Consider the following 68,605-nt stretch of genomic DNA (forward strand, 5'->3'; position numbering starts at 1 on the left):
TAGTACAGAACTGGCATATAGAGGAAGAACGGATTATTAAAAGAGATTGCTCCTGTAAAATGTCGTTTCAAGACCTATCCTTCCAAAGGAGTTAAGTGCCAATTTTTCAAATTTCATTCTTTTAAATCTAAGGGAAGTACATCCCCATGAAAATATTATACTAAATGAGCTCTGTCGTAGTTCAACTGTGACTCATCGTCCGCCAAAAATGATGTCGGAGGCATTTCAACATAGGCTACATTTGGCAACATCTCAGAAAACTGTTTTCGGTGCTTAGCTACTTTGGAAAGATAAGTCTTCATTTGTTGTCGATAAATTGGCAACATGATCTCGGAGATAGTCTAGTAGAACTTATCTTGCCCGATCAGACATCTGTATGTCACTTTGTGACCCGACTATGTGATTTTTTATTACAGAGGAAGGCCCGAATGCTTTCACCGCAGTCTGAGGCTTATTTTGCTTACTCCCTTTAAATATGGATGGTTATATTAAGTCTGTAGTATCGCATTTCCCTAAATATCGCGATTCACTGTTGGTGTCATCTATCGATTCAGCTACATAACACTTAGGTGCGACGGAGTTCGTCGCCCTGAAACTTCTGCAGTCTCCTTAGATCGATGCCACCTGTGTGCAAATCAAAGGTACTATATTCTGCTGCATCCTACATTAATCTAAAAACCGCATTCTTAAAGATATAATGATTCATTATTTGGTGCCATTTATCGATTCAGCTACACATCACCCAGGTCCAACAGAGTCCGCTAAGAAAGCCCCTTCGTCCCCTGGGACTTCTGCAGCTTTCCCAGGTAGACGCCGTCTATATGCAAGTCATAGTACTACATCCTCAGTTAACGTGAAATAATTGAAAGATGATAGATGAAGTTACAATTAATGAATGCGAGATGAGTCCGATGTTCAACGCCGAAAGTTACCGAGTAATTCTTCTTCGATTGGTCGACTCTAACTTCTACTAACCAGGATTTGAACCCGGGCTCTCTCATTTTACTGTCAGACATGCTAACCGTTATTTCACAGCAGTATACCGACAGTGCTTTAGACACTATTGACAACCCCAAGGTCAAATAATCGATCCGACATCGGGATGGGAATCCGGTGTGGCTTAATGGATAGAGCGTCAGCATGCAGAGCTGAAAACCCGGGTTCAAATCTCGGTGCCGGAGAGAATTTTTCTCTGTTGTACTCTTCCATCATCATATGATGACGCAGAATTTCTGGGCTGAAATATATGTACTTCGGTACATCGTAATATAATAAACCTTATGATGTCGATTCTTTGGTTGCGACAGCTGTCATCTAACCTTTTATATTGTTTTTAATTATTAACGGAGAAAAATTAGCCCCGGCTACGCACTGGGCGCTCTAACTACTGAGCTACGCTGAAGTTAAACCCGCAGCACCGGATTGAATCCTTCTCCTTTGGTTATTTTTCCCTTAGTGGCCTCAATAACAAATGGTAACAATCACAGATAATTCTGTAGGACCAAAAAATTAATCTCTACATACATACACATATAACCTGTTACAAATTAACAACTGCTGGGACTCACCTACTGCTGGGTCAATGACGGTAACGCCGAACGCCACGTAGTTTCGTCCCTTTCCACCACTTAAACGATGCACCCAGCAAGTGAAGAAACCCTCGATTGTGTCGCGGCTAGGGTATGACGCTGCCCTCAGGTGCGTCAGACTGCCATCGTCCGTTATACTGAAAGTGGCCTTACCAGAAGCCTTCACATGCAATGGCACGTCCAAGTGCAACCAGAATGCCTCTTTCGTCTTGCTGCGTCCCTTGCCAGGGGGATTATAGAAGCAAGTCAGATTGAGTTGCTGGCCCAACAGCACTGGAATCTCCACATACTTGTCTGGAATGAGGAAAGAATGAGATGAATGCTGCAGCTAAAGAGATTCAGAGAGAAGCTGATTTTAATATTTTGAAATATTCAAAAAGAAATATACGTCATTTGTACAGCAGTGGCAAAAATAACCGGACCGACCCTTGTAGCTGATTTCAGAACCTTGTTCACTCCAGAGCACGATAGACTGATAACTAAGACTTTTGTGGTTCAAATCCTACCTGGGAAGGAAACTTTTTTTGTTCCTTATTCAAATTTATTCCCAATACTTTTCGATTGTTGTTAAAATTCATGTTCTGGGAATAATAATTTAATTAAGTAGTAAAATATCGCTGCAATCGAAAAGTATTGGGAATAAATTTGAGTAAGTAACAAAAAAAAGTTTCCTTTCCAGGCAGGATTCGAACCACGAAAGTCTTAGTTACCAGTCTATGGTGCTCTGGAGTGAACAAGGCTCTGAAATCGGCTACAAGGGTCGGTCCGGGGTTTTTTTATGCCACTACTGTACATCTCACTTCTTGGTATCGCTGTCTCATGTATAGTAAAGAGTTAGCAATGAGCATTGAGGTAAATAAGAGGTTTGTAACTTTCGACATCGTAAGGAGGTGATATGGTCAGCACCAAACTGCGAGAAAAAAGGGTATTGACAACAAAAATTGTACGAATGGGCCAATTCTAGTATTCTACGTGTGGGATTATTTAAAAGTCTGGAAAGATTATTTATTTTCACAAAATTATGTTTATGTTGTTTCGTTATTACTGATATGGTAAATAAAATTAATATATTTCAATCAGTTCTTGAAATAAATGCGAATTGGCGTTACTCAGTATCATAATCAGGCTTCGAGACTTCGGACCCAATAGAGCAGTTCAGTGGGAAATGTGCATCACGGCGTACTGAGTATAGTGGTAAAGCGTACAGTGGGTGGGGGTACTATAGAATGAATGCCAACAAATACGCAAAGAAAAACGCTCTGGATTTGAAGGTTCTGATGAATAATTTGGTTTTCATACGAACCTATTTCCAAACTGTAGCTGAAATTATTACACGGTTAGAAACGTCAGAGCAAGAGATGCCGGAAGCCCTCAAATTAATTGAGGAAATGACACAGAGAATTAATGAGACACCAAGTACACCGGTTACTGAACGTGTAAAACAGAAGTGGAAATCAATTTTATGTAAAAATAACGGATATGTAACATTGTGTAATATAAACAGCAAATTAGTGGACACAGAGTCACCCGAGAATAAAGGACTGTATCTTAGAGACTGCAATGATGTTAGGTTTCTTCGTTTTGCTCCTATCACGTCATGCGACGTAGAGCGCAGCTTTTCACAGTACAAACTATGTTTGGCAGATTAGCGAAAAATATTTACGTTTGAGACACTGAAAATTTATCTTGTAGTACATTGCAATTCGGTGCTGTAACTGCACTTCCTAAAGACAACCAATAGGATAAATGAAGAAATTAAAATTGCTACATTTTTATTTCCACCATTAACACTGTGTATAATTATTAAACAAAAATGCTTATAAAAGACAGGAGAATAAATACTTTTCACATTCTTTTGATATTGTCATTGTGTAATGTATATTTACTTTCAGAATGTACATATGTGTGTGTTTCCCCATACTACCGTACTCTACTCTAAATAGCAACGTTGTTACCTCACCACATCTCTACCTTTCACTACCTGCAGCTAGTCAACAACCTATAGTATATGCACAGTAAACTTATTGTAGCGGGTCCCAAGTCTCGAAGCCTGATCATAATGAATGCAACAGAGATTGTTCCTGCATACTGACAAGATTCAGAACTGTAAATAGATCGAGGTACGGACTCTGCAAATCGTCGTCATTGTAAAAACGTTTCAAGGAATTTCGTAAGGTTTTCTTCTGACTGCTGTTACTCCCTAGAAGAGGAACTACTGACAGGAGAAAAAATGACGACCATACCTTAATATTTCGAAATTAGTTTGTAGCAGAATAAACCTCATTATTTTTCCATAAACTTACTTCTTAACAAAGTTAGAGGACTTTCAAGCGTTTCTTGAATTTGAATATCCCTATAGATTACTTTGTTTAATAATGTAGTAAACAGCCTTATAAAATAACCCGCGAAATGTGAAATAACATGATTTAAATTTTGGAGCTTCTCTAATGCACAATTATTCAAATTACTTTCACTAACATAGATTTATTTCACACTAACATAGATTTATTTCAATTACAATAAAGTACTCGTATGAGAAAACACAAAACGTATGGAACAGAATCTCTCCATATGATTTGGTGACCAACACAGTGCAGTATAACCTCTATTATCCATGGTAATGAAGGGGATGGACTGAACGGTCGATCGAAAAAATCGGATAATCCGTATCATGGAATATTTTGTAATTTACTCCATGGTCTTGTATTTAACTCGCTAGGTAGTGGATCAAAAGTTCACTAATAAAGTCTGGTTGTCAACGACGGGTTTTCAATGGGCAAGGAAGCTTTTTGTAATGACTGTCTCAGGAAGATAGAAATAAAGAAGGTCTCATGTTATAGATTTACATTCTTTTTACACTTTATCCTTGTTTTTTTTATTAAATCGTGCAGTTGTAACTCCAATCTCGTATTCCGATGCGAAATGAGTCACAATTTATCTTTCTCAAACCATTAAATTATTTAATTATTTCCATTTTTTTTTTCGATATTTAGCACAACACGTTTTCTGTTAACATCCGCGGAAGACATTTTATATACAGGTTATTATACAGAACGGCAATTCGAACAGTAGACATCAGTGGCGGCTCGTGAACTTGTGTATTGGGAGAGCTGCAGTAGATTTCGGTACATACAAATTTCACTTCTTGATACCATTACTAATAAGTATAGGACAAAAATAAATGCACTACATATCGAAAAACCAAAACTTCCTGACTTAGTTGGGAGATGTCTGTGGGACCATTTGCTAATCCCTAAGAAAAACTAATACCATCGATTTCAGTCTGAATTTCAGATCGGCAGACACTCAACTTACAATCTACCAGTTCATTCTGAATTGTCTTAGAATAACCTTAAACAGTGGCATGTTCCAAATGATTTTTGAGAGGCTCGTTTAGATTACTCACGAACTGTAGCAACCCACGAAACACATGAGGGTTCTTAGAAATCGTTTTTTCATGTCCACTAAGGGGAAATTCATATTGGCCACAAAATTTGATACAATCAATATTTTTTTAAAAATAATTTCACTATTTTTTCTCACTTCTTGATTATGTTCGAGAATTCTTGTTCTGTTCGTTTCACTTAATTGCACAGCAGTATGAGTTGCGTAACATAGCCAATGAAACAACATTTCTCAGGTGAGACTGCGAAGATTCGTGCATTTTGCTTTTTAGGGGCAAATGTCCTAAATCTGTCACACAACTCCTAGTCCATGCAGCATCACCACCGAAGAGGAGGCAAAGAAAACAAAATACAGATTTTTTTTTGTTCACATCCACGTAACCACAAATGCTTAGCGTAAATTTCATTGTCATACTTCCTTACATAGCCTATATGCACTATTTCGGCTGTATGAATCTTAAGTAGGGGAGAGTCGGGTAGTATCGGACATCGGGTAATATCGGACAGTGAGTTTCTTTCATCTACCACACGATGATAGTACCTGATTGACATGGTTATGTTTCAGTAATGTCGCATAGAGAAACGTAACAATGTCATTCAGGTACTACCATATGGTGGTAGATGAAAAAAACGCACCGTCCGATACTACCCGATGTCCGATAATACCCGACTCTCCCCTAAGATTTAAATCGGGTAACGGACGACCTTTTAATTTCACTTCATTACATCAATATTCTCCGCAAGGGAAAGTTGAGAAAAATAAAATTAATATTCTGTAATTCACACACACTCATGCTTACAGATTTGCACTGGTTAAGTTACGGTATTAAGACGTCACATCAAAGCAACACTCAGATATACTGATGGTCAACAATTTTCTAAAACTGGAAAAGAAGTCTCTTTCGTATTTTACGTGCTATATCAAAAGGATTCTACTCGTGCAATCATTTTGAGTTAAGGCAAATATTAGGTTCTGCTAGAGGCTGGATATATACGTAATAATAAGGCAAAAGAGAATATTAATTTCGTTATATTAACTCGATAAGATTCTACAACAATAAGTATGTGAAAAGAAAATAAAAATTTTGTCATTAAGTTTCAAGGGAATAGAGAATCCATTTGACGCAGCATTACAATAGCGGTGTGGGAGGAGAGGGAAGATCCCTTGTGGCCTGGCTCTGCAAGCCACTGCAGCGAGATATAGGTTTTAAACAGCGGCAGTATCCCTCTGCTTCTCTTCACCTATCTACCCCCTGACCATGCAAGACACACTCTATGAGCTGACCACCCTGCAGATCCTAGGACGACTTTGAATGCAGTGTCAATTCCAATACAGTTGACGCGCAAAAAGATTATGCATAAGATAATAGTACATATTCCCGGCCAGATGAAATATAAAGCAATTTACCAATAAAATCTGTAACAATTCTTCTACAAATTAAAATAAATATTATTTTTATTTTCCTGTCAAAGCAGGGAGTGTTGCAGCTCCGCAGCTCTTATGGACGAGCCGCCCCTGGTAGACATGCTGTGTAACGATAAAGACTTGTAATAACACTCTCTAACAAAACATATGTAGAGCCTACTAATATGATGTATAAAACAGTACTTCATGTAAGTTATTTATTTCTGAAGAAAAAAGAGCGAGAAATAGACAGTCGGATAATCCGCCAATCGGTTAATAGGATGACGGATATTCGGAGTTCTACTGTATTTGAAAAGGCTCTTGCCGGCTTGTCCGAAGGAAATGAATACAGGATGCGTGTGACAGTCCTACATGACATTCAGTGCTGTTTTGGAATGATAATACAAAATTGCAATAATGCAGCAAGGAACAAAGGACTAAAGGAACAGTCTTGACCTTGTAAGTCTTTACTCTCAAGCCATTATTGGCCTTACAATTTGTGGAGGGTGTTTCCTACCCCAGCCCCAGATATTGATTGTCGCAATTGGGAGTTAGCGTACCAGTGGGCCTCCAAATCCCACCCCCGTATCAATCTTCGAGAGTGCAGTTCCCATTTCCCAGCCCTCTTCTTCCCTCTCTCCATTCCATTAACAAAGGCACATTACAGATGGAGCCACCAAATTCGATACCTGCGCCTCGCGAGACCTGACAACGAACCCGCTGGACCTCAGCAATACTTCACAAAATGTACGCATCACCTAACACAGGCGCAGATGTGCGTTTATACTGCAAAGTTCAATCTGCGATAGTCAGTTGCTATCAAGTGGGGTGCGAATGCATAACACCGACCACAGGCAGAGACTCCTGAAGAGAGTGCTAGAAAAATGAAGCCCGTTTATACATACAAAATCGTACCTGCGCTTTTCCATTTCGCAAACATTCGCTCTATTGACGAAGACAACCAGCCGTCTGATTATACTGCATTAGAATTGGAACACATTTTCATATGAGGAGTAATCTTCTAAAATAAGTGACACTACTTGATTTTTGTGTGTCTTAGGATATCTCACATTGTAAAACCGTTTCGGGCCTTCCAAAAGTTTTTGAGCCTCCGTAAAAGTCTTCAGAATTCTCGAAACATTGCTACAATATGATTTACTTTCGCATCAGAGACTGCTGTAATCTCACATAGCTTGCAGAGACATCTGTTGGTGCGCAGCAAGAAATTATTATTATTATTATTATTATTATTATTATTATTATTATTATTATTGTTATTATTTACTTACTTACAAATGGCTTTTAAGGAACCCGAAGGTTCATTGCCGCCCTCGCATAAGCCCGCCATCGGTCCCTATCCTGTGCAAGATTAATCCACTCTCTATCATCATATCCCATTTCCCTCAAATCTATTTTAATATTATCCTCCCATCTACGTCTCGGCCATCCCAAAGGTATTTTCCCTCCGGCCTCCCAACTAACACTTTATATGGTTTATTATTATTATTATTATTATTATTATTATTATTATTATTATTATTATTATTTTAGTAGGTTATTTTACGACGCTTTATCAACATCTTAGGTTATTTAGCGTCTGAATGAGATGAAGATGATAATGCCGGCGAAATGAGTCCGGGGTCCAGCACCGAAAGTTACCCAGCATTTGTCATACTGGGTTGAGGGACAACCCCGGAAAAAACTTCAACCAGGTAACTTGCCCCGACGGGAATCGAACCCGGGCCACCTGGTTTCACGGCTAGCCGCGCTAGCCATTACATCACAGGTGTGGACTATTATTATTATTATTATTATTATTATTATTATTATTATTATTATCATCATCATCATCATCATCATCATTCAAATGTCAGATCTATAACATAGTTGTTACACTAATCTACTGGTACCCCTAGCTTCCCAGTATCAGTATTCAGTATCCATTTATTAGTTGTCAAGAGATTTGTACACAAGTTTCTGACATTGTTAAAGACTTAAAATTACAAATTAGTAACAGTATATTAAAATTATGCATAATAACCAAGGTGTGAATTAAAATTTCAAATGATGGAGATAGAATCCTAGATAGAGAATATCATACATAAAATTATTATTATCCTCATTCGATACGGCTCAACGCTTGGTCGCACTGAGTTGCTTGTCTTGCATCTTGATCATAATAATAATTATATCCATGAGCAGGCTTAAGATAAGATGTGTAATTCCCAAGTCATTTATTGTTGTCAGCTTGCCGGTGATGATAAGACATCAATATTATTTTCTTTGCTTACTTTATACTGTACTTTATAAAGTATACTTGTATTAAAACAATTATATTCCGTGAGGGGGATAGAAGTTATCCCTAGCAGGGATGTTAATAGAGGGGGATAACTTTCCAACAGGGGTGAATCCTCCCATCCCCCCCCCCCATTAATTCGCACCCTGATAATAACTAAAATTAAATATTTCAATGAAATACAAAATGACGAAGAATAATAACTAGGGATCAAGTTTTGTCCCACGAGGCTGCTAGATTAAGTATTACTGGAGTTTTTAATTGGACTACGCGCGTCCTATACAAGCGAAGTGCAATTTGTTTGGACAGAATAAAACATGAACAAAACAGTTACACTAATATTTACAATTTAAATTATTTACACTATGTACACTAGAATACGCTATTTTTACTATTTACACTGCCATAAAGAATGTACGCTTACATTGACCCCACATTATCGACACTTTCATGTACAGTGTTGCGTATTGTAATACAAGGTATTTTATTTAATAATACTATAGCCTACTTATTTTGTAAATACTGTAACTTTTATTACAAAACAAGAATGCAATTCTATTATTTCAACAGTAATTACTTTCTACAATTTAGTTTAAGTAATAGAATTACATTCTTGTTTTGTAATAAAAGTTACACTGGTGTCAGAAGTGGGATTCGAACCCACGCCAACAAAGTGGACTGCAAATCTTAACTATTGTTCACAAAGCACTATTTACAAAACAGAACTGTCAGTTCTCAGTTCACAGGTCGTTTGCCTTAGCTAGTTCTTCTAGCTCGGTCACTCAAGTTCACAGTATCTCGAACCCAAGACCTTCAGAGACAGTCCACTGAACTTCGAACTCAGGTCCCCCAACTGCGGTCCACTGCACTCAAACTCAGGACTTCGGACGCTCACACAGCTGCGGACACACTCAAGTCGAACTCCGGTCTCGAAGCTGGCTTCACTGCTACACAAGACTGGCTGACTTGCTGTCCACCGACTATAACAAACTGCCCAAGTTCACTCGCGTGTCGTAATTTATAACCAAACCATAGTTACGAGAAAATATGATGCTCGAAATTTCTACTTCTACAGCAGTGGCGGCTGGTGGTTTGAAAATATGGTGGTGCACAATGGATATCGAAGAGGAGTTAAACATATTTTACTTTAAAGTTTAAAATCGTGTATACCTGAGGGCGTATACATATAAAGCTAATTTATATGCAATTAATAAGTAAAATTACTAAATACAAGCATACTTATTTATACAGAAAGTCCAAAAGTGGAAGGGGTCATTGGCGGAGCTCTCTATATTGCGATTTACCCTCATGAAAAACATTTGAGCACAAAATCGCCATCAGAATGCTACCAAGTACCAAGTGCAACGTTTTCGTTCATAATATTCAAATGCAGCTTTCGTAGGTTGTCGGGAGATACCCGCACTTATTGTCAGAACGACAACTCTTAGAACTTTAAAGCAAAATACAAGCTCCTTTATGTATCGTGCCGTTTGTGTGCATGTAGGTTGAGAAAGTAATATGCGACTGTTCGTTGCACAAGCGGAATGAATACATTATTCATGCTTATTACTTCGGACAAATGTCTAGTTGAAACAGATACTTTCCAGTGAATTTAGTTTCTTCTACACTGACGTTGGTGTCCATGTCAGGGAGTGCGACAAACCGTTCTCAATGAGGAAAGCAGTAGACCACGCCTCTAACCCCCTGTCCCCGCATTAGCCGAACTACCTTCCCTAGATTTTCAACATCTCTGCAAACCAAAAGGCTCGGAGGCTCCTACAGACGTACATAACAAGACGCCAGCTGCAGATAGTCTTGAATGAAAATTGTAAAATTAAATTAAATTTTTAATAGTACCAAAGCCGGGAGATTAGCAACATTACTGGAGGGTGTACAAACCTGCAACCCCCTTGAGAAGCCGCCACTGTTCTACAGACTTCGGGACGATTCTGTTCGGGGGGTTCGTCCCCCCCTTCACTTCGCACAGCGAAGCACCACCAGCTTTGCGTCCCCCCTTTGCCTCGCGAAGTAGTGCACCTCCCCTTGCCCTCTCGGCATGCAGACTTCCCCTTACGTCCGCCATACCGAAGTGACCAACGTTTCGTCTCCCGCGCGCCCTGTCGGACACGCGTTCGAATCCCGACGCAGCTGTCACAATACTGTATAATAATATGTTTGATCATTGTAACCCTACATTATTTATGATAATGTAAATAGTAAAAGTAGCCTATTCTAGTGTACATAATGTAAAGGGTCTGTCAGATATTGACTACTTTCAAAACCTGATTGATGTAATCCGGGTTCGGTCCTGAAAAACCAGCCAGACAATTTAACTGCTACCAAATTGACAGCAAATATTTTCCCACGTTGCTGCATGGTTTTGAACAATCCGCTACCGGTATTGTATCATTCCTAAGTAACGCATTAATTTATTCATCGCTGTTATGTGAAGAGGAACTTGCTACACAGAACTGCCGTGCACACTTCCTTAGTAGCAAAACCCTTGCATGAAATAGCCTTGTAATGCATGATACTCACAAGTAATTGCTATACCTGGATGCAAATTGAAATGGCGTGACTTATTCTCCAGTATTAAGGTTCAATGAAAGAGAATATCTTTCTCTCTCTCTCTCTCTCTCTCTCTCTCTCTCTCTCTCTCTGGACTGCAACTACTGTACACGAACATGAATAGAAAACACGGCTATAGACACTCCAATTTAATATTCCAATTGCAGGTTGTAACCATACATCCAGCATGTGCAAGAAGTGAGGTCAATGAGTTGATTCACAGTTCCTCAATACATGTTTTACACAAATCATATAGTTTATTTTCTTTAACTATTATTTCAGAGACATACATAAGCATTTAATACACATCCAAATAATGAGGTTAACTTTCCTTTTCCTGGATTGCACAGAAAAGGTATTCTTTATAATTCCAAAGTAAGACATTTGACTACATATTTTGCGCTTTTAAGTAAATGTATGTAATCTATTTTCAAAGGTTTACATTTCGGATGAAAATTTCAATAATATCACAGACTTTACTGACACATTAGAATACAAATGGAGAAATCCAATGATCTGAGTATTTGATAAATTAATTAGTTTCCATAAAATATGTGTTTATTGTACTAATTTCTGATATAATTTTTCTGTTATGATTATTTTGGGAGATCTCGATACTTTTAAGAAAAGTAGCCATTGCCAGCACTGGTCCTAGTGAAAAAAAAAATCGAATTACATGCGATCTTGTTGACTGTGTTTTCAATCTCTGTGTAAGTGAATCTCGTGACTTCAATTTGTGTTTTTCGTTCACAGAAGGCAATAAACACAATAAAATATGTGACTTACACTTTTCTTTTCGGTCATGAAATGTAATATACCATATTTATTTTATTGTACTTTGACTGGATGTGCGTGATATTAGAGATTCACAAATTACTGTATATATAATTTCAAGGGAAAAATTGTTAAGTGGCCGGGTATCGATCCCGGGATCCTTCGCTTAGTGCACGAATGCTCCACATTCGTTACTGTAGGTAAGTTAACAGAAACCCACAACTTAAGGCACACAGAATTGTGTGCACTCAAAGTTAGGTTTCAGGCATCTTGTCAACCCATTTGAGTCGTGTGGATATAAAGGGAAGAATTGTGACAGTGTCGCGTATAGTTCCTGGGTTAGCTCAGTCGGTAGAGCATTCGTGCGCTAAGCGAAGGGTCCCGGGATCGATAACCGGCCCCGGAACAACTTTTCCTTTGAAATTATTTAAACCTGCTTCACAGGGAGCTTATACCCGGAAGCCAGATTTGCATATTGTATATATATTTTACAGGTTAGTGAAGGCGTCAAAGTGATTACTCTCAAACAATTATCTTTGTTTCGAGTGTGCTGTTATCTTTTGAATAAAGTGTATCTCGGGGAGATTTTGACACTATATTTTGGGAAGATCTCAACATGTGTTGACTTTTACCTGATTTCGCTTGTGGTCCTTCTGGACGACTGTCTCTATCAAACTTTATGTGTTTTTGGTCTTGGAGCTTTTTAGTGCCACTTTATTTTTATGTCTATTTTTCTCCCTGTGTATCTGTCTGCATGTATGAAACTACTTATCTTCCACTCAACCAATCTTAGCTAAACTTTATATTTTAATTTCATTGATATCGGACAAATAGGAAAAGGCACAACTCTCGATACAAACAAGAAAGATCAATTGGTTCGGCATATCCTTCGCTTTCATTCGAAAGGCTATATGTTATTAATGACGTAAAAGAATTGACATCCTGACGTACTGTAGGATAACATGTTTGAGTACGATCTGGTTCTAGCCGAAAATTGATGTGAAAGAAGAAGACATTACCACTCCTTCAAAAACACTACAAACAGCATCTGCACAAGTACATTTAGACTTGTCTAATTCCTCACCTACTGATACTTCCTTTGAATAACAGTTGCTAGTTCCGCTGCTAACACATCCGTCTGGTGGCGAAAGTGTAAGAAAACTGAAAGACTCAAACTATAATAACTATAGGGAACAGATGAAAGAGAGTAAACAATAAAAAGAAGTTAGGCTTTCCTACAGATGGAAAGTCTAATGCTCAGCGTGTAGGGGACGGGAGCTAGTTCATCAATCTGGACAATACAAAAAAATCTATTGTGCCGCGTGTAGTGGATATTACTACGATGACAATGCTAAATTATCATTACTGCCCTGAAGTTAATGCATTTGCACTTTTTCGAGGAGTTATAATTTCATGCTATTGAATTATAAGAATCATTAGTATGAGTATTTAAGCTTATAAAATCATTTTTTACATGTACTACGGGACTACGACATTTCGATGTGTCTATTTCTGAAACAGTGAAGTCCATAACTTGGACTGGCTCCCAGACTTCTCAAATGTCAAACCAATTGAGCACCTGTGGAATATTATTTTAAGTCATGTTCTACAGCTGGCTACACATACATGTAGCGCCTACTACAGATCACCATACAAGCAACGTGTTTGAAAATCCCTTCACAGGTCTGTAGATACACCTTGTGAAATCCATGTCACGACAGGTACTTGCCGTTATGCAGGCGAAAGGCAATCAAACACAGTGTTAGGTAGATGACCATGATTCAATGTGTGCTTATTTTATGATAAGAATGACTTGGACTCTCACTCTGAGAGAGGAACATAGGTTCAGGGTGTTTGAGAATAAGGTGCTAAGGAAAATATTTGGGGCTAAGCGGGATGAAGTTACAGGAGAATGGAGAAAGTTACACAACACAGAACTGCACGCATTGTATTCTTCACCTGACATAATTAGGAACATTAAATCCAGACGTTTGAGATGGGCAGGGCATGTAGCACGTATGGGCGAATCCAGAAATGCATATAGAGTGTTAGTTGGGAGACCGGAGGGAAAAAGACCTTTAGGGAGGCCGAGACGTAGATGGGAGGATAATATTAAAATGGATTTGAGGGAGGTGGGGTATGATGATAGAGACTGGATTAATCTTGCTCAGGATAGGGACCGCTGGCGGGCTTATGTGAGGGCGGCAATGAACCTTCGGGTTCCTTAAAAGCCATTTGTAAGTAAGTATGACAAGTAGCCACCGGCGTAGCTCAGTCGACTGAGGCGCTTGCATGTCGATCTGGAGTTGCGCTCGGAAGTGGGTTCGAATCACGTTTGGGCTGATTATCTAGTTGAGTTTTTCCTAAGATTTCCCCAAAAATAAGGCGAATGTCAGGTAATCTATGGTGAATCCTCGACCTCATATCGCCAAATGCCATCTCGCCTAACATCAATCGCATCAACACTAACACACTCCAGGTACTACTTTGTATGTGTGTCTGTGTGAAACATATAATATGTACAATTATAACAGATTACCAATAAGTAATCTATAACACGGCATTATACTAATATAGTTTAATCCTGTCATTAAAATTAAATGTAATATAAAATTAATAAAATAATTACCCAAAAATAAAAACGTAGTCACACAATGGATGGGGTTTAAAGATCCGCTGTAACTTTTCCTCTTAATCGTTTCCAACTCAACTAGTTGGTCAGATATGAAGCCCCTACTGGTGCCAAAGGGTAAGATATCGTGCTGGTTGGTAATAATGGACTCTTCCCCAGGAAGCAGTAGCCAGTAAGCTTTAAGCGATGGCGGCGAATATGTGGAATGATGGTAAAAGGAAAGTATCTAGGAAGACTCTGGCCAGAACCACCTTTACCCACCACAAACTCATCTTCACAAGCATTGCAGTCTCCATTGTGCGCATCTGACGCTCTACCCACTGGGAGAACGATGTGTCTAATTCACTAATTGCGACTAAAAATTTTGACGATTTACTTTACGATCTTACAATGCTAACTTCGTGGACTTGCCTGCGATGCTGGCCGTGTGAGAAGAAAACTTGAAGCCACTGTCCTGCACTCTCGGGAGAGCATCAAGGTCCTCGGCGGTACCATCCACCGCCAGGTATCCTAACACGCCCGTCAGGGGATCCAGCATCACGCCCGGATCCTCCTTCTTCAGCTGCGTCTGTGTGGAATTTTGAAGTGTAGCACATTTTACTTTGACTTTCGCCATACGTCAGACACGATTCACTTTACATGTATGTCACCACGCACATACATACATGTGCACACGCACACGTGCACACACAGACAGTACGTACATACACGGTCATCTAACAATCTAAATATAAACTGCTTAAAAGAAGTTGTAACAATCAGGCAGAACAGATAGCAATCCTAAAGGCACAAGAGCAAATACAATTACAAAGTCTACAGTTAACAAAAGAGGCACAGAAGATGCAATGGTTAACACTGACAGCAGTCGCGTCTGTGGCTCAAGTGCTAGATCAGTGGTCTTCTTCGCAAAGGTTTTTTTTCTCGGGTTACTCCCGTTTCCTTTATCGTTCCAAGAATACTCTTCATTTCCCCCTCATTTCATACATAATCTGCAATAGTAAAAATAGGCTGGGATGAAGCCTGGGGGTAATACGGGCTTTCGATGCTGATATAGGAAGGGCTTGGGGCTCCGGGGACCCTTCAGGCTTATCAGGCTGCTCGTATGAGGACGGAACCTGGCTCTATCAGGGGCTGAGGCAGGATGGCCCACCTGTAAACTTCGGTTTCACGAATGCTACCCAGGCTACCTGTCGGACTTGGACAATCGTTGTATATACAGGACGCACAATGGGCCAAAGCGTGTAGCGTGTCTAAGTGTATGGATCCTTCTCATCAAGCAAGTCAGCCAGCCAACACTGACAGCAAAGTAACCTTGGACACATTGCAGAACAGAAACAAACACAACCTAATCACAGAAAATATAAGGAAAGAACTAATGAAGCTGGAGGGACAGTGTTTTAGGTGCATACGTGCAAACCTATTTGCCTGTTTTTAGTGCATATGAATCGGCCCTCTAAATATAAAATACCGAGAAATACAGTAATAACAGAAGAGAAAGAGAAAAGCTTAATAAAATGGCAAGAACAGAGAACTAACTCAATTAGAGAAGGAATAAGCAAATTATTCTTCGTATCAGTTTTTATTTTCTCGCTACGAGGACGGGAGTGGAACAACCCATGCAACATATTGTGCGTCCCCTGGGATGAGTAGCATTCCCCCCCCGACCCCACCTACGCCGCACTGACCTAATCGCCAACACCCTTACGACCAGTCCCTGACATCCTTCAAACTCGTGTACCATTCTACCCCAACAGCCTCACCCACATTTTCCTCCTCAACGGTCTGAGGTGTAAGCCTCCTCTCCCGCGGGAGAGGAGTGGGTTCCCCCGTTGATCGCCAACTATCACTTCTGGATATATCTATGGAGGCCGGCCGAGAGAATCAGCAGCTTCCGAGGGCCACGCTGGCGCGATCTCAAAACCAAGTAAGACAACCAGAAATGAAGATGAAAGGATGATAAGGGAGGAAAGGAAGTGGCGAGAATGAACGGGGTTGCAAGCGCCTGATAAAGTTACCTGATACTCATCCATAGGAGTGAGGGAAAAATCTCGAAGAAAACCACATCCGGCAACTTGTCAGGAATCGAACCCTGGCCCGCTGGGTTCGGGAGCGAAGACGCTACCATGAGACCACAGCGGTGGACTTCCCATCAGTTAAAGAAAGATTAAAGTTAAAGTCACCTGTCGGAGCCGAATGTACTGCTACCGTAACGCCACAGATTCAACATTATTCCACATTGAATATAATTGCCCTTGCAGACTACAAGAAGAACAGACAATCAATCATATAATCTTAAAATGCTCCCAACTAGAAGAGAAAATGAAAGATGAATTATACAAGCTTGATTAATGCGTAGAGGCACTGCCATCGTGATCTAATACAGGCCGTAAGGCAGACCACGTGACTCGCTTAACAGCTGATCGCGAAGGGCGGTCTTTCAACCATATGAATTAGTTGCAGTGCATGAAGAATAACATATATTTCTCTGAAATGCAGTGTAATTGCGTCAGTAAAATTTTAAACAGTGATTGTGAGACACTTGAGACACAATTTACTTACAATTTAAGGTATAATATTGTTTTTGGTGTGAAAATTACGTTGTTGCAGGCAAAGTTCGTATGTGTAATACCTGCCTTTATTTCGATTAAATATTGCGCCCTTACGTGGTTAAGTGAAATTTTGGTCTTATAAACAGTAGGCTAAATATGTGTAATAATATATACGTGAAAGTGAAACCTTGACTGGCATGTAAAGTAAGTTGTGATTAGACCTAAGTGCAGCGTTACCGATGTTACTCTTGTCTAATCCATTATTGTTAGTTTACCGTATTTGTCTTATTAAATTTAAATTATTGCGCCCTTTTTGTTTGTGAATAACCTACATTATACGAGTAAATAATACGACGTTTGATAATATACACAATTTGAACTAAAAACGAGATAGATATAGTATATTACGAAAAATTATACCCTATAGTTTTCATTACTGTTACAGTATCTAGAATTGTAATTAGTTGAAATAAAGCACTCATGCTTCATTACGAAATTCTTGCACATTCATTTATGCAGGTTTCAACAATTTTCAGTTGCATCGCACGCATATTTTAATGTGTTGAAGTTATAGGTTATGTTTATTCTATCAGTACTTGCCTTATTTCCATATTCGCAATTATGCATTATAATTAAGCATAATGCTACGTATAACTTATAAATGCAATTTGTCTACACTTCAATTGTATTTATTCGTTTCATACGGTACTCCAGTTTGAAGTCTGATTAGTTTAATATGTTACTAGGGCTAAACTAGCGCTGAGGTAGTTCCCTTCGTATTCATACATACATCTTGCATATACAAATTAGTTCGGTTCGTTCAGGATTTTAATATGCCTTGCTTATAGGATCAAATGCATCTCCACAAAAAATAAATTCAACTCTTTTCAGTTCAGAAATTACCGAAACTATACCTCAGCACTACTAAGTAATATAACGGATGTACATTTCATAGGAGGGACTGTGGTGAATTTTCTACCTATAAGTAAGGACGGTAACCGTGTTCTGAAGTTTATCCTAAAAATATATTCTTCTTTATTAAATCTCAAAACAGTTTTCGTTCTCAACTTAAGCCTAAAATACTGACGCAGATAGGTTATGTTAACATGGTAAATTCTGTTCACATAAAAATAACACAGTTTTATTTATTATTCCTGCCACATTATGCAACACATAAATGGAACTTATGCACATATTACATTGAATAAAAATTTAATTGTATTATTTATTTGTTCCCTGCTATACTGGGTTGTAATGAATTGTATTTATCTAACCTACCAGATTAACACACAACTGTACATACACTAATTTCATAGGAGGGACTGTGGTAAATTATGTACCTACAAGTAAGGAAGGTAGATGTGCTAAATTAAAATCACAATATAAATAATTCTTCTTTATTAAATCTCAAAATAGCTTCCATTCCAAACTTAAAATGTTGATGCAACCAGGTTATGTTACCATGTAAAATTCCGTTCACATTAAAAATAACACAGTTTTGTAATTATTTCTGCAACATATTATGCAATAAGAAGTGTGAAGGGGTCTTATACATACATTACACTAAATAAAATTGAGCGCCGACACGCTATAAAGTAATATATTTCACTCAGCTCCGTATACTCAAATAGAAAAGCCCGACTCATCGAGTGACGTCACACAACCTGCATTACGGCCTGGTCTAGATCACGATGGCAGTGGTAGAGGTCAAACTTGGCCTTCATCATTTGAGCAGTTCACAATAAATTACTGTACCTAAAAAGCTTTACAAAATATGTAATACCTATAGACTTTAGCAAAATATAATAACAATCCAAATTAGAAGATAATGCCTTAAGGAAGTTTGTAAACTAAAAAGTAAAACCTTACAAAAATATATGAAGAGTCCACTGCAATAAAATGATGGATGTCATTTGGAATAATTTTTCAGGAGAAGCAATTGAAAGTTTGAAATGCTTAGCGCTCAAAGCTTAACTGTGATTTTCCGATCATTTCTGGACAATGACTATTAGTGTTAATACCATATAACTCTCTACGTACATTCTATATGTCTTAAGCTATGCATTGACAGTCTTGGTTCATTTTCGACAAGAAAGTGACATCCATCATTCTTGCAGTGGACTCTTCATATATGTTGGCAATAACTGATTCTAAAATAATTGGAAGCCAATTAGCCTATTAATCAAATTATTGTAAATGTCAAGTAAAATGCTATAAATTGTATGTAACCTTAAATAAATAAATAAATTTCTAAATTATAGACATCAGCTCAAAGAATTTTGAGTGACCACAAGGGTCCTGAATACAATAAACATGTATAATAATGTGATGTGATACATTAAAGAAAAAAGAAAGTTAATTGTTGAAGGCAAATATAAGTTGATTAATTGAAATAGAGATGATGATGTAATATTTGAAGAGAATCCTTGATAATATTTATAAGAATAGACATTACAGAATCAAAAGGAATGTGAAGTTCCTTAAGATAATTCCATGTGAATTTTGTGATTGAACCTCTACTGCCAAACAGCAAACCAATGACGGACCATTGTTTAAGAGGGACGTTGTACTTTTGAGAAAGATACGGCAGACAAGGTTCATATATGGACTTCTTCTCAATATCAACCTCGGTGGCCTGATTTAGGTTTCTTTCGAAACGGATAGTAGGGTCAAGAACAAGAGCCCGTTTTAAGCGTCCGTTGATAGCAATAGTGTTTGCCCGTCTAAAAGAACCATCTGATGATACACAATGTACTTCCTCATGAATTTCCCAATTTAAAGTTTTTAACGATGTCGCCAAAGCATGTCGTACACGATGATGTCTAGCATTGATCAGCAGCTCGCCTTTGGGGCATTATCTTAATGCAATGCATGTAGTACACTTATAGACTATTCTGAGTAAAAAAAAAGTTGTTATAAACATTTATCCAATTTGGGATAGGTATGGAGTTACAGCTGTTTAAATGATACACATAACTAGAGCCCTGCCTTTAGTCACTTTGGATACAAGTTAGGTATAAGTCGAGCATTTCTAACCTCGCTGTGTACAGAGAACCCTGTCAATCAAAACAGTGCAAGCAGCGGCGAATCAGTCTCCTCGGTACTGTACTGTGTATTTACATCTTGCGTCTCTGTGTGTACGTTGTGAACAGTGGGTACGATATATTTTACAGTAGTCATGCGACAAATTATTATTTTGTAAGACTCAATAAGAATAAACTATTTATTTTAAGTCAAACAAATATTTTTTACAATAAATATATTGCAATTACATACAGTAGACGTCATACAGGTTGGAATTATTAGTTGAAAAGACATACATCTCATTAAACAAAACTATATCTTCTATGAACTTTACGAGCGTCTATGAATTACAACGAATTATCATAAACATTTTTAGATTCCCTTACGCGAGCTACCACATTTTCATAGCAGGGCAGTAAATGATAGCTACGTAATGTTGTTACACAAGGAAGTTTTCTTTCTGTATATTTTTCCATGAATTCTTGAAAGTGACTATCTTCGACCTTTTCAAATGGAATATCCGCTAATATCAACATTTTACACAAGTCATTGTAAAATTCAGACCGATTAGCGGGAAAGTCGGAAGTGGAAAGCGCGTTTCCATGCTTTGTGGACAATTCTTTTACAAGTGTAACATGTGTTTTCGTGTTGAAATTTTTCTCTATAAAACGCCGTTTGTAGGTTTTTATTTCTATGTTGCATATCTTACAGAAAATGTTTTCTTCTTCCTGCATGAAATACTCGTTACCAAATTCTTCTATTAGAGTACTGATCGTCAAATGCCTACCTTCGGTTTGTTTTGGCGTGTTGACCGCGTACTTCATTCACTGAACAGCACTGTACAGATTAGGTGTGATGCCACGGAGCTATACTCCTTATACACGTGCAGTGCTGCGGTTTGCTTGGAGCATTTAGGTGACCAAAGGCAGAACTCTACACATAACAAACCTTACAAACGCCATGAAAGAACGAGAAATGACTAAGTAATACCATTGACTATGTACAAAGGAATACTACGTGTAGCTCTTCTGAGATCGTATGAGGGCAGCACTGTTTATGATGGATGTAGAGAAACAGCTGTTTATAGTCATCAGATATGACATCGGATTCTCCGAACGATTGATCGGCAGCTGTGATCACGTCCATTGGTCACCAAGGTCCCTAGACCTTACTCCTGTCGATTTTTGTCTGTGGAAGTGATATGAAAAGCGAAGTGTACAAAATCAAAATAAACACAAAAGGCCGTATTCATAGACATTTTTAGCGCGGGTTTTCGGTGGATTATCAGAGTTTTTCGAATTCATAAACCAGTGTTAGCGATAGGATATGATTTGAATTCTGTACTAGTAACCAGTGGATAGCCGGGGCTAGTTTAGTACTCTCGTAGCGCGTGCTGCGAAATGTCTATGAATACCACCCATCGAGACGAATTTGTCGCTCGCATTATGAATAGTGCTGCCCTCATAACAGAATGACAATATGAACTCAGAAGAGCAATACTTAGCCTACTGTTTTTTAACAAAGCGGAAAAGTATATTGAACTGTTTAAATTATTTATGCCATGTAAATAAACAACAAATATAATCGTTGTCGCATGACTTTCCTTCTTGCTGGCAATCCATCCAGAGAGAAAGGAATGATATTGTTATTGTGATATGAGTGAATGATTTACTGCAAGTGCGTTCGTACTGTATGTCAGCTATAGAGCTGACGCACCACAGCAATACTCTTAGCTGGAAATTCTCTACAATGTTACTTGACCGTGCCTCGATATCTCCGGAGACGTCCCCGATGACCATGTTACCACTGCAGGCCAAGGCGTCCAAGGAGGTGTTGTCAGGCAGAATCAGAGCGACGCGAGCGTCTCCGTTCACCGATAGACCCAGATCGCCGTCTTTCAGCGAGTGAACCAGCACCACATGCAGCCACTTGCCAGGCAGAACCTCAACAGTACTCTCCGCATCGGAGCTGTTACCGCCCATCCGGACACTGAGACGCACGCGGCCGCCCACCAGCGCCGCCATCAGATGGTCCCCACGTGCCGAACCGGGCACGAACAGTAACAATGCGTTCTGGTCCTCAGGCTTCACAGCCAACTCCACCTACAGAATACAAGATATACCGGCACTCATAGTAAAGCAACGAAATAAAGTAAAGGCAAACAATAAGAGCGGAAGGAAAATATGGAAGAAATATAAATGAAGATAAATAATAAGAAGAGAAATGAAAAACAAAGGAAACAAAAAGCAGAAATGGAGAAACAAAGGAAAATAAAAGAAGCGACAAGCATAAGAGAGAAAGATAAGACAAATAAGGAAAGAAATAAAAAAGAGAGAAATGGCGAAAGGGCGCAAAAAAAGAAACAAATGAAGAAATCGGAATGAAAACAAAATGAGTAGGAGAATAAGTCAAACATAAAAGAATATAGGGGAGAAAAGAAAAATTAAAGAAAGCTAGGATTGAAAAAAGAAACAAAGGAAGGAAAGATTAATGGGAAAAAGGAAGGACAAGAAAAGGAAACAAAAAAGAAATGAAGAAACGAAACAAAGGAACGGAAGATGAAGGGGAAAAAAGAAAGGAAAGAGAAAGGAAATAAAAGAAGGAATGAAAAAACGAAACAAAGGAAGGGAAGTTTAAGGGAAAAGAAGAAAAGAAAAGAGAAACAAAACAAGGAGTGAAAAAACGAAAAAGGGCAGGGATGATTAAGGGAAATGGAAGGAAAGATAAAAGGAAAAATAAATACAATGGACACAAAAGAAATAACAGAAAACGAAAGAAAGAAATATACATAGGTAGATAGGTGGGTAGATACGTGGGCAGGCAGACAGGCAGGCAGGAAGGAAGATAGGTGGGTAGGTGGATAGATAGCTGGATAGATAGGTGGACGGAGGACGGACGGACAGACAGACAAACAGACAGACAGCTAGAAGACAAATGAAAACGATAGAAAAGCTATAGGCCTAGTAGAAATAAAAAAGAAAGAGGATCTTATGAAAAGAAAGGAAAAACGGAGAAAGTTGAAAAAGCAGTATGAGAAGAAAGAAAACAAAGCTTAACTAATCCAAGGAATAATCATTGGAACAATAATTTTTATTCGATGTCATCCCAAAACTATAGTCTGTGACTAGAATCTTCGGAAAATTAGAAGGGAAACAAACACTCTTCCGGACGTGGTACTGGAAGTAGGCTGTAGGTTTATAGTGTATTACTCAAAGTTTTGCAGTAATTGCCTAAAACATTGGCTTAGAAATTATTACAGTAGTGTGACACTCAAGGAAGGACCTAGGTCAACCAGCCGGCTGCGTCACTTTCACGTGCCTCAAAAGATCATCCAACCAAAAGTGATTCCTCTAGCCGTTATATCTGGTTTCCTTAATCGCATTTCGTTATCTATCGTAGCTCCACTAGTTTATCATGATGCTGGGTGCACACCAGTTCCATATACTGGCCGAAATTTCATGTGAAAATTTCTCCACTCATCAAACATTCTGTAACGCGAGTCGTAGGCATGGTATGTTAGACTATGGCGCTATGGTGCAGGCCTACTAGGAGTAAATTATCAGTTGGATCCTTTGTAATCGTAGCAACATCAGTTCACAGCATCATCATTTCAAATTATTTTTACAGCCAATGTCATACGTCATAGACAGTTCAGTGTAATGATTTAATGAGACCCATGACGAGCTGAATAGCGAGAACAGATCATTGGCGCATTCGGAATGTCAATGATAGTCCAAGAATTAAGACAAAATCTGCCGCTCCGGAGATGGAATATCTGTACCGTAGTTACAAGTGTTCACTTACCTGCCAGTTGTCGGGGTTGGCTGGGCAGGGCACTCGGATCGTCTCCTTGCCGACTAGATGAACGAAGCCCTCTTCCTTGTCGGCCACCTGGTACGTGGCGCTGGAAGTAGAGTAGGGTGCAGCACCTACCTGCTGCGACACGTCTCCCTGAGATTTTAGCGTCATTCATAAATGTTAGTCACCATGTTACTATATATATATATATATATATATATATATATATCTGGAATTTTGGAAAATGAAAATGCTGATGTTTTGGCTAAGAAGGGTAGTACAGCTATTTACAGACCTGTTGCTAAATCTACATTTCATTCTGTAAAGCGACTCATTAAATTCTGTGCCCTGGGGCAAGACAATGGTAAGTGCCAATATGGATCATATATGAATGAAACCACTTTTTGAATGTTGCTTTGTTCTACTGTCTATGTACGTAATTTGTTTTGTCATATCTGCCATCTATGAAGATTGTGAGAACAATTTGAAAATAGAGACACCATTTCACTTCAGTCAAGATAGTGATAATCGCCATTCGTGTTGTGAAAATGGCTCCTATTAGGAAGAAGTTATTGTTGCAAGGAAAAATAATGAGTCAAAATGAACAACATCATCCACAGGGGATGCTAAAAGTGGTTCTGAATATGAACAAGTGCTTTTAACGAGAGAAAGGGGAAAAAAGACAACGAAGAAACGAGGAAACGAGAACGTAAGAAAACGAGTAAACTACAAAAAAAAAGGATAAAACTTATAGAGCTAAAATATAGGGATAATACAGAGGACAAAATAGAGGGAAAATATATGACAAATTAGTGGTAAAATAGAGGAGAAAATAGAATAGGAAGAGGTTATTGTTTCAAGAAGAAATAATGAGTCCAAATGAAGGACCATCAACCACAGGGGATGCTAAAAGTGGTTCTGAATATGAACCAAATACTTTAAACGAGAGAAAGAGGGAAAAAGACAACAAATAAACGAGAAAGGGAGAAAACGAGTAAACTAAAAATGGATAAAACGAATACAGAGAAAATAGAGGTAATAGAGAACAAAATTGGGGGAAAATAGAGGACTAATTAGTGGTAAAATATGGACAAAATATGGAGAAAATTTAGGGAAAAATTAGAGAAAATAGAAAAAACAGCGAAAATGTAGAGGAAGTAGAGGAGAAATTAGAGGGAAAATTGAGGAGAAAATATAGCCAATACTAAGAAGAAAATAGAGTTAAAATAGAGGGGAAATAGAGGAGAAATTAACGATAATCCCTGAATTTTTACTTCTATTTCTTCATTTTCTGCTAATTTTCGTCTCCATTTTCTCTTTGTTTTTCCCTCTGTTATCAAGTCTATTTTCTCCTATTTTCCCTCTATTTTCCGCTTTATTTTCCCCTCATTTTCTCATCTATTCTCTCCCCTTTTCTTCTCTGTTTTTCCTCTATTTTTCCAGTATTATTCCTCTATTTGCTTCTGCATTTTTCCTCGACTTTCTACTCTACTTGCTCCTCTGTTTTCTTCTCCACTTTCTATATTAACCCTCAATTTTCCTCTATATTATTCCCTCTATTTTCTTTCTGTTTTTTCTCTATTAAATTAAATAATTATGTTTCATTTAACGTTGCTCGCAACTGCCGAGGTTATAACAGCGTCGCCGGATGTGCCGGAATTTTGTCCCGCAGGAGTTCTTTTACATGCCAGTAAATCTACTGACATGAGCCTGTCGTATTTAAGCACACTTAAATGTAATCGACTTGGCCCAGGATCGAACCCGCAACCTCGGGCATATAAGGCCAGCGCTATACCAACTACGCCAACCAGGCCAACTTTGGCCAACTTATGAATAACCCTGAAAAGTTAGACTAAAGGCTGAATACCTTAGATAAAAATCTCATTTTCGTAAAATCTCATACTTTTGCACTTCGTGGAACCTACTGTACATATAACAATGTCCAATTTTAATTTGCCTGTAATGCACTAACTCTGAGGTTATTGGGGTTCATTCAAGTTGTCCTCTATCTTTGTATTTTCTGTCTATTGCAATAGTAGTCTGAATAAAATATAGTTATAATTTCATAATCAGTTACATCGCAAAAATGCATTGTCTCACTATCTGCATTCCTACTGTTTCGTGATTTCAGTAATGGAAGCTTACGCAGCTTGAATTAATTAAAGATACTCATATGTAAAAGATAAAGTCAAGATGTCTTTCATCGGCATGAGTGTCAATAAGGTAGCGTGGTGATTTTATAGGCTTGCATGTCCTTCCTCAGGTAAGGAAATAGTTTGTTTTCAATGCAAATACATCGTGTCCCGCTTAGAGGGATCGAGAAATAAATGCTCATCACTTAATACCAGATAAAAATATTGTTGTGATTTACATCTGACAAAATAGAGAAACTGTCCAGGTTTACGCAACAAAGTCTGAAAACGTAACTTTCGTTTGTTTGTTGCTAAAACAAGTCTGGCGCCATTTTATAGGAGAACACGTCATAGTCAACATGTGGACATCAGAAAGTTCAGTGTGTGCTATGGCTAGCAGAAGAAAAATCTATTACGCGAGTACAACGCCGTGTTCATCATACATGGAGAGGTGGATCGGAAGACGAGGACCAGTTGCCTGGCCAATCAGGTCACCCGATCTGACCTCCTTGGGCTTGTTTTCTGAGGCTTTGTGAAGGATGCTGTGTACTAAAGAAGCAGAGCTAACACTTTGGAGGAACTAAGACAACGCATCACAAATGCAGCTGCGCTAGTGACTCCACAAATGCTACAGAACACTTGGCGGGAGGTTGAATACCGTCGTTTAGATGTCTGCAGAGCAACTCAAGGCTCACACATCGAGTTGAATTCAGCATTCTCCGAAACTCGGAGAGTTTTTACATCAAGTTATGTAAAAAGTTATATTAATAAACCATTATTTACACTTGAAATTATCACTTCTTTCTCGATTCCTCTAAGTGGGACTCGGTGTACTAACAACAATGTACATCACAAAACACTAATACTCAGGCGCGGTTCGTGGTTTCAAGATTAGGGGAGGCTCTCAAGTACCAAAGTGATGATGACAAGAAAAAAACGCACAAATGAGGGGTGCTCTGCAATAACAAGGTATGTGTAAGAAGTGGGTGTTTGGCAGTAAGTAAAAGTAACATTGTTTTCATTAACAAAGAAAGGCCTTTGCAAATCTGCGTTTTTAAATTGGTATTATTGATAGTTCATATGTCTAAGTTTCATGTATTACCCGTCAAAATCTCTTTACTGGATTTGTTATTTTGATACATTAATTGTGGCGACTATACCTTGTTATTGCAGAGCACCCTTCAAATGTTGGTAATATTAAAATGTTATATGATGCAGGCTTATCTTAATTTATAATTTTGTAGATAAAGTGAGCTCTCCTCCCCTTGTGATTAATCACGAACTCGTTGAAATTTGGTGATGTCAGCAATTGCTTTTCCATCGAACACTTTGCAAGCGCAACAAAGTCTGCCTTTTTCATTGTACTTCGCGTGAAAGTTTTTATCCTTTTCAGAGTTGAAAAACAACGTTCAGTTTCTCCAGTAGTCATTGGTATTGCGACAATTATCAGTAGCAGTTTTACAGTTTCGGGTAAAAGTTCCAAAAGATTATTTTCATAACTGCAGTTCAGTAGCGCTAATGCACCAGACGCATTTCCGAACTCAGTTTTGTTGTACAACACATTTAGTTCATTGCGCAGTTCGCACCAGTAAATCACTCAGCCGCGTTATACAGACCCATATTAAAATTTCTAGTATAAACTTTCTTGTTATTTCTTAATATAATGTTACATGACTTAACCTGATGTTGTTCCACCTGAGGTAAAAATTAGTATCTATGCAGATGATATGGGCTACGAACAATGATCCAAATAAAACATTCTACCTCGTTAAACTAAAAGTTTAAATATCTCCCAACAATTATATAATTACATCAGTGATAAATTAAAATTGAAATAAAAACTCTTTGGAAGCGCCATAACCATATGTTCTTCTGTGCAACTTGGTGTGGGGTGGAGTGATTGGTACTTTTCTACTGGCCTCAGACTTTCTCTTAAAGCAAGCTTGCTATAGCCTAATGTGTTCACTATATCGTATCTAATTTTGAATAGAAAACACGGTAAGGATTTTTTCATAGTTATAGGGAAGATACGGTGTTTAAAAATGTGTTATAAATAAGAATAATCCTGAGATACTTTTTCTAGAATTTTTTTAGAGAAAGCTCTGCCTTAGAACCTATGCCCACGATCCGCGCCTTCTAATACTACAAGAAATAATAGCGTTTCACCTGCAGGGCCTCCCTGCGTAGGCGCAGTGGACTGTAGTTCAATGTGATCTGCTGAATCTGTCCCTTGAAGCGCTCGCCAACTCGCATTGTTTGGTCCAGCTGAGGTAACACAGGCTCGCAGTTGAAATGCGCATGCGCTCGCTCCGGCGTGTCGTCCACTCGCAGCGTTATTGCTGTGCCTTCCACCGTGAATAAGACATTGTGCCATTCCGCCATCTGCGCATTCAGTTCCACGACATCATTACTAACAACCCTCACAAAATAAAAGGGTCAGAGCCAGTAACATTACATCAGAATTAATGTCATAAAGTGAATAATATGTTCAGGACTATTAGCCTGATATCGCACTCGGGGAAGATTCTCTTTCGAATACTGAATCGGCGTTTATATTCTAAGATGGAAGGACAGTTGGAAGAAGAACAGTTTGGCTTCAGGAAAGGAAAACGTACAAGAGATGCAATTGGATTACTACGAACAATCGGCGAAAGATACCTAGAGAAGAATAAAGAAGTGTAGCCTATATAGTATTTGTGGACCTACAAAAGGAATTTGACAGAGTGGATTGAAACAAACTGATGGACATTCTCAAGAAAATAAGTGTGGATTGGAAAGATAGGAGACTGTTCAGTAATCTATATAAGGTAATTCCGGGAGAGATGCCCCACGGGGAGAGTCGCCCCACCCTCCTTTTCTCCTTATCTCAAAACCTCTAAGGAATCGAACTTGGGACCATTTGTTTAATTCGTATACGACCCTCGAAGGCAAGCAGTGCAATCTTTGTGATGGTTTTTTTGTTTGTGAAAAGTGAATAGAAAAAGAAAGTGCTGTTTTTCGTAAGCTTTGTTATAATATTTATAATTTTTCAAATTTCGTAATTGGGATAATGGCTATGTATATGTTGCTTAATCCAATATATTTGACAAGTACATGCATTATACTCCATTCTAAAAAAAAATGAAGTATTTGTCCATTACGGTTACCCTTAAATACATAAGGCGTATTGGTCATGCTAAAGGGAGAGATGCCCCACCTGTTTGAGGGAGAGACGCCCCACCTACTTAAGAGTGATATTACCGTACATAACTAATTATTATTAGTGTCCTTGCTGCATTTATTGGAATTTTAATTGAATTATTATATTAGAATAGAATTATTATATATTAGAGGCCAATAATTTTTAAAGGATGACCAAAACTTTCTAGAGGATCACATATTTTCAAGAGGTGTCCAAAGTTGAAATCCATGAACATTTTAAGGAATACCGGTATTCTAAATTAGTTGCAGCGAAATTTTCAATAGGTGTCCAAAGTTGAGGGCCTTCAAAATTTTAAGGGATGTCCAAAGTTGTGTTTGAAAGACACATTTCACGACCAAACGTTAGTCAATGCAATCCCAGAGATTTCTTCAATCTTACTGTAACTTCTTGGGGAATTGGGAATTGATGAAGCATCGCATTGTTATGGAATTGTTTAGAGAACAATCCACCGACTGAAATCTAGTGGAGTCTTCAAGAAACATCCAATGGCTGAATTCTTCCTAGAGCGAAACCTTGAGTTACTTGTCAGGCAGTCAGAAGGATCATCCATCTCTCTGAAGAGGTAAAGGTATGTCGAGACAAGAAGTCAAGCAGTATTTTGACCTACTGGAAACAACTCTATGTGAACGCAATTTGTAGGAAAGCCATATAAAATAGAGGAAAGTGGCATCCAGCTAAACAAATTTACAAGGAAAAGTGGTTGAGAAAAAGGGATCCAAAGATGTTCTAGTCCTAACTTCAAGCGACAAAGGTGGAAGTGATTCTGTCATAACATGTTGCAATTCGGAGGGAACATTTCTTCCACCGGCCATGTTTGAGAAGAAAAATGGAAGTTTTTGACGGATTCCTAGCAGAAACGCGGGTTTATATGAATCCAAAGTCGTCCTATGTTCCATCAGAATTATTTATGAAGCAATGGAAGGAACATTTTACTCCAAGAAAGAATCCTGGCAAGATTCTCTTAATTTTGGATGAACATTCAGCACATTTAGGTAACATAAAAAGCTAGAATGAGGATAATGAATCACAATTGTTTGCCTACCAACCTATGCAACTCAGGCACTTCAATCTCCTGATCGCTCACATTTTAAGTCCCTGAAGCATTATTTCAAGAAGAGAATCACAGCAATGGATTGCTTATAAAAAGCAAGCCTTACTATCCATCTAGAAAACTGTACAAATGCTGGGTTGGTAGTAATAGAGAGGTCATTTGGATTTCGAGCCAGAGGTTTCTATGCTTTCAATCCAGATGCAGTTCCTGAGCACCTCTTCAGTATTTATGATGCACCAATCAACAACACAGCTGTAAGAATTCCTTTCTGTGCCTCTTCAGGAAATCTCAAAGAAAAGAAAACTATCGGCTAAAAGTTCTAATGATAACGGTATAAAAAGTTGTAATTTCGGCTCAATTGCCACAATGGCAAATTCAGCGACAGCGTCTCCTTTCAAATCCCTTCATGAAATAAACTATGTGCCAGCAATATCTTTTGCTGTGAGCAAAAGAAAGCGACCGGTAGAACGCGTTACATGTGGAGGTAAAAATGGAAACACCATTTATGAAAGCCTCCCAGTTCCAAAAAGCTCAAAGTCAAATTCTTCAAAATCTAGTAGATATAGAAGACACTTTTGGAGAAAATATGAAAAGAGTGTCGTGAAATGAAACAAAGTAGATAGTTCATACTTTGTTGAGTGCCTTGAAAATTATTATCAAATGAAGGACGTTGTTGATTGGATTCAGTGACTTTCCTGCAAGAAGTTGCGTAACATGTGGGCTAAGTGCCATATGTGTGGTCGCACTGAAAAACGAGCTCAGAAAATGAACTTATTGCAAAAATAAAATAAGCAACATTATTTAGAGTGTTATTTATCAAATTAATAGATTAATTTGGGAATTACCACAGTGGGGCATCTCTCCCCTATATGTGTGTATATTACAGTGATATCGTATCTGATTAATTTTTATTTTACCACTTATTGTGTACGAATGATCGACTGTTTCATATTTTACACAAACCTTTAATGTATTTCACTTGCTATAACACACGAATAAAATATCTGCTTTGGTTTGTTAAATTTTTAAACGATTAAAATCCTTAAGTGGGGCAACTCTCCCGGAATTACCTTATGAAACAACGAGCCAAAGTCAGGATAGGAGAAGAAATGTCTGAAGGAAGCGAAATAGGGAGAGAAGTACGTCAAGGATGCCCTTTATCATCTGCCTTGTTCAACATCTACTTGGAGGATTTAGTGAAAAACTGTTTTCAGAACATGGGAGGAGGAAGAAGAATAAAGAGCAAAAGATTTACTGATGATTTAGCGTTGTTAGCAAAAGAGGAGACGATACTAATGGATATGCTACTGGAGCTAAATGACAGCTGTGAGCAATATGGGATGAAAATAAATGCAAACAAGACGAAGATCATGGTTGTCGGAAGAAAAATAAAGAAGGTAAACTTGCGAATTCTAAATGTTGCAGTAGAGCAGGGGTGGATATGTGAATATGGAGAAGAATTGAGCGTGTGAAGTGAACAGACAGAAAAAGAAATGAAGTTGTGTTGGAAAGAGTGGGTGAAGAAAGAATGATGCTGAAACTGAACAGAAAGAGAAAAAGGAATTAGTTGGATCACTGGTTGAGAAGAAACTGCATACTGAAGGATGCACTGGAAGGAATGGTGATCGGAAGAAGAGTTCGGGGCAGAAGAAGATATCAGATGATAGGCGACTTTAAGATATGTGAATCATATGCGGAGACTAAGAGGAAGGCAGAACATAGGAAATATTGGAGAATGCTGGGATTGCAGTGAAGGACCTGCCCATGGGCAGAACACGTATGTATGTATGTATGTATGTATGTATGTATGTATGTATGTATGTATGTGTATTTATTTATTTATTTATTTATTTATTTATTTATTTATCTATTTATTTATTTATTTACTTATTTATTTATTTATTTAAGATAAATTCAGCCACTAAAAATCTCGCTGACTCTTTTATTATTAAATGAACTCACCTGAAGTTTGTCTGTACTAACAGTTGCGGCGGCGCAGCCCGACACCAGAGCGCTCAACACCAGAAAGCCGCCCTCCAGCGACAGTGTCACATAATCGCATCCAGGCCCCATGCAGGTGTCGTGATAGCGGTGCACGAGCACACCAAACGAACTAAGTGGCAGGAAGCGCAAGTACATATGCAGTAGACGCGACGGACGGCCAGACGACGTGTAGAGCAGCGCACCGTTCCCCGTCAGAGTCACCACCTCGTGCGTCTTCACTGCGCCATACAGATCCGTCATAATTATGTTAATAGGTGAATGATAATGATAGAGCGGATCGAATATCGGGACGGGACTTATCTAAAGATGATTTATCCTTGTAAGAACAGGATTGAATGAAAACTGAACCCTGATTCCTATCTTGAGCAGTCGTTCGCTTTCTGACTTCGTCACGACTGAAACACTTGCTGTTAGAGTATTTCCATGACTCATCTCTATACAAACGCGTGTTGCCTTGTCATTGATTTGCCATGGAAATGTCACCTTACAGAGATTCCATGACAATTGTTATTTTCATTGCCTTACAGAGATGTCGTGGAAATATGTTTCATCTTCTAACCAATTTGCAATGGAAATGTGTTTCATTCCTCACTAAGTTACCATGGAAATATGTTTCATCGTACCGACTTTCCATGGAAGTGTGTTTTATTTCCTCATTAAAATGTATTTTTCAACCAAATTTCTACCAGGGAAATATATGTTTGATTGCCTCACTAATGTGTGTTTCACTGTCTAACCAAATTTACGTGAAAATATGTTTCATGTTCTCACCAACTTTCCAAGTAAATGTGTGCTTCATTGTTGCCATGGAAATATGTGTTTCAATGATCTACTCACTGTCATATAAACACGTCTTTCACATTGCACTGAGTTGTCATGGATAAGTATGTTTCATTTACTCGACAAGTTGATATGTAAATGTATATATTTTGTATGAAAATTTACTCGTCTCACTGACGTTTCTTAGGAATGTGTTTACTTTCTCACTGAGTTGCCATAGAAAGGAGTGTTTCCAATTCTCTCCAAATTAGCCGAAAATGTACGTTTCATTGCCTTGTCGAATTGCTATAGGAATATAACTTTCATTGCTTCAGTAAGTTGCAATGGAAATGTGTGTTTCATTTCTTGCCTGAGATAACATGCCAATGTGTGTTTCATTGTCTCATCGACTTTCCATGGAAATGTGCGTTTTATTGTATCACCAACTTGCTATGGGAATGTAACTTTCACTGTTTCAGTAAGTTGCAATGGAAATGTGCGTTTCATTTCCTACCTAAGTTAACATGGAAATCTGTGTTTCATTATCTCACCGACTTGCTATGGGAAATATAACTTTCTTTGTTTCACTAGGTTGCAATACAATTACGCGCTTCATTACCTGCCTGAGTTAGGATGAAATGTGTGTTTCATTGTCTAACCAACTTGCCATGGAAATGTGCGTTTCATTTTCTGCCTCAGTTAACATGGAAATCTGTGTTTCAATGTCTCACCGACTTGCTACGGAAATGTAACTTCCCTTGTTTCACTAAGTTGCAATAGAAATGTGCGTTTCATTACCTGCCTGAGTTAGCATGGAAATGTGTGTTTCATTGTCTAAAGCCTGGTTCAGACGGTGCTAGTTTCTGTGATGGATTCCAAGGTGGCTGCACTGATGGCTGCCCACCGTGCTCACTGGCTGGCTCCCGTGTTGCCTACGATGATGGTAGTTGTTCACACGGAGCTGGCTCTTTTCACAGTTCAAATTGGAAAATCATCTGCTGTTTCATCTGTTGCCAACACTCATGGTCAAAAAGAAACTAAACCGTGAGTGGAAAACAACTAAAGTCCTACATTAACAGTAGTAAATGTCGTAATAAAGTAATTAAGCCATAAGTGCAAAACAGCTAAAGTCCGATATTTAATTGTCGTTTCTTAGAAACTAACGAATGTAGAAAAAAACAGGTTTAGTTGAAAAACAACGAACATGGCGACATGGTTTCAGTGGTGATATTATATGATCATCTTTGTTTTCCAGCCTGCAAACCATCACGAAAAATAGCAAGGAACCTACCCCCGAAATCCAGCAAGCTAGCCATCCACGGAGCCACCAGAGCGCATTACTCCCGGCAAGTGACCACGCAGGCTACCCATCCGCGCAGCCACCTTGAAATCCATCACAGAAACACGCACTGTCTGAACCAGGCTTTACCGACTTGCCATGAAAATGTGTATTTCATTGTATCACCGACTTGCTATGGGAATGTAACTCTCAGTGTTTTAGTAAGTTTCAATGGAAATGTGCATTTCATTTCCTGCCTAAGTTAACATGGAAATCTGTGATTCATTGTCTCACTGACTTGCTATGGGAATGTAACTTTCATTGTTTCACTAAGTTGCAATAGAAATGTGCGTTTCATTACCTGCCTGAATTACCCTGGAAATGTCTACATGGAAATGTCTGTTTCATTATCTCACCAGCTTGTTATGGGAATGTGACTTCCATTGTGTCAGTAAGTTGTAATGGAAATGTGCGTTTTATTTCCTGCCTGAGTTAACATGGAAATGTGTGTTTCATTGTCTCATCGGCTTGCTATGGAATGTAACTTCCACTGCTTTAGTAAGTGGCAATGGAAATGTGCGTTTCATTTCCTGTGAGTTAACATGGAAATGTGTGTTTCATTATCTCACCGACTTGCTATGGAAATTCGTGTTGTCTCAACTCGTGAAGTTACAATATTGAAATATGTGTTGTTTTATCAAGTTACCATGAAACCGACAATACGTTTTGCTTTAATGATAAGAAACATACTTCGTCTTGACTCACCGAATTTCCAGATAAACATGTGTTGTCTTGTGTCTGAATTGCCTTGGCAACGAATGTTACCTCGACTCACCGTGTTCGCAAGTTACCTGCGCAAGGTCGCTCGAAGCAGTGGCGCACCTCGGTGACGAGTCCGGAGCAAGGGTTGCCGGAGCCCTGAGGCGGGGGCGCGCTGCAAGTCCTGCTCCGGGCCTGGGCGCCCAGACCGCATTCCGCCGAGCAGGAACTCCACACTTGCCACGAAGACCAACCACCATCCACTACACCATAAAATACGGATGATACCAGATATCTCAGAAATAGGCCTACTGTAAATTTGGCAATCCTATGTTCAGTAAGCTTCTCTCATCAAAGTACACACACGGTGACAATAATAATTAAAGTATTACATTTCGAACGCCGGCTTGTTTGCTCACGAGTTGTTTTTTTTTTATTTTCATGAAACATTTATGCTCGAGAGTCAGTTAGAAAAAATCTTACGGAAATTTCAACATCTACTTTCATTACATGCTTAGCAACGGCAATGAGTTAGTTTATTTTATTTTTTTAGTAGTTTATTTTACGACGCTGTATCAACATCTGAGGTCATTTAGCGTCTGAATGAGATGAAGGTGATAATGCCGGTGAAATGAGTCCGGGGTCCAGCACCGAAAGTTACCCAGCATTTGCTCATATTGGGTTGAGGAAAAACCCCGGATAAAACCTCAACCAGTAACTTGCCCCGACATGGAATCGAACCCGGGCCACCTGGTTTCGCGGCCAGACGCGCTAACCGTGTCCACAGGTGTAGACGCAATGAGTTAGTCACAATGTGCTGACGTCCTTATTTAGCAACGGATCAGACTAGTGTATTGGCATATTGTTTGCTAGAAGGATAGACTTACTTTCTTGCATGAATTACATTTCTTATTTCTCTTATCATAGACCCGTACTAGCGGCTCTCCAACAAACCAATTTAGATTAAAGGAAATACAGTAATATTCTATTATAAAAACTTGTATAGATAGTATATCTGTCGTCGATTTGCAAAAGAGGACATGTCCAAAATAACAAAGTGTTGGAAAATCGCAAAAACTATAATTAAGTTAAGAAATTAAAATGTTCATTTATTTTTTCTAATTAGATCACTATGGGTACATACATTCATGATCAATGAACATTTTAATTTTTAAGTCTATTATGTTTTTTTTTTTTTTTTTTTTTTTTTTGCGATTTCCCAACACTTTGTCATTTTGGACGTGTCCCCTTTTGCAAATCGACGACAGATATATTCAAGAAAAAATAACGTAAAAACAATAATTACTAATTAATAAAACATAGAAATTGGATTAAATTTATTCACTCTCATATTCACAATCCTTATAAATAAGAACAAGTTCTTTAGAAACATAAATATCGCAATAACTCCCAACAGAGAACATAAACGTTTCAAGCAATTACAGGGATCCTATAAACCTCCTGTCACTTTTTTTTTAAATGTTAGTATGAAATTGTCGTATACTGTGCCAGAAACAAAAAATGATCTGACTCTTGATCCTTACAGAGCACGATTCACACTACAACGATTTGACAACGGTATTCAATCCAGTATTATTTTAATAGGAAGGTACTTCACAACTAACGCAAAAATAAAGAAAAATTAATCTGAAACTAATATCACATTAATGCCCAAGAGTCATTATTAAACAAACGCGATACAGTACAACCCCAATTATGACAATTAATCGCAAGTATTCCGATAGCTCTGTGCTAGCGTGCTTGCTCGCAGACTAGAGTGCTATTCATAGACATTTCGCTAGCCCGCGCTACGAGCGTGCTAAACTGCCCCGGCTATCGACTGGTTACTTGAACAGGATTCATTGCTTTATGAATACGAAAAACGTTAGTTCGCTGATCATCCACCGGAAGACAGCACTAAGAATGTCTATGAATACTGCCCTATAAGTTCAAAGTTCGGGTACTGTCGCGGAGTTATTTTTTAATTAATTATCCAGGTTAATTTCGTTTACCATCATTCTATTTTACTGTACGATTTATAAATACTCATCTATTATTAAGGATAGATCAATTTTTGTCGCCTCTTTTCAACTGCCTTTCGGGTTACGACGAAAATCGATGTAAAATTAATATCAGTAACTGCCAAAGCGACCTCGTGTGTGTCACTGCTTTGGAGCACTGAACATGCGCAATGCGTTGAAACTGGAACTTGGAAAATTCAAACGGGCCATTTTTTTTCTGGAACTGTACGCTTGCTCAGCGCTAAAGTGAGAATTTATAATTCCGCGAACTCGGATTTGATTCCTGGCTTTGACTGAAGTAACCTACTCGTGGTGCAAAAATTGGAGAATCAGAGTCTCTCATTCCACCCGCATTTTTCATTGTTATCCTACTATTTCCTTCATGTCATGTTATCAAGAACTTTTGTTTTAGAATTAGGTGTATTAGCTTCGGTGATGCCAAATAGAAATAGCCTACCAGTTACTGCTCCTCTATTCAACGTTCAAGACTGTTTCCCGGTTCCGGACGAAGCCGCTGTCCGCTCGAGGTATATATTCCCGGCCAAAATATCTACCGACAGAGAACGAGTAAAGGCTGGTCCACAATAAACCGGAAACGGAAACGAGAACGGAAATATTGTTAAAATAAATGTATTTAAATGTCAATATTCAAAATTAATTTTCACGTTCCCGTTCCCGGGTTCGGTAACATTTTCGTTAACTGTGAATGCTCACATTTAAATACATTTATTTTAACAATATTTCCGTTCTCGTTCTCGTTGTCGTTTCCGTTTCCGATTTATTGTGGACCACCCTTTATTCTGACTTCACTAAAATCCGCGGGATAAACATTCTGGTCGGGGGCAACTCGCATTACATCCCGTTGGTGTTTTATGGAACGTTCTATTTATTTAGTGTCAGTAAGGTCGCTGACTCATCTCATTCCTAACTGCGGCAGTAGTACACTTAAAAGATATGCCTGTATGGTCTACATGCCGAAAAACATTCGTCTGCGTCTTCTGTACACTTAGGGGAAGCTATTGTACCTAGGGACAAGTTGTACCTGGCGACATTCGGTTTATTTTCAAGGTTATGTGGAGAATTTTTGTTTTCGCAGTTGACCACTCTAATTTCATCATTCAGCTGTTCTGTGAATGATTTAATTTTTGTTGAAGCAATTTGGAGAGATTTTATTTTTAAAAATCTGTTTTTGAACCTGAAACGTAAGTAATTTTTAAATTAATGAAATATTATAATTAATTCTTTACATACACGATTAAAAACTTAAATCTATATTTTTAAACCCTGTTGTTCTAGCTACGAATCCATGTGTTATTGGCTTGTTTTCCTAACATCAGTATTGAAAACTTGCTGAGATTTATTTTACCGATTCCTCATGTACCTAGGGACGGTGTACCTGGGGACAACTGCCTTGAGGTGAACCTCGTTATATTTTAAATATTTTTAAAATAATAAATGAGTAATCAAAAATAGTATTCAGCAATGACTTTTATGGGGTTTCAGCTTCAGTCGAAATGCCACACAGAAAATTAAAAACCAAGAGACAAACCCCGACAAAGCTAAATTATTCTCCTCCCAGGAAAAGAATAATTCGTAATCATTAAAAAGGAAAGACAAGTGCTTTAACAGATACGCCAGAGAAAACCGATATAGAAGAAAGAAAAAGAAAGTTGAGTCAGAAGAGAAATGTGATGGATAAAGTTCAGAAACGGAAGAAGTTGAAGCCACAAGTTCTGTTTCCAGATCGGATAATTCAGAAGAAACTGCAAATGAGCCGAGGAATGTGTTAGTGCTAATGATAATGATGATGAAGATTCCATTTCAACTGTAAATGACACTGAGTTGATTGTTCAAGCGAATTTAGAAGAAACAAGAGAAGAAAATTTTGTTCTCATTTGTGTGGCAGGAAAGAGAGACTAATCATAAATTTTTTGTCGGTAGAATTTGTAAGAAGATTTGTGAAACAAAATTTGAAGTTCAGTATCTAAAGAAGTTTGTCATATTTAATTATTTATTTATTTTACATGATGAGCAATCAGAATTTTTTGACCTTCCTTCAGAGGATATTGTGATCAAACTTCATTCATTTAATTGGAAAGCCTAATATTGTTTTCTGTCAAGAAAATTGAGAATTATTTTAAAACCTTAAACTCAGAAAGATTATCGCTATTGTTATTACATTAAATTTAAAGGCAAAACCTATCATTAATAATAATTAGAAAACAGTAAATTGTCTGTATTTTGTATAATTATAAACTTAATAAATATCAGTTACATTAATATTATGTTGAACCAAGTCCCAAGGTATGTCATCCTAGTAGGTTTCTTTTTAGTAAATTATTTTACGACGCTTTTATCAACAGCTCAGGTTATTTAGCGTCTGAATGAGGTGAAGTTGATAATCCCGGTGAAATGAGTCCGGGGTCCAGCACCGAAAGTTACCCAGCACTTGTTCATATTGGGTTGAGGGAAAACCCCATGTCATCCTATGTCCCAAGGTACACGACTCTGTGTCCCAAGGTATATCACCCTTATGTACCTAGGGACAGGCACTTTAAAAAAATTTTAAAAATGTACACGAAAAATTATTTAATTAAAACTTTTTTTTTCAAGATACTATACACTTCAAAGATACTGTAGTTAATAATAAAACGTTATAAAACTTGTACAAAAATTAAAAAAATTGAAATTTAAGAAACTGGCCCTAGGCACAACAGCTTCCCCTACTTACGGACACATACACACAAGTCCTACCGTTCGCTACTTACTAGAACACACCTGAACAGTCTTTCCTCTGGCACTCCTCTGTCTCCTGCCCGGGTCCTGAACACATACTGCTGTCGAGAGCACGCAGGGGTCGCTGCGCCTCGCTGCCAAGTGATTCTGTAACCAAGATACGTGATTCACCCAACTGCTACATTACACCATCCATTAAAATACGTAGTACATAGTGATATCTGTTGCTTGGTGGCTAACGCCTTCAAATTTGGTAATTTAGAACATCCTAAATTCTTTAGTCTGCCAGCGTGAAGAATTCACTTCTGAAATCACGGTACATGTAATGGGGAATTCAGCACCCACAATGATAGGATAGACGCGGAAGATGACAAGGAGAGATTCATTTTGACATGAACAACAAATTGTAAGTGAATTTTATTTACAATCCTCTCATTCAGGGACAAAAATTTGTGTGCAACAATTTCTTCTTGGGTTCTCAGCCAGGTGAGTTGGATTGTTGTTTCCAAGCTTTCGATGACTAGCTCTACCATCTTCTTCAAGGATTCAAGTGCGGTGGGATCATGTCTACCGGCTAGGCATAGTCCTACGGCACTTCAGTCCCTGAAGAAGATGGCAGAGCTAGTCATCGGAAGCCTGGAAGCAACAATCCAACTCACCTGACTGAGAATCCGAGAAGAATAAATTATTACACATCCAACGCCGGGAAAGTCTCAAATCCTAAAAATTGTTTATATTTTTATGCGACACGGGACTCGTATTATTATTTATCTTTCGACGATATTCATGAAAATAATCGTATCGCATTGTAGATTAATTGTGCTGAGCCAGCTTTGAACTTGAGACCTCGTCTCTAATAGCAGGCATCGTAGGCCTAACCATCAGACTACCAATAATAATAATAATAATAATAATAATAATAATAATAATAATGACCAGTCTCATGGTCTAGTGGTCAGAAATTCTGGCTATAGTTCATGAAGTCCCGGGTTCGATTCCCGGTTCAATCACAGGAATTTTTCCTTAAATTCGACTATTTCCTTCGATTATTCCTGTGTTCGTACATGGTCTGGAATTTACGTTAAGTTTAGATTTAAGACCTCTTCTGGCACCACATAATCATAATCATCCTATCATATCATCGGGGTAATGTAACTCCGCCTTCCAGACGTCCCAACCTCTAAAGTGGGTTACAACTAAGCCACTGCCAGGAGAGGAGACCAGAAATGTCGAAAAGACAACCTGGTGGCATTGATAAAAAAAAGTAGTAATAATCAAATCATCATTCGTGACACGACACTCATGGAGGACTAAGGCCCAACCGACAGCTGTCCTCACGTCCACATGCCTTAGCAGAGGTGAACGATCATCCAACAAGAACGTGTGGTCAGTACAATGATTCCTTCAGTCGTTATAGCTGGTTTACGAAACCGGATTTTGCTACGTATCATAACTCCCCAAATTCATCACGATGCTGGGTGGGCACCAGTCCCAAACACTGGTCGATTTTTTTACAAAAATTCCTTCCCCATGAGGACTCGAACCAGAACTCATTCCGTGATGCGAGTTGAGGAACGATGCCTTACACCCCGACGGCGCAGGACAAGGATTACATAAAATGTTTTATGTAATTTTGTGTGCACTGCATACATCTCTAGCGCATAAAATACATTAAAATTGAAGGAAATGTACTACAGTTCTATGAGCACTTTTTATGTCTATTGAGTTTCTTAATTATACATGATTCGGGAATGCTTCCTCATCTTCAGTGATATCAAGACAAAGTGGTTCCAGATATTTGAACTGTGTTCCTGCGTAGCATGATGTGAACTGAACACGCAGGAACACAGTTAAAATATCTGGAACCACTTTGTCTTGATATCACTGAAAATGGGGAAGCATTCCCCGAAACATGTATGATTAAGAAGCTCAACAGACATAAAAAGTGTCCATACAACTGTACTATATTTCCTTCAATTCTAATTTATTTTATCGATTTTATGAACACTGTAACAAAAATTTGGCCAAAAATGTGTATTTTATCATTGATTAGGCATAGTTTTTAGTTGCGTTGTTTGGAATTACAACTATTCTTGAGTAAGTTTTTCCCCCCACACCAGAAAACAATGGCCTTGCCTCTGCTAAATGAATTGGCTTTATTCAGTGTTACTGTCAATGTAGTAGACACTAATCGAGCTTACTGAGACGATTTAGAACTCTAAATGGATTAAGGTATGGTTCCTGCAATTTACCGTCATTGTGGAAGTTTGTAAAAAATTGAAGAGACAATTTCGTGACAGATAAAAAAATGTTGTGATAGACCAAAATCCGTAGAAAACGGTGTGAATACTGAGATGGTTTCACACACGGTCCAGACAAAGTTCAAAATGTGGAACATGCAGTGTGAATCAAGTTCCGAGGCGACAAAAGATGAGCTATTATGGCGTATTCTTAAAAATTAGTTTATACCTGCTACGCAGCGGAAAAAGAGTGATATTTGAAATTCTCCGCTACTCTGACAAACAGTGTGCATACATTGGAATCGAACTGTACCTATTTGGGGAGGGCGGACGTGTATATGGTTTGATTTCATAAACAAACCACTACTCAAGCAGCTTTAACTGCTCTCTTTTCATAGCCCGTTATAACATTCATTTACATTGAAAATCGACATTAACACAAACACGTGATTTTGTATCGTAGGCCTCTGCTTGACAGTTATTTACAGTGTTGCCGACCCAAGGCTCCAGCTTTCTATGTAGATGGCTCTGGATATTTCCTTGAAAACAATACTGTGTCTTAAAATCAATCTGGCCTATTTTTAACAAGAAAATAGAACATCGACTGATGGTCACATAATCATGTATTAGTAAGGAACTCTTAGTAGACCTACCACTTACCAGAATACATAGAAAGGTCCAATTCCTTATCCAGTGTATTCTCTGGTTCCTCTATCTTCTCATTCATCCAGTTTTCTGGTTTCCTGACCTCTTTATTTAACCTGTTCTCTTGTTTCTTCATCTTCTCATCCATCACGATCTCTGGTCTCTTCATTTCCTTTGCTGGTTCCTTCATTTCTTTGTGAGTCTTATTCGCTGGTCTTTTGACCTTCTCGTTCATTATGTTCTCCACTTCCTTAACATTCTCACGTGTCTTGTTATCTGATTTCTTAACAGTTTTGTTTCCTGGTTTCCTATCCTCCTTATTCAACCTGTTCTTTTGTTTCTTCATCTTCTCATCCAGCACGATCTTTGGTTTCATCATTTTCTTTGCTGCTCTATTATTTGCTTTCTTCATTTCCTTGTGAATCCTGTTCTCTGGTGTTTTGACCTTATCATTTGTTTTGTTATCCAGTTTCTTATCATCTTCATGTGTTCTGTTCTCTGATTTCTCAACAGTTTTGTTTCCTGGTTTCCTCACGTCTTTATTCAACCTGTTCTCTTCTTTCTTCATCTTTTCATTCATCATGATCTCTGGTTTCTTCATTTCGTTTGCAGTTCTGTTATCTGGTTTCTTAATTTCCTTGTGAATCCTGTTCGCTGGTCTTTTGACTTTCACCTTTATTCTGTTCTCTAGTTTCTTAACAGTCTCGTGTGTCCTGTTATCTGAATTCTTAACAGTTTTGTTTTCTGATTTCCTGTCCTCCTTATTCAACCTGTTTTCTTGCTTCTTTATCTTCTCATCCATCACGATCTCTGGTCTCTTCATTTCGTTTGCTGCTCTATTATCTTCTTCTTTCATTTCCTTGTGAATCCTGTTCTCTGGTATTTTGACCTTATCGTTTATTTTGTTATCTAGTTTCTTACCATCTTCATGTGTTCTGTTCCCTGATTTCTCAACAGTTTTGTTTTCTGGTATCCTCACGTCCCTATTCAACCTGTTGTCTTGCTTCTTTATCTTCTCATCCATCATGTTCTTTGGTTTATTAATTTCCTTTTCTGTTCTGTAACCTAGTTCTTTCATTTCCTCTTGAGTCCTGTTCTCTGGTGTCTTCACTTTTTCGTTTGCATTGTTCTCTAATTTCTTACCATCCGCATGTGTCCTGTTACCTGATTTTAAAACAGTTTTATTTCCCGGTTTTCTCATCTCGTTAGTGAACCTGTTCTCTTGTTTCTTTATCTTTCCATCCATCATGATATCTGGTTTCTTCATTTTATTATCTGTTTTGTTTTCTGCTTCCTGCATTTCCTTTTCAGTTCTGTTATCTGTCAATTCTTTGCGAACCCTATTCTCTGGTGTCTTGAACTCAGTTTTTTTGTTCTCTAGTTTCTTACCATCCCCATGTGATCTATCATCGGATTTCTCAACCGTTTTATTTCCTGGTTTCCTTACCTCCTTGTTCAACATATTCTGCTGTTTCTTCATCTTCTCGTCCATCATGATCTCTGGTTTTTTCATTTCATTATCTATTTTGTTGTCTACTTTCTTCATTTTCATGTGTATCCTGTTCTCTGGTGTCTTGACCTTTCCATTTGTTTTGTTCTTTACTTTCATAACACCCCCATGTGTCCTGTTCTCTAGGTTTTCAATTGTTTTATTTTCTGATTTTCTTACTTCCCTATTCAATATGCTCTCTTGCTCTTTCATCTTCTCATTCATTACGATCTCTGGTTTCTTCATTTCTTTATCTGTTCTGTTGTCTACTTTAATTTCTTTGTGAATTCTGCTCTCTGGTATCTTTATCTTCTTACCGTCCTCATTTGTGCTGTTCTCTAGTTTCTCAACCGTTTTGTTTCCTGGTTTTCTCACTTCCTTATTCAAACTATTCTTTTGTTCCTTCATCTTCTCATTTATCACGGTCTCTGGTTTCTTCATTTCTTTACCAGTTCTATTGTCTGTTTTCTTTATTTCTTTGTGAATAATGTTGTCTGGTGTCTTGACTTTCTTGTCATGCTCATGAGTCCTCTTCTCTAGTTCCTCAACTGTTTTGTTTCCTGGATTCCTCACTTCCTTCTTCAACCTGTTTTCTTCTTCCTTAATCATCTTACTCATCACTATCTTTGGTTTCTTCATTTCCTTATCTATTCTTTCATCCACTTTCTTCATTTTCTTTTCTGTTATGTTATCTGGTACCTTTTTCATCGTTTTATTTGTGCTGTTCTCTCGTTTCTTACCATCCTCATCTGTCTTCTCCGGTTTCTTATCCGATTTGTTTCCTACTTTCTTCAACTTATCATTTATGTTCTCTGATTTCTCTATTTCCTTATTTGTCTTGTCTCCTGTTTTATCTACGTAATTATTCGTCATGCTGTCTCGTTTTTTCATCTCTTCCGTTCTTATATCAGGTTTCTTTATCTCCTTATCAGTTTTGATCACTGGTTTGATAGACATCTTAACCGTGTTATTCTCTGACTTTTTTGCCCCATCCTTTCCTAACTCTATTTTCGTCACCTTCTCAATTATCCTGTTCTTTGATTTTTTCTCCTCCTCATGCGTCCTGTTCTCTGTTTTCTTCACCTCATCCATCCTTTTCTTTGATTTATTCACCAACTTATCTGTCATGTTCCCTGTTTTATTCACCTCAAGAATTGTGATATGGGGTATCTGTACTCCATTATTCATTGTACTCTGTGGTTTCATCATCTCTTTAATCGCCTTGTTCTCTGGTTCCTTCATCTCCTTATCCGTCCTCATCTCTGGTTTCTTCCCCTCTTCCATATACCTACGAGGTTTCGTCACCTCATCTATCCTCTTTTCTGATATCTTCACCTCCTCACGTGTTATTTTTTCTGTTTCATTTAGCTCAACCATCCTGTTCTCATGTTTCTTTACTCCACTATTCATCCTGAACTGTGGTTCCTTAATATCGTTATCCATTATGACATCTGCTTTCTTTTCTCTCTTAATTCTCCTCTTATCTGATACATCTATTTCGTTCATTCTGACTTCTGGTTTTTCCATTCTCTTGCACTTTCTGATCTGTGGTTTCATGACCTCTTTAATGAACTTTATCTTTGGTTTCTCTATCTCCATGATCATTCGGTTTTTTGGTTCCTCTTCGTCACCCATTCTCATGTCTGATTTTTCTGCCTTTTTCATTCTCCTGTTCCGTGATGACACTATTTCGTTCATTCTCACTTCAGGTTTTTCAACTCGCTTACACATTCTGATCTGTGGTTTCATGATATATTTAAAAAGCTTTATCTCTGGTTTCTTTACCTCCATAACCATCCTGTTTTGTGGTACCTCCTTGTCACTCATCCTCACGTCTGATTTTCTCGCCTTCTTGATTATCCTGTTCTCCGATATATCTATTTCGTTTATCCTGACTTCTGGTTTTTCCATTCTCTTACACTTTCTGATCTGTGGTTTCATGACTTCTTTAATAAACTTTATTTCTGGTTTCTCTACCTCCATGATCATCCTGTTTTTTGGTTCGTCCTCGTCACTCATCCTCATGTCTGATTTTTCTGCTTTTTTAATTCTTCTGTTCCCTGATAACTCTATTTCGTTCATCCTGACTTCACGTTTTACCACTCGCTTACACATTCTGTTTTGTGGTTTCACAATAAGCTTTATCTCTGGTTTCTCTACTTCCATGACCATTCTGTTCTTCATTTTGTCCTTATCCATCCTAAAGTTTGGTTTTCCCGCCTTCTTAATTATTCCTTTCGTTTGTTTCTCCAAATCATTACTTTTCCTGTCTGGTTTCTCTATTTCTTTAAACATCCCATTCTGTAGCTTCTCTACCCCATTCTCACCTATGTTCAATTTCTTCACCCCCTTATTCCTATTTACTCTGATCTGTGGTTTCATCGCCTCCGTAATAATTATCTCTCGACTCTTCATATCCACGTTGTGCTTTGACTTCTCCATCTCATCCATCCGTATATCTGGCTTTTTCACCTCCTTAATGATCCTATTCTTTAGTTTGTCAACGTCATCCATCCTGTCCTCAGTCTTTTTTATCTTCCCATTTATTCTGATCTGCGGTTCCATCACCTCTTTACTCGCCTTTGTACTTGTTTTCTTCACCTCCTTAACCACCCTATTTTCTGGTTTCTCTATTTCATTCATCCTAAAATCTGGTTTGAGAGTCTTCTCATTCTTACTATGCCATGGCTTCTTCATCCGTTCTATCCTGATTTCTGGTTCCTCTAGCCCCTTAATCATTTTGTAATTTGGTCTCTCTATCTCTCCCATCCTGGTGTGCGGTTCCTGCACCTTCTTAACTATTCCGTTCTTTTCTTTCTCTACCTTATCCATCCTGACCTCTGTCTTCTCCAATTTCTTAATCACCCCTTCCTTTTCTTTCTCTATCTTATCCTTCCTCATCTCCGGTTTCTTCACTTCCTCTGTCAATCTGTTCTTTGTTTTATCCATCTTCATATACATTCTGGTTTTTGGTTTATCCCAATTACCCACGATGATGTCCGTTTTCTCCATCTCTTTAAGCATTCCGTTCTCTTTTCCTATCTCTTTAATCATACTATTTTCTGATTTCTCCATATTCTTGTTCTTATTTTCTTCTGATTTCTTTACCTCCTCATTCATATGGTTCTCATGTTCTCTTATCTCCCTACCCTTCCTGCTATCTTGTTTTCTTAATTCACCCATCCCATATTTTGCTTCCTCCAACTTAAGACGTCTCTGCCAGCTATTTATTTCCTCATTATCTTCCCTTTTTTCTGGTTTCTTCAGACACTCCCTTCGCCTCCATCTGATGCCTGGTCCACATTGCACATTGCAATCAGACCACTTGGCCCAATTGGACCAAACTCCATCTGTAACAAAAAGAGCACTCAATCGAACTGCAATATTTCATGTAAAGTGAAATAGACAGAGTGTCTTGTTTTTATCGCTATTCCGTAACATAAGAATCATATACAACTAACATATATTGGTCTAGAACGACTTAACAAGACTTTTACTCTTCAATTTATTGTAACCTAATTAATAACGCGCATAAAATTAACTCGGTAACTACTTGCTCACTCTGTCTCGGCGCGCAGGCTACCCCAGTGCAGTCCTTTTTCTCCATGGTGGATCCCTTACACAACAGATCGGGAGTGGAAGGTGTTGGGTTAGTACAGTTTCGTCGCCTGTACTTGCTGCCCAGACCACAAATGGCACTGCAGGGCGACCAGGCACTCCACTGAGTCCAGCCACCACGAACTGAAACATTCTTTCTCTACTTTTTACTTCGCTCGATGTACAAGAGAAGGCCTCATGGCCTTATCTACACCACAATGAATAAACACGAAGATGATGTCCCAACAGAAAAGGTCAATATTCTGGGATATCATAATATCGGCCATTTTGGACGAAAATCGATATGAATAATATGTGGTCTATACCAAACCGTTGTCGAGATAAACCAGAGTCTAGTATATACAGTCACGAACCTCAATACGTAGGGAATATGCATCCATAGATAGTTGCTAACCACTAGGGTCACTACTATCGCCTGATCACAATGCGAAATAGTACCGGCACAGTCTATTATTCCTAGTACTCTCAATTCAAACTTCGTGACTGTGATAGAGCTGTTTGAATGTAGACGTTACATTCTTAATCATAACATGGCCAACATTGAATAAGTTTATAATTAAATTCACGTTTAACATTACTTTTATACAGCAATTCCTTTGTTTTTTAGAACTTTGAACATGTATTTATATTAGGCGATTGTCATTATGGCCATGACTAAAGTCCATCCACTGTTAATATGATCCTAACATAAACAAACCCCAATTGCATCCTTCCGCCATTCGCGCCGTAATTACTATCACATTGACAGGGAGCACGTGTGAAGTGAATTATGGCATGTGATGTAAGTACGGTACGCAGTATATTAGCGTAATAAACGAAGTAAAATACAATGTGACGTACTCTATATAGAATTAGTTACTATTAATAGTATTAATAGTAGTAAGAGGTTTAGTCAGTAATTTAAGGGGTTAGGTACAGCTTAAAGCAGTAAAATTTTGGAAATATTTAACATGTTTGTCCTCCATTACTGTATTTTGTACAATAATGAAAATTAGTATGTGTAAAACACTGCCCTTCTGCTATATGATATATATATATATATATATATATATATATATATATATATATATGAAATCCAAATATCTTGGAGTTATTTTCGATAGTAAATTAACATGGAGCAACCATTTGAAATACATTTCTGAAAAAGCTCGTAAAAGATTCTCCCTTCTAAAAAGACTAGCAGGAAAGAAATGGGGATGCTCTAGGAATACTTTGAACACTACATACAAAATGTTTATACAGCCAGTGCTGATATACTGCGGAGAAATTTTAATTACTTCACCTTTCATAAACGACATAGAATATGTTCAAAACCAAGCTCTCAGACTCATTACTGGTGGAATCAAAACAACCCCAATAGATTCTATGAGATTCCTCACTAATATTAACAGTATCAAAATGACAATAGAATATAAAGCACTGATTCAATATGAAAAACTTATCAGATTACCAGGAAACAATTGGCATTCATACAGTCCTCTCTGTAGATTGAAAACTCAAAAAAGTTTCATATCCATTGTTCAAGAATTAAAACAGAAAATCAATATCCCGAATTTAAAATAAAACTTACAAATTAAACCAAACCCTTTAACTCTATTAAATATAGAATATAATCTAAATTTAACAGAAGAAATACTGAAATCAGAAGTAAACATTGAAATACTGAAACAATTGTCTTTAGAGACAATTAATGTTAGGTACCCTCCACAAAACTGGCTTCATTTATACACCGACGGATCCTTGATCTCCAGAGAACAAGGTGCCGGTGCAGGTGTTACGTGCTGTCTCTTCTCACTTTATAGATCACTTGGATATGGAACAACAAGTTTTGATGGAGAAATCATTGCAATAAGTGAATGTCTCAGGAATCTTCTATGCCACATAAATAAATTTAGGAATGCAGTTATATTGTCAGACTCCAAAGCAGCTATTCTATCAATCGTCTCTAAACACACACCTTCATCTCAAACAGCAGAAATAACTAAAATGCTCTCTCAATTAATATCACTCAATAAAAGAATTGTATTCCAATGGATACATCCCATTGTGGAATCCTGGGAAACGAGAATGCAGATGCTTTAGCAAAGAAGGGCAGCACTGCTACTTACAGACCTGTTACTAAATCTACGTATTACTCTGTGAAAAGATTTATTAAATCTACATACTTAGACTTCAACAAACAAAATTTGTTACACAGTATATTATATACGCAGTACAAGTACGCCATAATTTTAAAAAGTTTAGATTTGCAACACTTACCTTTTATTCCGATTCCGGAAGTGGTTCTAATCGGAAGTGGTTCTATCCTATCCGTATCTGTATAATTTTCAGTTCTTTCGTCACTATCACTACAGCTGCTTTCGTCACCAAGACTGTTTACTAATTTATCAACAAGAGTAGGTCTATCACTCAAAATTGTCCAGCTCCCAGAACAAAGCTTCTTCTTTCATAACGTGTTCGATGCATTTCTTCCAGCCATCTGCAGTCACATGTTTAATTGGCTCCTCAGTCAAGACCTCGACATCTCTAATCTTGAACGTTGTGTTGCGCTGTCTAACATAACCCTTCACCTGATTCCATATCATTTCTATAGTCATTTAATAAACAATGACAAGGAGGCAGTCGCTGCACTGTCATGTTAGCCTGTAGCGCAAGAGAATCCACAATATATTTTCCTCTCGACTTATTCGCTAAAGTTCATCTTTTACTATGTTTTTATTACACGGAATAGTTTGCTTCAATTCAGGCAATAATGTCATTTTTTAACCACGACCTATTTGGTAGCCGATCAGCTTTAACGCTATGAGAAGGAGCATTGTCCATGATTATCACACTATTGGGTTCGAGTTTCGGCAACAGTTTGGCGACAGAGCAACAAAAGACCCAGCCAGCACTTTCATCCATTTTGTTGCATCACAAGCGACTGAAGTGCTGTCGCCCTCAAATATATCATGCATAGGCCTATGCAATAAACTATTTTAAGTTGTAAGTATTGATCTCAGAGTTATAGGTACATTTTATAATCATTTCTGTGTTTTGGATATTATTATTTCAGTTGCGGATGAATAACAAGTATATTCAGGAGACATGTTTTTAATTTAATGACGGGATCTACTTTTTTCGCGCGCTTATTGCTTATACATTGTGCTTCGGCGTCATAACCAGAAACGCGAGCTGGCCACATGCAGGGACGTCGCTAGGGAGGTGCGAAAGGGTGTGCAAGCACCCCATAAAAAATCGGAGCAGCCCTTTCCGCACCCCAAAGGGAAATTTATTAACAAAATAGTAGGCATAAATTATTTTGAAGAACTAAAACAAACAATTTCTTGGATGTGATAAAACTACGTCCCATAGTGTATCGTAATGGATGTGATGAGCATAATAATAATAATAATAATAATAATAATAATAATAATAATAATAAACAGATGTATAGTATGCGCGCAAGTGCATGAAAGAACATTTTGGATTTTTTATGTACCACATTTTTGCAGCTCGCACCTCATTTTTAAATCTCTCACCCCCTCCTCACCCCCCCTCGCTCTGATCCTGGCGACGTCACTGGCCACATGGGTTTCTTTTGACGCGGATTGTTTTAAGAGTGGATTCGGTATAGACCGAGATAACCATGTGACTCCGATTCGCGTCGTTGCCTGTCTTTCTCGTTAGCTACGGTTCAGCTTGTATGACGTCACACGAGATGTGCTTTTGATAAACGTAGAAGCATAGGAGTTGTATTATGATGATTGTGATTTAAAAGCAAACATTATGCGGTTTATCAATGTTTTAAAATAAAAGTAATTAATGTAAACCATTTATGAAACGTTGAGTAAAAGTAACATTGTATTCAATTTTATAGAGATTTGCATTTCTCGAATGGGGTTAAGTACCCTACCAGTGGATCGCGCCTTCGAAAAGTTTGGGAACCATTGCTTTAGACGATCGTGTGGATGGACCAAAGTACCGGCGACTTGTATGTATATTTCCAGAGCTACTAGAAGACATTACTTCGGCTAAACAGCGTGTTATGTACTTTCAGCATGACGGAGCTCCTTCTCATTATTGGCACCGTGTGAGACCAAGCTCTCCAGATCTGAAACCCTTGAAATTTTATGGGTGAAATGTACAGGAGAGTTAATACACGAGACGAACTGCTTGCTCTCATAACAGATGCTGTTGTCGCCGTAAAGAACGTCAGAATGATCTTCGACAAGCAATACGTCATCTTCTCGCATGAGTTCAAAAATGTATTAAGGTGGATTGTGAATTTTTTAGAATGTATGTAGAATCTTTGTCACTTGAACAAGAAATAGCATGAAATAAAACAAAAGAAGCAAGTAAGGTTTTCATATTTTTTTAACTTTTATATTCAAACAGCTCTACTTCAACAACTGTTCTCTATATACCACATGTTCATATAAACTATTTCGTTCTAAATGACTATGTTTGACCTTCCCTTCTGGGACACACTGTATATAAAACATTAATGGCTATTCCGCCCTCCTAAGTAAAACCCAGTAACTGCAGGAAAAATGAATATTGAGTTATGCATATCAAATTTCTCAGCTCGTTCTAACTGATCCACTTATAGAAAATGCAGAGCCTTCCAAATATATAATATTGGTAACTTCTTAGATCAAAGACAATCACCGTGGTTTATTCTTGACAATGCTTTTTTGCTCTAAATGTCCGTTATTATGACTGCCTTTCTGTTCTGTATAGACCAAATGCTCATGTAAACTGGATTGACCTTCCCTCTTGGGGCACATTGTATACAAAACCTTAATTGCTACAATAATTACACTACTTTTCCTGATATCTATTTTAGTTGGTAATTTTATTTACATATCTGTTTGTATTACTTTTGTCTTTCCGATACAATTTGTTGATGTTTTTATTTATTGACATATTGTTTCTTTACTTATGTAGGCCTATATGCAATCACTGTGTTAATTAATAGCTTCATTTTATAAGTTATTTATTTCATTTGTGTGTTTATATTTTCTGTAACCAGCAATGAACAACATCAGAATCGTTTATTTGACATTACGAGAAAATGTTTCCCATTTATATTCTTTTCATCTGTTTATTGTAGTATACCAGTTAGGGTACACTATTGCCCAATTGAGTACACCATTCTCTCCATCTTTGTCCTCTACCTTTCGTTCTCTTAAAAAGTTCTCTATCCTCCACAGTAGTAAGGAAATGAAGCTGACGTCACAGGCTTCCAGGCTCCCATGGGCGTGGCCAAAGGAGGGATGAGGGGAAAGGGGTGTGGTCAAAGGAGGGATGTGGGGAAGGGGGCGTGGCCATATGAGGGGAAGGGGATATGATCAAAGGAGGGATGAGGGGCAGGGAGCGTGGCCAAAGGGGGGATAAGGGGAGCAGGTTTGTGATTGGTGAATGGGTAATTGCAAGCGAGCGGTGTGGAAAGCGATTGACGAATGAGCATGGAGAGAAGGTTGAAATGAAGTGAAAGCTGTGTTACATAAGTTTCAAGGTCCATTGTTTGTTAAGTTGAAAGTGAAAGCTCTTGTTACGTAAGTGCCAAGGTAAATCACTCGATATGTGTGGATGTTTCGAATACACATGTTCCTATAGGTCTTATTTGACACTTGTATTATTTTTTTCGACCACCGCCTGTTCCCTGGCCAGTTGAAAATAATTTTTTGTTGTGAAATATGTATGAGTATGTATTACGCAGTCGGTTTAGCCATCTGTGTGAGAGGTGAATCCCGCACGTGGAAGTGAAAGTGAGTCCTCGACAGTATGGCAGTGACTGTACGTGGCTGTCTAAGGCACGCAACCAGTACCTGAAAGAGAAAGTGTATCACCTTGGTGGAAGTAAAACAATGCATCAAATCGAATTCAAAAAGATGAAATAGCGGAAAGGTGAGTAGAAATGAATAAAATTACTCAAATATGTGGAGAAAACTCAATTCTCACTTCAAAAATGACCTATGATTATTAGAAGTGAATAAAATGTACAACATAATAACAATGGAGAAAACTCACTTCAACAGTCACCTGGTTGCTGTATTTAAAGAGGCATAAATACATAAAGTTAGCATGATTTATACTCTATCTATGGCTGGAAGTAAAATCTTTTACCTGTTTCCAGATATTCGCGGAGCAGACTGTAATTTCTCACAGCAGTTGTTAAAAGTACAAAGGGATATACATAAAAAGACTTGGACTTTTCAAGATAGATTGACGCATAACCACAGTCAGAGGAAAGGTTTCAGTAAGGCAGTAAAATCTTTCATCTTACTCCTTCCGCAGAAAATTTAATAATAATAATAATAATAATAATAATAATAATAATAATAATAATAATAGTAATAATAATAATAATAAATACTTTTCCAAAAATAAATGGTGTTTACATTTATAATTACACGTCGTAACGCATAAGTCTAACGCATGATTCTTATCAAAGTGCAAAATGCTCCATGCACCATATTGTAAAAAACTTTTAATATTTCATTTTATTTATATGTTCACAGAAGGTATATAAATAATAATAAGTATTAGTTTATTATGGGAATTTTTCAAATTTTGCTCAACAAATATGTTAAATTTTAAAGCGGAGTACTCACTTAAATGTCTCTTTAAAATGTCTTGCATTTCATCAGTGATGCATTCTCAAATATCTTTTAATTCACTCTCATGATTTGTTAGATTTAGAGTACATTCGCGGAGCAGACTGGTAATTCTCACATCAGTTGTTAAAAGCACAAAGGGATATACAGAACATGTATAATTAACCATCCTGAGACCATAAATCGTATTTTTGACATTTTTGTTTGTTTGTATGTATGTCTGTCTGTCTATGTTACCTTTTCACACAATAATGGCCGAACCAATTCGCATCGAAACTAAAAACAAGTTTATGCACAAGCACTGTAAGTTTATTACGAGTAAATAAAAGTAGATAAAATATACTATTCTTATTATTTAAAGACGCTCATGCACACATCTTCTTTTACATGGAGGTTCATAAAATCCAAGTAAATGCTCACTTGAATAATTACCTATAATTACTAGTCAATCTCCAGAATTAATAATAATAATAATAATAATAATAATAATTGTGTTTTTATAGGTGCATCTAACATTGAAACATACGATTAGCTGTGTGTATTTTAATGTCACAATGAATAATATCCCCTGTTTGTTGTGCAAGACCACCTTAAATAAATGGAATCTTTTTCGTAATACGCTGGATGGGTACAAACAGACATACCCCATTTCTTTATTTTACTTCCATATTCAGACTACGAAGAGTAATACAAACGTGTTTCTTATAAGTGAATCTAACATTGAAACATACGATTAGCTGTGTGTCTTTTAATGTTGCAATACTCTATCACTCATCTCACGTTACAATAAGCTCAGTGATAGTATGTGAAATCTACATTACAATAATTATCGTTATGTTTAATATGGTATTTTAGTTAAATATAAAAAGAAGTGGATCAAATTCTCCCTGTTGGCTTAAAATATAAGTATTTAAATGGAAATTATTGATTTATAAATAGATTATGATACACAACCGAGAGAGTTTGAGATTCGCTTCTGGGAAATCATGGGTTCAAAGTATCTGGCTGAACTTTTTCATGGTTTCCTTAGATGCATATTACTATTGAGCTCACTGGAGCGGAGTTATTTTCACAAAGGAGCAATTTTATCCATATGAATCGGGTAGAAGTGAAGATTGAGTTTACAGTTCGTAAGGTACTCTTTTATAGAGTAGAATTATTTCAACCTGAGTTACTAGTACGAAGGACGAAACTGGTAATTGGAATTAGATGCAATAGTCTATAGTGCGATAATATGCACAAAAGAACTGAAGACTGTATCGAAATGAAAGGTCACAATTTTAAAAATTTTGTTTAAATACCGGTATACATATTATGATTATTTTTCAATTTAACTTCATGACTGTCTATCGGGATGTTTGTTACCTTTTGACGCATTCGTCAATCGCTTTCCCACACCGCTCGCTTGCAATTACCCATTCACCAATCACAAACCTGCTCCCCTTATCCCTCCTTTGGCCACGCTAACTGCCCCTCATCCCTCCTTTGATCATATCCCCTTCCCCTCATATGGCCACGCCCTCTTCCCCACATCCCTTCTTTGACCACACCCCCTTTCCCCTCATCCCTCCTTTGGCCACGCCCATGGGAGCCTGGAAGCCTGTGACGTCAGCTTCATTTCTTTACTACTCTCCACCTTTTACCTTCCATTCCCTCTATTTGTCTGAGTCAACGTGTAGAGAAGCTAACCTGAGTTCATTCTGAAGCGGAATCATTTACTATCCGGACTCGAGCAACTTTGGAACCTTTAATCTATGCTTCTGGGGAATCGGGTAAGGGTACTTTAATTCTGTTTTTTTTTTTTTCGTTTCCGGTCTTATATTTTTAAATTCTAAGTGCAGTGTGCCGTTTCCCCTTTCTCCTCAGCCATCTAAATTAGGTTAATTCGGAACTTGCAATGTGAATATTATTAACTTTTTTTTTGCATTTGGTAACAATTTTTCTCTCGCATTTCAATGCACTATTCGGCACTTATTAATGTTACATTAAATGATGTTAGTCTAATATTTATTAGTTGTTACATTAAGGTAAGGTATCGCACTCATCGGACGAATAGCACGGATCGGAAAAAGACAATCTTTGCTGTAATTGTTATGTTTGTAATCGCGTATCGCACGCATCGGCTCTCGGTAAATCCGCCCACGTTTCTCGGATGAGCAACTTTTTCGATGCGTGTGATCATGGCCTTCTTTAATAAATCAATTTTAATTGCTCAACTGTTGCTATTATGAAGAAAGATGAGTGGAACAGAGAAAAATATTCTCTCCGGCACCGGGATTTGAACCCGGGTTTTCAGCTCTACGTGCTGACGCTCTATCCACTAAGCCACACCGGATTTCCATTCCGATGTCGGATTGAATCCTCTCAGTTTACGTTCCACCTCTTGGTTCCCTTGGGCTTAGTGGGTAGAGCGTCAGCACGTAGAGCTGAAAACCCGGGTTCAAATCCCGGTGCCGGAGAGAATTTTTCTCTGTTCCACTCATCTTTCATCATATGATGACGCAGAATTTCTGCTCGGAAATATCATATGTACTTCGGTATATTATAATAATATATGTTACTATTATGTTGTATCATGTTCAGTGTCGCGCCAAAATAGCAGACTGAAAACTTATTTCGCTTGTAGAAAACTGCGAATAATTATATACCAAGAAATTTGGTTGGTTGATGTTTCTAGTAGGGGTATATTGTTGATAGTCGTCTAAATTTGTTGTCTGTAATTATGATACTTGTGTCATCTGCAAATAGTATAGGATAACCTGTTCCTTTTATTACCGGGCCACCAACGTTTTCTACTGAATTATTTCATATTCTTATATACGGCTATTGACTTTTAATTAATTTTTTCTTCCTCCTGAAAAATTATTTTCTATGTTGTCACATAGAAGGTTTCATAAAAGCAATGACGATATATTATGTAACCGATATCTCTTTCGTTTCTTCCTATTCAATTAATAAGCATACAACAATTACAATTTCTTTCTCGCTATCACTCAGAATTAATAGTCCTAACCTCAAAATGTTCAATATCATTGTCGTACGAGATATGTTTTAAACCAAACAGCTGATAGAGAATCCGATAAGGCGATGAGGTAGAGCGCACTCCACTTTAAATATCCGTTTCGTGCGATTCGTCCGAGGAGTGCGATTCGATGTACGGAACGCCTATCTTTATATGATTGCTCTATATGTAGCCTATGCATTAAATTAGGAATGCTAGTTTTACTTACTTGTTGGAAGTGGCGACTATTATTACTCGGTATACAATAGATGCATTATTCCGCTTCATCTTTACCTTCCTGATTATATCTGCAGTGCTTGGGAAAAGTGACATGTCAGTTTCCACAAACCTTTTTTGATAATTTATTCACAACTTACACTGGTTTATGTCGATTTGATTTTTTTTCTGTATGAATTATTGTAATGGGAGGAATACTTATGTATTTTTTTTCCAAGCGAGCAGATGTTCCGTAAGTTGTCAATAAATTTTCAAAAAAGGTTTGTGGAAACTGACTTGTGTCACTTTTCCCGAGCACTACAGATATTTGGGCACAATTCTTTACATCCTCCGAGCCTTAAAGTTAGGTAAGTCTATGTCAATTTCTGGCGTAACGCAGTTCTAATGTAAATAGAGTTTCTTTACTAATAATTCGAAAGAATTTTCCTTATTCCGTAAATTTCCTAGCATTACGTCGTCATTCACTCATCTCAAACTGTCTAGGTAGTAAAATTATAGAAATTTTAATCACCTGTTCCCTCTATGCTCCGTGATGAGCACACGGAAGTTTTACTCATTTTCGTTCTTCTTTAGTTGTACCTATCCATTATACAGAAATAACCAACTTTCTAAAGTGTAATAAAATTACTACTTGATCATCAACAAGAAATAAAAATTATGATGGTACGATAGTGTTATGATTAATTCTAAAACCAAATTTAGAAGATATAGACGATCGGATTTGACAAAGCATGGATTATCATGGTTTGACAGGCAAAGATGCTGCTAATAAGACAAATATGGGCAATAAAAATTAGCTTGCAGTGAAGGGAAACTATTTCATTGTAGAAAGTCCGTAATAAAAATAAATCTATTTATTTATTTTTAACTGTTGACTAACCTGGACAACCCACGCGACGTTTGACACAGTGCAGTGCATTCCAATACTTCATCTGCAATACAAAATATTGAAGAGTTAACGTAAAATTACAGCCATTCTACTATACTTTTAAAATTCATTAAGAACGCACTCCAATTTTAACTGTTGTACATTTGCTCAGATACTATATTCCCTAAAGTTCTCCTATACGGCAGTTCAATCTGCCCAAAGTGAAATTTATCGAAGGATGACTTACTGCTATGAGCTGGAGAAGTTGAGAAATGCAAGTTCAAAACAAAGTATGGAGTGTGGGCAGTAAGCTCATCGTCACCAATGACATAAACATCCAGCTGTCTTCAATAGCTCCCTACTATTCATTTCGCAGAATACAAGTACAGATACGGGACCAATCTGTGCATTTGGCGTACGTCACAGCTACGTTACATCTCCGTATCTGCACTAAAAGGACCTGAACTGAACTGAAAACGTTGGTCGTGAGTTGGCTTATGTTACATTTTGGTCCGTCCCATGTTTGTTATCAGAACACTACCTGCTCGCAGCCCCCTTGCTTCACTCCACCTCCTCGCCTATGCATTGTAACGGTTCGTGCAACTGTCGCCAAGTGCAGAGATTGGTTCCGGTACCTATACAAAGGTACGTTTCTCTGCTGGGCAATTTCATGGACGTGTAGGAACAAAAAAAGAATTCTAAGAGAATTTCTGACAATGTGTTCACTCATTCACTCACTCACTTACTTAAGGCTTTTAGAGAACCCGAAGGTTCATTGCCGCCCTCACATAAGCCCGCCATCGGTCCATATCCTGAGCAAGATTAATCCAATCCCTACCATTAATCCCACCTCCCTCAAATCCATTTTAATATTACCCTCCCATCTACGTCTCGGCCTCCCCAAAGGCCCTTTTCCCTCCGGTCTTCCAACTAACACTCTATATGCATTTCTGGATTCGCCCATACGTGCTACATGTCCTGTCCTGTAAGTTTAGACTTAAGACCTCTCCTGGCACCACATTATCATAATCATCCTATCACATCATCGGGGTAAAGTAACTCCGCCTTCCAAGTGCCCCAACCTCAGACGTGGGTTACAACTAAGCCACGGCCAGGAGAGAAGACCAAAAATATCGAAAAGACAACCTGGTGGCATTGGATTAAAAAAAAAACATTTAATTATTATCGAGGTACTCCACATGCGTTGTACTCACGGCTCCATCTCTGAGCGTCTGTTGGACGATGTCGAAGCGGCATTCATTAGTGAGACATCTGTCCGACAGAGCCGGTACTCGCTGATGGACGGCCTGGATCACCTGGAACTGTTCCGCCCTCAGGGGGTCCCCTGCCACCAATTTACCATATTGGTCCTCAGTGCAACCTGAAAAGGAGGTTTGAATCTATGAAATGTGATCTACAATAATGTTTTTCTTTTTTGACAATAAATAGGCCCATATTATTGTTGTTCAATCAATTGTCCGAAGACAGGTTTGAACTTCATAAGAGACATTAACAAAGCATCACTCATGAGGCAACTAAACCAGGAGATAATGCGTAGGATGCCAGTTCTTTTCCCCTTTCATTGCATACATACACAAAAACACAATTTTGGTCTCTCCATAACTTTAAAGTCAGTGTGTATAGAACGAGAAATTTTCGCCACTTTATTCCATTTGAAATTATTGAAAATGCATCATCCCTTCTTCACTAGTTACTCTCTGTTCTCTTTTGAACTATTCCTTGAATCTGTGGGTCGCTCTCTCACCTGGCAGTTTGCAACTCTCGGTTTCCTTGCGGGGTCCGTGACATTCGGCGCCCCCAAACGCAGGCACCGGATTGTTGCAGGTGCGCGTGCGCGTTCGGCGACCCATCTCTCCGCACTGCCCCACACACTCGCCCCAGTTCCTCCATGCTCCCCAGCCACCATCCACCGGGCAATCCGAGCTGTGATCCAACCCCAGTGCACAGTGCAGCCGCTTCAGTGCCGCGTCCTCTGCAATACAATGAGGCCTTCATTCATTATCAATAGAAACGAGAGTTTCATGCACTATAAAATCCCAAAATACGCATGCATTCATGCACTATCGAACTATGAAACACAGCACGATCAAGCGAAAAATACATTAAAATATGCACTTTCATTTTTGTTCCAAATTTTTTATTTCACTTCACTCTTTTCCGCACAGTTAGCAAAAATTGGTTTCTTGAGGTTCAGTCAATATGTTTTTGGAGGCAGATAATGACCTCTTCATATCGCAAGAAGTTACGGTGCAAACATGAATGAACATATTTGTAACACTTAAAATTGTTTAGTCACACATTAAAAAGTGTTAAAATTTATTTTAAAAAAAGGTTATATACCTTGGACAGAAGGCCCGTTTCGACGCGGTGTTGCGTCTTCATCTGTGTCCCACGAACTACTGTTGATCTTGAATTCTGCTATTTGCATTCGTCAGTTGTAGGGGTGGGGGTGTGTTGCTCTTATGGTGGGAGTGGTAGTTTGTGTATTATGTATCATAATATCGAACAATTTGTGGGTATTAAACTGTAATTGTATATTAAGTATAAGTAGGCCTATATGTTTGTAACAGTGTTACGTTAAATTCTTCATTCAAGTTTTCGCCACAAATCACCTTCTTCATCCGTAGTCCGGGTTCGCATTTATGACCCTGTCCAGTTTGTTTTTCGCCGCTACACCTATTTTCCCACGGGCAGAACTGAGGAATCTATGGAATTCTTTGCATGATTATTTCCCTTTTTGCATTCTTGCAATATGTGAAGTAGATGCGACGTGCTAGTCGACTTGAGCTGCTGCCAAGAAATCAAAAGGAGAATAGCAATGGCCAAGGAAACTTTTAATATACAAAGGAACATCTTCTGCGGACCTCTGGAAAAAGAATTAAGGAAGAGATTAGCCAAGTGCTTTGTATGGAGTATGGCATTGTGAGGTGGCAGAAACATGGACATTACGACGAAGTGAAGAGGAGCGAATAGAAGCATTTGAAATGTGGATATGGAGAAGAATGGAACGTGTGAAGTGGACAGACAGAATAAGAAATGAAGCTATGTTGGAAAGAGTGGATGAAGAAAAATAATGCTGAAACTGATCAGAAAGAGAAAAAGGAATTGACTGGGGCACTGGTTGAGAAGGAACTGCCTACTGAAGGATGCACTGGAAGGAATGGTGAATGGGAGAAGAGTTCTTGGCAGAAGAAGATATCAGATGAAAGACAACATATAGATATATGGATCATATGAAGAAACGAAGAGAAAGGAGAAAATAGGAAAGACTGGAGGAAGCTGAGTTTGCAGTGAAATACCTGCCCTTGAGCAAAATACTAAATGAATGAATGAATGAATGAATGAATGAATGAATGAATGAATGAATGAATGAATGAATGAATGAATGAATGAATGAATGATTTCTTCTTTCAGGCCAAAGATAATTGAGTTCTTCTTCCGTTGTTGTAACTCTAGGTTATTGATCTTAACTTGTAATTTATCATTATCTTGTTGAAGAGTGTTTGAAATCGCGTTGATGGTTGTACGAAATCCATGCATTGGGGAACTAAATCGTTGAGTGTCTGAATAATTTAATTAATTTAATTCCTTTACTCATTTATTTCAGCCTTTATCATTTCGCTGTTTAACATCTGAGATGGTTTAACTGAATGTTTTGGAGGACCGGGGTTTAGTTCTACTCCGCCGATTATTAGAAGAAATGCCAATGTAACTCCTAATCCTCATATTCAGGGGCGGCTCGTCCATAAGAGCTGCGGTGCTGCAGCACTCCCTGCTTTCACAGGAAAATAAAAATAATATTTATTTTAATTTTTAGAAGAATTGTTACAGCTTTTATTGGTAAATTGCTTTATATTTCATCTAGCCGGGAATATGTACTATTATCTTATGCATAATCTTTATGCGCGTCGACTTTACTGGGATTGACACTGCATTCAAAGTCGTCCTGGCCACTGCAGGGTGAGACAGCTCATAGAGAGTGTGTCTTGCTTGGTCAGGGGGTAGAGAGGTGAAGGGAAGCAGAGGGAAACTGCCGCTGTTCAAAACCCGTATCTCGCTGCAGTGACTTGCAGAGCCAGGCCACAAGGGATCTTTCCTCTCCTCCCACGCCGCTATTGCAATGCTGCGTCAAATGGATTCTCTATTTGCTTCGAACTTAATGACATTTTTATTTTCTCTTCCCATACTTATTCTTGTAGAATCTTATCGAGTTAATATAACGAAATTAATATTCTCTTTTGCCTTATTATTACGTATATATCCAGCCTCCAGCAGAACCTAATATTTGCCTTAACTCAAAATGATTGCACGAGTAGAATCCTTTTGATATAGCACGTAAGATACGAAAGAGACTTCTTTTCCAGTTTTAGAAAATTGTTGACCATCAGTATATCTGAGTGTTGCTTTGGTGTGACGTCTTAATACCGTAACGTAACCAGTGCAAATTTGTAAGCATGAGTGTGTGTGAATTACAGAATATTAATTTTATTTTTCTCAATTTTCCCTTGCGGAGAATATTGATGTAATGAAGTGAAATTAAAGGGTCGTCCGTTACCCGACTTAAATCTTACTTAAGCTTCATCCAGCCGAAATAGTGCATATATGTAAGGAAGTATAACAATGAAATTTACGCTAAGCATTTGTGGTTACGTGGATGTGAACAAAAAAAAAAATCTGTATTTTGTTTTCCTTGCCTCCTCTTCGGTGGTGATGCTGCATGGACTAGGAGTTATGTGACAGATTTAGGACATTTGCCCCTAAAAAGCAAAATGCACGAATCTTCGCAGTCTCACCTGAAAAATGTTGTTTCATTGGCTATGTTACGCAACTCATACTGCTGTGCAATTAAGTGAAGCGAACAGAACAAGAATTCTCAAACATAATCAAGAAGTGAGAAAAAATCGTGAAATTATTTTTTAAAAAATATTGATGGTATCAAATTTGGTGGCCAATATGAATTTCCCCTTAGGGAACATGAAAAAACGATTCGAAGAACCCTCATGTGTTTCGTGGGTTGCTACAGTTCGTGAGTAATCTAAACGAGCCTCTCAAAAATCATTTGGAACATGCCACTGTTTAAGGTTATTCTAAGACAATTCAGAATGAACTGGTAGATTGTAAGTTGAGTGTCTACCGACCTGAAATTCAGGCTGAAATCGATGGTATTAGTTTTTCTTAGGGATTAGCAAATGGTCCCACAGACATCTCCCAACTAAGTTAGGAAGTTCTGGTTTTTCAATATATAGTGCATTTATTTTTGTCCTATACTTATTAGTAATGGTATCAAGAAGCGAAATTTGTATGTACCGAAATCTACTGCAGCTCTCCCAATCCACAAGTTCACGAGCCGCCACTGCTCATATTAATTCCTCGTCTCCTCCACATTCTTGTTTCTTTCCAGTATTTCTTCTATTGCTGTTGAAAGCACCAATTTTTAATCTGTATACTTCAATGTCAATCCTCATGCCTCCAAGTTCTTCTCCCTAGTTTACCTCTAAGGCCTAGCACTGTACATTCCTCTTCTTGTTGTGTAGTACTTCTCACTACTGAGCGCTACTTTGACTCGTCTGTTACATACCACTACCGTTTGATGAGTGTTCCACGGTGGTTAAAGCATGATGCGCTGTAGACGAAAATGCGTCTATTCCTTATAGGCCAATTCACACGGGGATAGTTTACAGGAGTCAAGTGCTTGAAGCAAGTAGACTCTCCTTCGACTTTTCCCGTGTGATATGGTCGAGACAGTTAAGTTGTGACTTGCCAATCAAGCAGAATTTGAGTTGACGACTCGTCAACTTTTGTGTCCACTTTCCCGTCACGTGATCAACACTTTCCTCATGTGAATGCTAACTTTTAGCAACTTGCAAGCAGATATTGTGGATAGTGTGTGATTGTTTAAATTAATAGCCAATTCATTTAGGTATCGAATTTGAGATTAATTTAACTTTCAAACTCCGCATTTTAACAATTACTAATTCTGCTTACAAATCACTTGAATTTGTAATTCGAAATTATTCAAGCAACCACCTGTTTTTAGGTTAGGCCTACACCTGGTTAGAAGCAAGTGGAATGTGCTACATTAATTTGGAATGCTCGTTGCAAAAACAACGTTCATTCTATCGAGTTGATACAAAATAAATTCCTTTGGTTCCTGTATTATAAGATATTCAAAATACCTTGTCCATTCCAGATCCCAACTACTTAGATTATTGAGACGAATTTTTTATTTCCATACTTTCAATGACAGAAGAATGACTTACTCGATGATATTTCTCAGAAAATTATGAACAAAAATAATACCGATTCCGCTTAAATACTCAAACTAATTCAAGTTTATATCCCTCCAAATATATAAATTTGGCATTTAATATCTCTAGATCGGAAGAAATATCACAACTTTTCCCTTGTTTTGGCCCTATAATTTATTATTAATTTATAAAATGTCTTATTTTTTGTCAATACTGAATAATTATAAGCTACATCTCTGTCATGTTTTCATTTATTTTATTTCTATTGCTAATGAGTTGCATATAACTATTTTATAACTGCTGCTCATGTGAATCATTAGCAATAATAAATTATAAGTTAAACTGTTCATGTATATTTATGTGAAGAAGGTGCTTTGATGGGCACCTAGCCTGTGTACCTTTACAAAAGTCATAATAAATTTAAAAAAAATTATATATATATATATACATACAATATATACACCCCTTATTGTAACTTTTTAGAATTGCAGGAGATGGACGAACTTCCGTGGAATATATATAGCACGAGAAATACTTTAATAATAATAAAAATTAAAATTAAACAAGAGGGAATTATTTCCGAAACTTGTTACGAAACCTTAAAGAACAAGGTGTCCATAACATTAATGAAGAAGTGGTTCGCAAAAAAAAAAAAAAAAAAAAAAAAAAAAAAATGTACCTCCAAGCATACAACATTCAGCGCGCGGAACATGGTTTCAAGTTTAGTGTCTCCGTGTGATCACAAATATGATGTCAAGTTTAGATGCTTAAAGCACTTGACTACTGTAAACTATCCCCGCGTGAATCAGGTTTATGACTCCCACTTGCTGCCGCTCACTTATCCTGCGAGAGTTGACAAGATCATGCTTCGACTACGGTGGAACAGCTTCTATAGGCTAGGCTTACTGGCCAGGTGCGCATGCTCAATATGGTCGCCAGTCGCCGCGGTCCCCCACCAAATTCGTGCTCGCATCGCAGTAGTATATCCGATCGAACGAGACAACATTTATTTCAATCGTGTTATTAATCACGAAGTTATGATGTCGGAATAGATCACCCTGCATCATCATGTTACATCGCCGTTTCCATCCTGGTACCCCATACATCGGTCTGATTTTAAAGACATATTTACTTCAAAATATTTGTTAGTGTATAATTCACAGAACAAACTAGCGCTACTGCAAACGTTGGATTTGTTATAATTCATAGTTCGCGATTAGCTGCTTATCACGAAGACACAACAATTAATATTCACAGTAACTACCTCATAGCACTCTGGGCTTATAAGTCAGAGGACCGGGTTCAAATCTCAGTCGATTCACCCTGAACTTATAAGCCCATGATGTAGACAACGCAAAGGTTTTCTACGGTTACTCCTGTTCCTCTAAAGCACCCCAAAAATTCTCCACCATAATTTATTACGAGTATAATGATCATACTACAAGCAATACAAAATCCAACAAGGTTCAGTTTAGAGAGCTGCAAAATAGCGCTTACAACCGGTTTATATTCGACCGGTTAGAGAACATCCGTCAAGGTGGGGCATCCGAGCTAATATTCTATTTTCAACCGCTTACCCCTTACGTTTTGCAGGTTAGACAGAACACCAGGCGCACTTAATCATACATGAAACCGACATTTTCAGAGTAAACAAATGGAGTAACAATTGAAGGAAGTTTACTTTGTCTTATTAAAAAATGTGTTTGCTTGATATAGGTCTACAACAATGAAAATTTTAATACAATTATCTTCATAACTAATACATAAATTTAATGAACAAATGGACACCACTAACAACAAAGGAAATAAGTGTAATGCAGATTATGAAATCTGGTGCGTAAATAAATGCAAGAATAAAATAAATTACAATTACTCACTAAGGAGAAGAGCAAATAAGCAAATAGGCCTACATTCTAATACAATATTTACATTTTAAATTCAAAACGCATACCTCTAAAACAGTAGTTAATATATAATCCATTTAATTACTCTAAACAACTGCATTATTATTTCATTAATAGCCTAAATCATTTTTTAAGAAGACAGAGTGTTATTAACAAAAAGAAAAGTACTCTGAAGTTCAAATGCTTGTACTTTCACGAAGCATATTTTTGCCCTTGAAAGTACCCAATTGTAATATGGACTGGATGAATGAATCAATCAATTAATCTATGAATAAATCAACTAATGAATCAATGAAGTAATAAATCACTCAGTGAATCAGTGAATGAATCAATCAATAGATGAATAAATAAATGAATCGAAGTAGGCCTATAAATGGATAATAAGTCGATGGATGGATGGATGGATGGATGGATGACTGAATGTACTGAGAGAGGAAGAATTACCGATCAAATGGTAGGCCTACACGATGGTAAACGCGTCCTTACATGGCTCAATGTGATTTGCCTTTGCCGTCCACCCACAATGAGTGAGAAACAACTCGAATTATAGCGTCAGGCGCTCAATAGCTATTATAATTTCTATTTTTCGAACCGGTTGTGCACGACTCCAGTCCACTAACCAGCAAGATAAAGTGCAGTGGTAGAATGTAAATGTTGTGCGGGTTCTTGTGAGCACACAGTGCAGGCGCTTCCACTATGGTCTACACTTCTCGACACTAATGCCATTCACGTTCGTAGAGTCGAGGCTAATAATAGCACAAAAAAATCACATGAAGTACCCGGAAGACTGAATTTATTTAAAGCTGTTAAATTTGAAAAGTAAGCTTCCATTTTGAATCTGTGCTTGAATGTCAGTAATACAGAATTAATAAGAGGGTTAAAAATGACGTTTGATGGTGAATTTTGAACTATTTTCGCTATGCGATTTTGTCGACTGGAAAGTGCACAAATGTTAAAGTGAAACACGGTTATAATGTATTAAACTGCAGAATGATATTAGTATGAAGTGTATTTTTCTCGAAACACTAGAAATTATTTTATTCACTTTTAAACATCATTCACTGTTGTTTCCATCTTTAAACAAAATAAGGACAACATAGCCACAGCTACAAATCTAGGAATACAATAACTACTTACGAGAGTCTGAGTTATGAACGCACGTCACAAGAAGAGCTGAAATTAACACGGTAATCTTCATCATCGCCAACATCTAAATAATTTCTTCATTGTTGACTGACTTAACCGCCTTTCCCTTTGCAAAAAAACCTTCGTAATGAATACATACGGTTTGGCTCGCCTCACAAGATCAGTAACTCCGACAGAACAGTAATGTATTATTATTTTGAACAATGACAGTTTGTATTATTATGAGGAGTGGATCGGTTACTGAAGAAGGCTCTTTGCACATCTCCTTTTTATGATCGTTGCATGTAGAGATGGGAACGATATATCGGTTTTTACGAAATACCGATATTTTCGTTTCGATATATCGATATCGAAATTTTGATTAAATATATCGTATAATATATCGGTTTTCTCATAAATTGATCGGTTTTTTGTTTGTTTGTTTTTTTTTTTTTTTTTTTGGAATTATTATGAACAACAAAATCCACACTAGTTAACTCCGATAATTCCCTGAGAGATTGCGATAATGAAAGTGGATAGTTACATAATTGTGCAACCTCCAATCAATGCATTTCTCTGATTGGCTGATCTGGAATTCGAATTCAAACAGTTTCTGAATGAACTG

General features: G+C 37.8%; 2 protein-coding genes across 2 annotated transcripts; both read right to left on the bottom strand.

The window, feature by feature from the left end:
* Nucleotides 1-21,614: 21,614 nt before the first annotated feature.
* On the bottom strand, nt 21,615-32,497 carry LOC138697044 (uncharacterized). Its single transcript, XM_069822638.1, has 4 exons — nt 32,387-32,497; nt 28,338-28,553; nt 24,046-24,192; nt 21,615-22,343 (listed from the first exon to the last, which is right to left on the bottom strand). The coding sequence occupies exons 1-4, from the start codon at nt 32,495-32,497 to the stop codon at nt 21,792-21,794; spliced, it is 1,026 nt and encodes a 341-aa protein (XP_069678739.1). The 3' UTR covers nt 21,615-21,791.
* LOC138696358 (axoneme-associated protein mst101(2)-like) lies at nt 32,299-48,087 on the bottom strand. Its single transcript, XM_069821184.1, has 5 exons — nt 47,918-48,087; nt 42,883-47,706; nt 40,015-40,129; nt 35,318-35,488; nt 32,299-32,646 (listed from the first exon to the last, which is right to left on the bottom strand). The coding sequence occupies exons 1-5, from the start codon at nt 47,961-47,963 to the stop codon at nt 32,538-32,540; spliced, it is 5,265 nt and encodes a 1,754-aa protein (XP_069677285.1). The 5' UTR covers nt 47,964-48,087; the 3' UTR covers nt 32,299-32,537.
* Between the last annotated feature and the right edge of the window lie 20,518 nt (nt 48,088-68,605).

Source organism: Periplaneta americana, chromosome 3, assembly GCF_040183065.1.
Source record: "Periplaneta americana isolate PAMFEO1 chromosome 3, P.americana_PAMFEO1_priV1, whole genome shotgun sequence".
In the NCBI taxonomy this organism is placed as follows: Eukaryota; Metazoa; Arthropoda; class Insecta; order Blattodea; family Blattidae; genus Periplaneta; species Periplaneta americana.

Coding starts and splice junctions, on each gene's coding strand:
- LOC138697044 (XM_069822638.1), bottom strand. CDS start 32,497: ATGGGGCCTGGATGCGATTATGTGACACTGTCGCTGGAGGGCGGCTTT. Junction 24,193..28,337: donor TACGCAGGGAGGCCCTGCAG/GTGAAACGCTAT, acceptor CTAAAATCTCAG/GGAGACGTGTCGCAGCAGGT. Junction 22,344..24,045: donor CCAACCCCGACAACTGGCAG/GTAAGTGAACAC, acceptor TGTATTCTGTAG/GTGGAGTTGGCTGTGAAGCC.
- LOC138696358 (XM_069821184.1), bottom strand. CDS start 47,963: ATGGAGAAAAAGGACTGCACTGGGGTAGCCTGCGCGCCGAGACAGA. Junction 47,707..47,917: donor AGCCTGCGCGCCGAGACAGA/GTGAGCAAGTAG, acceptor TTTTTGTTACAG/ATGGAGTTTGGTCCAATTGG. Junction 32,647..35,317: donor CTTCGAGCGACCTTGCGCAG/GTAACTTGCGAA, acceptor TGTATGGCGCAG/TGAAGACGCACGAGGTGGTG.